Below are 72089 nucleotides of genomic sequence, written 5' to 3'. Positions count from 1 at the left end.
AGTAAGAGTGTCGAACCCAGCGAGGAGCAAAAGGAAATGACAAGCGGTTTTCAGCAAGGTATTCTCTGCAAGCACTGAAACTATCGGTAACAGATAGTTGTGTGATAAGATAATTCGTAACGGGTAACAAGTAACAAGTGTAACAAAGGTGCAGCAAGGTGGCCCAATCCTTTTTATAGCAAAGGACAAGCCTGGACGAACTCTTATATAAAGCAAAGCGCTCCCGAGGACATATGGGAATTATTGTCAAGCTAGTTTTCATCATGCTCATATGATTCACGTTCGTTACTTTGGTAATTTGATATGTGGGTGGACCGGTGCTTGGGTGCTGTCCGTACTTGGACAAGCCTCCCACTTATGATTAACCCCTCTCGCAAGCATCCACAACTACGAAAGAAGAATTAAGATAAATCTAACCATAGCATGAAACATGTGGATCCAAATTAGCCCCTTACGAAGCAACGCATAAACTAGGGTTTAAGGTTCTGTCACTGTACCAACCCATCATCTACTTATTACTTCCCAATGCCTTCCCCTAGGCCCAAATCATGGTGAAGTGTCATGTAGTCGATGTTCACATAAAACCACTAGAGAAAAGACAACATACATCTCATCAAAATATCGAATGAATACCAAATTCACATGATTACTTATAACAAGACTTCTCCCATGTCCTCAGTAACAAACGTAACTACTCACAAAGCATATTCATGTTCATAATCAGAGGAGTATTAATTAACATTAAGGATCTGAACATATGATCTTCCACCGAATAAACCAACTAGTATCAATTACAAGGAGTAATCAACACTACTAGCAACCCACGGGTACCAATCTGAGGTTTTGAGACAAAGATCGGATACAAGAGATGAACTAGGGTTTGAGAGGAGATGGTGCTGGTGAAGATGTTGATGGAGATTGATCCCTCTCGACGAGAGGATCGTTGGTGATGACGATGACGATGATTTTCCCCTCTGGGAGGGAAGATTCCCCGGCAGAACAGCTCCGCCGGAGCCCTAGATTGGTCCTGCCCAAGTTCCGCCTCGAGACGATGGCTCTTCATCCCGAAAGCTTCCTCCTAATTTTTTCCAGGACAAAAACCTTCATATAGCAGAATATGGGCACCCGGGGCCTTCCAGGTGGCCCACAAGGCAGGGGGCGCGCCAGGACCCTTGTGGCTGCCTGGTGGGTCCCCTCAGGTGCTTTCTTCGCCCAATATTTTTTATATATTCCAGAATAATTCTCTGTAAATTTTCATGACCTTTGGAGTTGTGCAGAATAGGTCTCTCAGATTTGCTCCTTTTCCAGTCCAGAATTCCAGCTGCCGGCATTCTCCCTCTTCACGTAAACCTTATAAAATAGGAGAGAAAAGGCATAAGTATTGTACCATAATGTGTAATAACATCCCATAATGCAATAAATATCAACATAAAAGCATGATGCAAAATGGACTTATCAGCCGAGGACGGGAGCACCGCCGTACCTGTGGAGGCCGACTCCTCCTGAGTCGGGGAGTGGGAGCCCGGCGATGCCCGGGAAGCCGGCTCCTCCTGAGCCAGCAAGGGGGACGCCGAGGTCGGCGAGGTCACAACCAAGGACGATGAGTCCGACGGGGTCGCAGGCGTGACCAAGCGACACGACGGAGGGAGCGTAAGGGTGCCACAAGTCTGACGAGGAGGAGCGTCCGGAGATGGCGGGGAAACCGTCGATGCCTGCTGAAAGGGAAAAAATCTCATCAAAGTAAACATGCTGGGACAAGAGCACTGAAGGAAATATGCCCTAGAGGCAATAATAAAGTTGTTATTTATATTTCCTTATATCAAGATAAATTTTTATTATTCATGCTAGAATTGTATTAATCGGAAACTTAGTACATGTGTGAATACATGGACAAACAGAGTGTCACTAGCATGCCTCTACTTGACTAGCTCGTTGAATCAATGATGGTTATGTTTCCTAACCATAGACATGAGTTGTCATTTGATTAACGGGATCACATCATTAGAGAATGATGTGATTGACTTGACCCATCCGTTAGCTTAGCACGATGATCGTTTAGTTTATTGCTATTGCTTTCTCCATAACTTATACATGTTCCTATGACTATGAGATCATGCAACTGCCGAATACCGAAGGAACACTTAGTGTGCTATAAAACGTCACAACATAACTGGGTGACTATAAAGATGCTCTACAGGTGTCTCTGATGGTGTTTGTTGAGTTGGCATAGATCGAGATTAGGATTTGTCACTCCGAGTATCAGAGAGGTATCTAGGCCCTCTCGGTAATGCACATCACTATAAGCCTTGCAAGCAATGTGACTAATGAGTTAGTTACCGAATGATGCATTATGGAATGAATAAAGAGAATTGCCGGTAATGAGATTGAACTAGGTATTGAGATACCAACGATCGAATCTCGGGCAAGTAACATACCGATGACAAAGGGAACAACGTATATCATTATGTGGTTTGACCGACAAAGATCTTCGTAGAATATGTGGGAGCTAATATGGACATCTAGGTTCCGCTATTGGTTATTGACCGGAGATGTGTCTCGGTCATGTCTACATAGTTCTCGAACCCGTAGGGTCCGCACGCTTAACGTTCGGTGACGATTGGTATTTTGAGTTTATGTGTTTTGATGTATGGAAGGTAGTTCAGAGTCTCGGATGTGATCACGGACATGACAAGGAGTCTCGAAATGGTCGAGACGTAAAAATCGATATATTAGAAGCCTATGTTTGGACATCGAAATGGTTCCGAGTGAGTTCGGGCATATACCGGAGTACCGGGGGGTTACCGGAACCCCCCGGGGAGTATATGGGCCCTAATGGGCTTTAGTGGAGAGAGAGAGAGAGAGAGAGGCAGCCAGGGCAGGCCGCGCGCCCCCTCCTTCTCTGGTCCAAATTGGACTAGGAGGGGGGGGGGGCTGAGGGAGTCCTGGATTAGGGGGTGTCCGGATAGCCGGACTATACCTTCGGCCAGACTCATGGACTATGAAGATACAAGATTGAAGACTTCGTCCCGTGTTTGGAAGGGACTTTCCTTGGCGTGGAAGGCAAGCTTGGCGATACGGATATGTAGATCTCCTACCATTGTAATCGACTCTGTGTAACCCTAGCCCTCTCCGGTGTCTATATAAACCGGAGGGTTTTAGTCCGTAGGAACGACAATCATACCATAGGCTAGCTTCTAGGGTTTAGCCTCATTGATCTCGTGGTAGATCTACTCTTGTACTACCCATATCATCAATATTAATTAAGCAGGAGTAGGGTTTTACCTCCATCGAGAGGGCCCGAACCTGGGTAAAAACATCGTGTCCCTTGTCTCCTGTTACCATCCGCCTAGACGCACAGTTCGGGACCCCCTACCCGAGATCCGCCGGTTTTGACACCGACATTGGTGCTTTCACTGAGAGTTCCTCTGTGCCGTCGCCATCAGGAAGGATGCCTCATACCGTCTTTAAAGATGACACCGTTGCTAAGGGAGCTTTGGCTGTCGGCCAAACTCTCCGGCTAGGTGGTTTCCTTATGACCGCTTGTTCGGCTGCTGCGCCAACGATGACCTCTCGGGTCATCGAAAGCAATCTTCACGTCAGCTCGGAATTCGCCGAGCAGCTAGATCCAATGGAGCTCTCTTCCCTAAACGAGCTCTTGGACCGCATCACCGCCTTGGGAGTCGCTACGGATTACGACCAGATTGGGCCTAAACCCGATTTGAGAGAGATTAACTCTCCCCAGATCACCCATCACGTTGCCGTGGTAGAGGGACAGTGCGGCGACCCTTCATCTATCTTAAGGACTAGCTATGTCCGGATTCCCGATCCCTCCAAGACGGATACCCGCGGAGGGGAGGACATCACTCAAGACCTGAACTTAAAGTCAGGCGATGGGCTAGATTCATTGGACAGCATCCAAGAATCCAAACTTCCGAGTTCGGAAACTCCTTGGCCCCTGGGTCTCAGATTGGGTGAGGTTTCGGATTTGATTCCACCCACCCACCTGTACATAAGCGATCTATCCCAAATTAGGCAAGAGCCCGAAGAAACAGTACATCATTACTGGGCCAGATTCCTCCTAGTTATGAACAAGATAAAGGACTGCCGCGAGGAAGATGCAATTTCATTCTTCTGCAATAATTGCACGGACAAGGGAATCCTCAACACCATAAGTCGCCGTGATATTACATGCTTTGCTGACTTGGTGTCCATAGTACGAAAGTACTGTGCGATGGAAAGCGCCTGGAAAACCGAAATAAAATTTTGGGACAATCCGGCCCTGAATACAAACCCAGTCCAAAATAAAAGGGTGCATCATCGCCAGACACCCGGGTTCAATACCAAAAAGCAAAAGCCCTCTACAGGGCACGGAACCGTACTGGAAGGATGGCTTAATGGACCCTGTAAAATTCACAGTGCAGAGGGCGCCACATCAACTCACAACCTTAGAGCATGTTGGATACTCCGGCAGGTGGCAAAAATTGGCGAAGATCTTCTAATTCCAGAAGCCACAGAAAGCCACCCCAGAGACACCAGTACAGTATTAACAGTCTTCGAGACTTTCGCATCAAATAATATGTGAAAAAGAACACTCCGCAGCCTTGCCGAAGTCTACCAAGTAGCAACAATAAACCCATGGAGTGACACGGCTATTACTTTTAACGCCAGTGATGAACCTAAATTCCGAACAGCCCAAGCACCAACCGCATTGGTCCTCAGTCCAATAGTGGACGGCTTTCGTCTTACCAAGGTACTCATGGATGGCGGCAGCGGATTGAACCTCATTTATGAGGAAACCCTTCAAAAAATGGAAATAGACTAGAACCGCATTGAGCGAAGCAGCACAACCTTTAGAGGAATAATCCCCAGTCGGGAAGCGCGCTGTACAGGAAAAATCACACTAGATGTGGTGTTCGGCACGCTGGATAATTACAGGTCCGAAGAGGTCACGTTCCAAGTGGCCCTGTTCAGTAGCGGATATCGTGCTCTGCTAGGGCGGGAAGCGTTTACAATCTTCCAAGAAATACCCCATTACGGGTACATGAAGCTCAAGATGCCCGGGCCTAACGGAATCATCACTCTCGCTAGTGATCCGGACATAGCACTCCGTGCCAAAAACAAGACAGCCACACTGGCCCTCAAGGCGCTATCCGAAGCCCTAGCGGCTGAGGAACTGACTACGCTGCGCTCCACGGTGAATAGGGACGATGTGATACTCGACAAAAGATCCAAGTCCACCTCCTTTAAACCGGCGGACGAAATAGTCAAATTCCAGGTCCATCCAACGGACCCTAATAAAACAGCTTCCATCGGGGCGCAGTTAAACCCTGATGTAGACGCCGCACTATGAGAGTTCCTACGAGAGAACTGGGACATTTTCGCCTGGGACCCGTCAGACATGCCAGGAATCCCACGCAGGCTGGTCGAACACAGCTTAAATATCCTAAAAGGATTCAAGCCAGTCAAACAGGCTCTTTGGCATTTTTCTGAACCTAAGAGATAGGCCATGGGAGAGGAACTAGCCGAGCTATTGGAGGCCGGATTCATCAAAGATATAAAACACCCGGACTGGGTAGCAAACCTGGTGATGGTACCAAAGAAGGACAAATCCTGGCGCCTGTGCGTTGATTTTAAAGACCTTAACAAGGCTTGCCCAAAGGATCCCTTCCCTCTTCCCCGCATCGATCAAATTATTGACGCTACCGCAGGACACGATTCGTTGTGTTTCCTCGACGCATACTCCGGCTACCATCAAATAAAGATGGCGGAGTCAGACCAAGCCGCAACGACATTCATCACACCATACGGCCCATTCTGCTTCAACACAATGCCCTTCGGGCTCAAAAATGCCGGTGCAACATATCAGCGCATGATTCAGACATGTCTGGCAAACCAGATCGGCAAAACAGTGGAGGCATACGTAGATGATGTGGTCATTAAAACAAGACATGTCGAATCTCTAGTAGACGACTTGAGGCTAACATTCGATAACCTCCGAACATACGACATCAACCTCAACCCGGAAAAATGCGTTTTTGGCGTTCCAGCTGGAAAGCTCTTGGGCTTCATTGTATCCGATAGAGGAATTGAAGCAAATCCAGCCAAGATCTGAGCTCTGTCACAATTGGATATCTCGAAGGACCTCAAACAAATACAAAAATTAACCGGATGCGTGGCGGCTCTAAGCCGCTTTATCTCCCGCTTGGGAGAAAAGGCCCTAACCCTTTACCGCCTCCTTCGGCGCACCGAACACTTCGAGTGGACGGATGCAACCATGGCCAGACTCGACGAAATAAAAGCCATCTTGGCAACAAACCCAGTCCTGGCCGCGCCAAACATTGACGAAGCAATGCTATTATACATTTCAGCAACCCATCAGGTCGTAAGCGCAGTGCTCGTCGTCGAACGAGAAACGGACAGACACAAATTCCCCCTCCAAAAGCCGGTCTACTATGTGTCCACTGTCCTTACTCCGTGCAAGTCACGGTACTCGCATTATCAAAAGATTGCGTACGCGGTATTTATGGCATCCCGGAAGCTGCGACACTACTTTCAAGAGTGTTCAATAACAGTAGCCTCCGAAGTGCCACTTAACGATATTATAAACAACCGCAACGCGACGGGCCGGATTGCAAAATGGGCCATTGAGCTCCTCCCGTTCGACATAACTTACAAGCCACGGCGAGCTATCAAGTCGCAAGTTTTGGCCGACTTCGTCGCAGAATGGACGGAGGCCAAACTCCCTAAAGAGTACGGCACATATTCAAACTGGGTCATGCACTTCGAAGGCTCCAAAATGTTGGCCGGTCTAGGGGCTGGCGTCGTTTTCACCTTCCCCACAGGAGACACAGTTCAATACGTACTCCAGATAATGTACACAGACTCCAACAATGCAGCCGAATATGAGGCCCTTTTACATGGTCTCTGGATGGCAGTATCCATGGGCATTCAACGCCTAGAGGTGCGCGGGGAGTCGAACCTCGGAATATCCCAAATAAATGGAGACTTTGATGCGAAGGATCCAAAAATGGCAGCTTATCGCAACACCGTCCTAAAAATGTCAGCTCAGTTCGAAGGGCTCGAATTTCACCATATAGCCCGGGAAAATAATCAGGCGACAGATGTCCTGGCATGAATCGGCGCAAAACGCGATGTAGTCCCCCCCAACATCTTCTTGGAAAGGATGTTCAAGCCATCCGTAGTATGGGAAGGGGAACCCAACAATAACAGCCCGGACCCAACCGCACTGCCCAACACCGAACACTCTGACATAATTGGAGGCTCTGCCAATGAAATAACACCTTTAGCCCACGTAATAATGGCTATCATCGCCCCATGGACAGAACCATTCCTCACCTACCTTACTAGGCAGGAACTCCCCGAGGACCAAAATGAGGCACGCTGCATAGTGCGGCGATCTAAAGCCTATAAAGTCCATGAGGGGGAGCTTTATAAGAAGAGCACTACCGGAGTCCTTCAAAGGTGCATCTCCGAAGAGGAAGGGCGGAACCTCCTGGCTGAAATTCATGCCGGACTCAGCGGTCATCACGCTGTAGCTCGGTCCCTTGTAAGCAAGGCCTTCCGTACAGGCTTTTATTGGCCGACGGCCCGGGCAGACGCCCAGGACTTAGTCCAACGATGCGTCGGTTGCCAGTTTTTGCAAACCAAAGCCATATGCCACCCACCGCCCTCCAAACTATCCCCATCACTTGGCCCTTCGCGGTCTGGGGGCTTGACATGGTTGGACCCCTTAAAGGCGGAACCCACAAGAAAAAAATACTTACTGGTCATGGTGGATAAGTTCACCAAATGGATAGAAGCCAAGCCTGTTAAGACGGCCGAATCCGGACCAGTGATAGACTTCATATCCGGGGTTGTACACCGTTACGGCGTCCCCCATAGCATCATCACTGATAACGGCACGAACTTTACGGCCGACGAGGTAAAACTCTGGTGTAAAAACATGGGCATCAAGCTCGATTATGCTTCCGTCTATCACCCACAAACTAGCGGCCATGTCGAACGTGCAAATGGTCTTATCATGAGCGGCATCAAGCCCAGATTAGTGCGGTCCCTTAAGGAATCTAATACGCACTGGGTAGAGGAGCTCGACTCTGTACTCTGGGGGCTGCGGACCACGCCGAACCGCACCATCGGATACACACCATTCTTCATGGTGTACACGCAAAGGCAGTTTTTCCCTATGACATAATTCATGACTCACCTCGAGTGCGCATGTATGAAGAAAGAGAAGCCGAGCTCGATTGGCAGGACAGTTTGGACGCCTTGGAGGAAGAGCGTGGCTTGGCAAAAGCCCGTTCTGCATTCTATCAACAGCAGGCTCGAAGATACCAAAGCAGAGAAGTACGGGCCAAAAATTACAACGTTGGCGAATTAGTTCTACGCCTGCCGGACAAGAAAAAGGACAAACTCAAGCCCAAGTGGGAAGGTCCCTTCATAATTGACCAAGTCCTGATTGGTGGAGCGTACCGCCTGCGAGATGAATCGGATAACCGACTCGAGCCGAACCCATGGAACGCAACCCGTCTCCGAAGATTCTATGCCTAGCGCTGGACTCTGTGTTCGTCTCCTTCCTCTGTCCATTTTTTATATACTTTCTGTCTTACATTTCTCTCCTTCTCCTCTCTCTCTTATAGCCTTTAAAGGCTCATAAAGTGATTTTACGCGCTATCCGCGCTCATTAAACCTGGGGGCTTCTTTAAACAGAAGCTTATTTATACGGGCTTCATGCCCAACACATGTGTCACACTTCCACATGTACCTTTTATTCACCATTATATGCATCGATATGACTTAAGTTTTGGTCAAGCTGGGTTGCCTGGCTCCTGTGCTTACCCCTACGTACCCGATTGTTCGGCTAGGTGGTAAAGGGAGCACCTCTGCGATTGTTACTGCCGGGTCAGCCGGATGTGTACCTCAGACTGGGTGAAGCCGAAAGCTAGCGTTCTTAGGGGAATATTCGGTCGGTGAACTAAAGATGATCTTTTTTCACTTATTTATCTATACGCCCCCAGATGTTTTTCCTGTGTCTCTTTTCGCAGAATGGACATGCACTTTAGGGCATGCCTCCCAGGGAAAGGAACCCCTAATAGAACTATTCTCCCTGGAAGATGTTTCTTACTAACCATGTAATATAACATAACTAGTTGGGCACTTGTCTGTTCAAGCACTAATGACCCCTACACCTGGTCTCCATGCATACCCCAGTTCTTATATAACCGCGAGGGTATTCGGACACACTCCGGACCGTCAGGTCCCGAGGTTGAAGCGAAAAGGTCGGCCATGACAAACGATCTACAATCCGGCTAGAAGGCATTACACATGTCAATTAAAATTACATAGTCAATCTGACTGATTGTATTCCTCTTTAATACCATCTAATAGGCTGTCTAGCTTACAGTCCTGTTGGGAATACTTTGCAGCCAATTCTACTTGGCCGTATACTAAGCTCACAGGGATCTCCTTCCCATCGGTCCCCATGGGTCCGACCTCGGCCATGTGGTTTGGGTCAGCCTTCGTGTACCGCGTCTTCACCATGGCCCAGGCCTCCCTAGCGCCTTGACGGCAGGCCGACATCTTCCACAATCGGAAGCGCCACCGCGCTCCCTTCATCTTCCCTACAAGCTCTCCAAGGCCTTCGGGCATGGAGACGGATGGCCACAAGGCCTAGGCGAAGCCTTGCATCACCTGCCGAACTCGCTCGTGCAGTTGTGAGAGCTCGGGAAGAAGGTCACCCGTAGAACCGGGAATTTCCTCTGCAGGACGACCTATTAGCATACGTACAGACATTACTCTGTTAGCCGACTTCCTCGCTGAACTCTTTTTTCAAAGTTCGTTTAAGAACTTACTAAATATGCCGCGTCGAAGCTGCTGATTCTCCTTAACAGAGTCCAACAGCTGGGCACGAACATCCTTCAGTTCAACGCCCAGCTTGGTGTTGGCATCTTGGAGATCGTTCTTCTCCCGCCTCACCTTTGTCAGCACACTCTCACCAGCCTTCAGCTGGCGTAGGAGTTGTTGCTTTTCCGGATTTAATCCGGCGCCATCTGCAATTTCATTTGTTAGATTTGCACCCACGCCGCACTAAGCAAAATACTTATCTTTCAAAGCATATATTACTAGAAGGGGTCTCCTTGGGCTCCCCTCCCGCGGCTAGTGCGGCCTCAAGTTGGGATTTGCACTCTTCCAGCTCCTAGGACAGTAGGGTATTCTTTTCTGTAAGAACCTGCATAACAAATGATCCTTAAATCAGTTATTCTAACTGTTTCAAGTCTCGGGGGCTACTGGTATATATATAATCACCAAAATTTTCTTACCCGTATGTCTTTTACATACTGCTCCATGGCTCTGACTATACCATTTTGAGCGGCATGGAGGTACGCATCTCACGAATTGAAGGCATCCAATGCCTCTTGGGAGAAACAAGCATCGCGAAGAACTGTCCGGCGATGCCTGTGGTTCATGGCACTCTCCACCTTGGAATTGGTGGCAGACAGCCTGTCCGCATCCTCTGTCGGAGGAGCGTCCGGTGCGCGCCTTGTGTTCGCCTCCGCTTCCGGACTAGGCTTTGGAGCCTGGCTGGTGGAGGCGCGATTGGCAACCTCTCCGGATATAGTCCGGCGAGGTCTCCTCGTCCTGAAGAGAGCACGAGCATTAGTATGCCTTGAAGGAATAACACCTGGGAATAAGATGGTGCGCTATACCTTTGCGCCGGCGTCTCAGTCTGGACCGCACTTCTTTTCAGCCCGCGGGGCCTTGCCGCCCCTCGTTGGCTAGTCGCCGCAGGCTCGGCCTCCCGTCTCAAGGACCTCCCCTGCAAAACATGGTTGTCATACGGCAATCGAAAACGCGCGAGGATAGATCCCTTTTCAAAGTGCTAGGACTTCGGTCTCAGTTACCTGTGAGGCTGGGAGTAGCCCTGGGTAATCGGCCGTAATGGCCACCAAGGCATTGTCCTTGCTCAATTGATGAAACACCCCATCAATCAGCTCCACGTATAAGTCTGGATCCTCTTCAGAGGCCGGGTCGAGGGACCGTCCCGGATCCTCGGGTTGTGGAGGAGGGCTGTTTATTTCTTTAATAGCCTGGCGAAGTTCCTGCGTTGAAGTCATTAGACTGAATATTTAACGATGGGAATATAAAACATATGGGCAAGTAAAAGTGTCCACTTACCCAACTTGGGGGATTGTACATAGAAAATCCACCCTGTGGGTTGACGCGGAGAAATTCCTCCTCTTCTCCCTTGTACAAAGCGGACAAGATCTTTATTAGAGCGGCAGCCGAATCCGGCCCCTTACGGCCGTGACGGGTGGCGTCGTCCTCCCCGTTGAAGTCCCACATGGGTGGCCTCTATACTGGAGCGGCTGCACCCCTCGCATGATGCATGCGGCCATGACCCCGATCATGGTCAGTCCGAAATGAGCTAACAATCTTATCCAGCCCATCAGGTAAAGAACGTCCTTGTCGCTTTCCCTCTGAGGGCTCCGTGGACGCTAGCTTAGGCACTTCTTTAGGGGAGCACTGTCGAACTCAGGGAGGCCGATCCGGACAGGATCCGGCAGCGAGACGTCCTCCATATAAAACCATTCCGAAGGTCAGTCCTCGGACACCTTCTTTGGGGTTCCGGATAGATATCCGGTCCCGGCAATGCGCCACACTTCGGCTCCGCCCACTTGATATATTGACCCCTTCTGAGAACGGGGCACAAGGCAGAATAGCCTTTTCCACAGCGCGAAATGAGCCTCGCAGCCCAAAAACAGCTCGCAAAGGGCTACGAAGCCCGCGATATGCAATATGGAGGCAGGCGTGAGGTTGTGTAGCTGGAGGCCATAGAACTCCAGGAGCCCCCGGAGAAACGGATGAATTGGAAATCCGAGCCCTCTTATTAAGTAAGGGACAAGGCATACCCGCTCTCCTTTGGAGGGATTGGGGGCGCTCTCCGCTTGCTCTCCGCCATTATAGGTGGCAAGTCCGGCTCGAACCGGGACCATATAGGCCGGGGGAGAAATCCCTTGGTCTGGAGCGTCACTAGCTCGCTGTGCGGGATGGAGCATCTCTCCCAATCTCCAGGCTGAGGGCTGGAAGGGCGAGAGGAGGAGCTTTGGCGGCCGGCCATGATAGAATGGACCTCTGTCGGATACGCTCTGATGAATACTCGCGGAGGGGAGAAGGTGTGGTTTGGATACAAATCCTCGTCCCCTTAAAGAGGCGGCTCATTCACGCGGCTAGGGGTGTAAATATAAAAACACCCTGACTTTTTGTATTCGTTTGACACGTGGAAGACGACCATTATTGGGCATAGAAGCCAAGGAGCGCTACATTTACAAGAAACCGGACACTATTCAACAGGTACACGGAATTTGGAGGAGAACCCGCCTTGCAATGCCGAAGACAATTTGCGCGCCGGACTCGTCGTCATTGAAGCCTGGTTCGGGGGCTACTGAGGGAGTCCTGGATTAGGGGGTGTCCGGATAGCCGGACTATACCTTCGGCCGGACTCCTGGACTATGAAGATACAATATTGAAGACTTCGTCCCGTGTCTGGAAGGGACTTTCCTTGGCGTGGAAGGCAAGCTTGGCGATACGTATATGTAGATCTCCTACCATTGTAACCGATTCTGTGTAACCCTAGCCCTCTCCGGTGTCTATATAAACCGGAGGGTTTTAGTCCGTAGGAACGACAATCATACCATAGGCTAGCTTCTAGGGTTTAGCCTCCTTGATCTCGTGGTAGATCTACTCTTGTACTACCCATATCAGCAATATTAATCAAGCAGGAGTAGGGTTTTACCTCCATCGAGAGGGCCCGAACCTGGGTAAAAACATCGTGTCCCTTGTCTCCTGTTACCATCCGCCTAGACACACAGTTCGGGACCCCCTACCCGAGATCCGCCGGTTTTGACACCGACAGGCGCCCCCCTTTCCTTCCTCCCTCTCTCCCCCTTCCTTCTCTCCTAGTCCAACTAGGGAAGGGGGGATCCAACTCCCAGTGGGAGTAGGACTCCTCTAGGGCACGCCATAGAGGTCCGGCCCTCCCCCTCCTCCACTCCTTTATATACGGGGGAGGGGGGCACCCCATAGACACACAAGTTGATCATTGATCTCTTAGCCGTGTGCAGTGCCCCCTCCACCATAATCCACCTCGGTCATATCGTCATAGTGCTTAGGCGAAGCCCTGCACCGATAGCTTCATCATCACCATCATCACGCCGTCGTGCTGACGAAGCTCTCCCTCAACACTTAGCTGGATCAAGAGTTCATGGGACGTCACCGAGCTGAACGTGTGCAGATCGCGGAGGTGCCATACTTTCGGTACTAGGATCGGTCGGATCGTGAAGACGTACGACTACATCAACCGCGTTGTCATAATGCTTCCGCTTACGGTCTACAAGGGTACGTGGACATCACTCTTCCCCTCTCGTTGCTATGCATCACCATGATAGATCTTGCATGTGCGTAGGTTTTTCTGAAATGACTGCGTTCCCCAACAGTGGCATCCGAGCCAGGTCTATGCGCAGATGTTATATGCACGAGTAGAACACAAAGGAGTTTTGGGCGTGGGTATATACATATTGCTTGCCGTCACTAGTTGATTCTTGATTCAGCGGTATTGTTGGATGAAGCGGCCCAGACCGACATTACGCATACGCTTACGCGAGACTGGTTCTACTAACGTGCTTCGCACACAGGTGGCTGGTGGGTGTCAGTTTCTCCAACTTTAGTTGAATAGGATTCAATGAACAGGGTTCTTTCTGAAGATCAAAAAGCAATCACTATACCACATTGTGGTTTTGATGCGTAGGTAAGAACGGTTCTTGCTCAGCCCGTAGCAGCCACGTAAAACTTGCAACAACAAAGTAGAGGACGTCTGTAACAGCCCCAATGTCATGCTATAGTAAACCCCTGTTAATGGTGCCATGTCATCGTGTTACTGTTGCTAATCTTCACTTGATCCAACTCACAGTTCAAATTCAAATCCAATCTAAAGTAAAAAAATCATATTTGTCAGACATGAAATCAAAAATGTTCATCTTGTGGCAAATAATCATTTGTTAATATTGGTGGTGGACCAACATTTTTGCAAGGTGTTTAAATGGCCTAAGCCAATTAAAGTAGTGGCTAAAGCAACAGATTAAATGGCTTTTTAATTTATAAAAATTTCTACCTTTTTCGAAAGCCTCACAAATTATTTTTGTGGCATTGCACAATAATTCTGTGGAATTGTTTTAGCCAGTGGCCTAATTTTGCTAAGTCATTAGTGGCTAAAAGAACAGGCAAAAGCTGCTGGAAAAGAAAAAGAAAAAGGAAAGGAAAAGGAAAAGGGAAGAAGAAGGAGTGGTAGAGCCCCTGGCCTCCCCTTGGACTTCGGCCATCCCACCTGGGTCGGCCCACATAACCCACCCCAGCCGGCCCACTCCCCCTCCCCGGTCGCCTTCCCCCTTCTCCTGTTCGACCGACCCGCGCCCGTGGTCGCCGACGAACCCGCTCGTCGCCTCGCGCCTCGCCGACGAGGGGATAAGGATCCCCTCCCTCTGCGTCGCCTCGATCCTCTCTGACTCTCCCTCTTCCTCCCAGATCCATTCTCCTCTCCCCTTTGCTCGCGCTCGCCTTTTTCTCCCCACTACCCGAGCACGCCCGTCGCCGTCGCCGCGTCAACCCCGCAGTCGCCGTCATCGCCCCACATCTCTGTCATGCCATAGACGTCCGCCGTCCTCCTCCACATCGACCGGTGCCCGCCGTTGGAGCCGGAAGGCATCACAGCGCCGGATCCACCCTGTCTTCCTCCTCGGGACGCTCGAGCTCGCCGCTGTCGATTCACTCTGCCTAGCCTCCCCCGAGCCCACGGTTGCACACCTGCAGGCTCCCAGTGAGCCTCTGCTTCCTTCCCCCTTCCTGCGACACCCCCATTTGCCCGTAGCCATGCTCACCACACTAGGCCGAGCTCAGCTCCGCGATACGCCTCGCCGCCATGGCCACGGCCCCTGTCATGCTCGCTTGAGCACGACATCGAGCTCCTGGTGCTCACAGGAGCCCAACGCGCATGCGCGCACGCCTTCCCGTGCCACCTAGCACCTAGCTCAACGAGCGCCCGAGAACGTCGCCGACTTCGCTCGCCGCCGACGTGCTTCCGGTGACCAAATGGTCATGTGCTCACGATCGTTGGCCTCATCGCAACGCATACGCCCTGCCCAGACTCTCTTGTCGCTCGCTAACGCGCCACATCGCCAATTCCTCTCGCGGCCGAACACCGGCGTCTGCCACGCCGCTCACCGCTGTCGCTATGCTGCCTCTCCGGCTACGGTGTCGCTACCGTTTGACGCAGCTTCGTCTCTGCATTCGAACGCCCCCAACCCCGTGATGAACCATGCCCCGTGGCCTCGCCTTCGAACTCGCCGGGCCTCGACGTCCGCCCGATGTCGTTGCGGGCGACCATTCCGGCCACCCCCGCCGTCGTGCTTCCCTCCATCAGACGCGGCGCGAAGTGGCCATTTCAGAGAGCCTGGCCGCGTCCGTTTTGGGCCACCGTGGCGAAATCCCGAAGCTCGCCGGTGCCCTTCACCGCGTTTTGGCTCGCCAGGGCAACTCCGGCGCCGTCCGCCGACGTGGCTAGGCGGGCCCCACCCTTGGGTCACTGCCAGTGGGCCATGGGGGCCCCGTTGACTGGGTTGACCCAGTCAACGTGCTGACTGGGCAGCCTAGTGGCACTGACATGCGGCCCCCACCGCGTAATTAAACTAATTAAAACATTTTTAGAAATAAAACTAATTAGTCAACCTAATAAGTCACTGACATGTGGGGCCCTACTGCTAATTAACTCTGTTTAATTAAAGGGTTAATTATCCTTTTGCCCCCAGTGCTGTCCATGTGCTCAGTTTTGCCCTCAGATGTGAATTGTCCTCAGTTCTGCCCCTAGTCCGAGCACAGCAACTATGACGAGGCCAAACGGCCATATTTGAGTCCATTCCGTCCGCCGGCGTTAGTGGTTGTGGGTCCGGAGCTTACACGTGGGACCGTGTGGACGTGGGTCCGGAGCTGACATGTAGGCCCGTGCAACTAAATCCCCAAATCATTCTAGCTCACACCCATCCACCCGGTCGGCTGTCCTGCGCTGCCGCCACCACCTGCGCCGCGGCCAGCACCTGCCCCGCCACCAGCTGCACGGCCTGCTCCGCCGCTACCTCCCTGCGCCTATGCTCCACGGCTACCTGTGACACCCACCACCTTCCCGCGACGCCATGGGTGGGGCGCCCGCCACCTGCTCAATCCGCGGCGCGGCCTCCTTCCGTGCGCCCGGCCGGAGCGCTCGAAGGTGGGGGGCTGCTGGAGCTATTTAAACTAGGAGGAAGAACCCTAGGGCGAAATGGTGAGCATCGGCGACTCCGGAGTATTTGGCGAGGCAGGCATCGAGCTGGAGATCCGCCACATCCACGACTGGGTTCTCGAGGGGTAATACTCGCCTCTTGTTTAGATTGAGCTTAGTTGTGCATTTGAACACTCGATTCGAGTAGGTTTGCCCAATTAGTGTGCCGATTGCGTCTCTGTTTTTCGCCGGTTAGGATGGAGTTGCGGTTTGCTTTCATGGTGCACATTAGAAGGGACCGATACATGTTCGATGCAAAGGATAAGAAGAAATACCAAGGAGGTTTTGATTATCGGTTGCCAATGGCTAGTAATTGGAGTTTCAGACAATTTGGGGAGGTAATTTGTAGCCAATATCCTTGGGGTTTGCTTGATGAAGTGGTATACAAATACTATGATGGGGAAAAGAATTGGGTGACAATTAGTAATGATGAAGAGCTAGCTACCATGTTTGTTAGGCATAAAGAGAAAGATAATTTTCATGTGAGGCTGCAAGTTGATGTGCTTGAGCAGGCATTTGGACCTAGGATGGCGGGTGCAACATCTCGGGGAGAACCAAGTCGTCGTAATGGCATATCTAGCCAGAACAGTTCAGTTGGTGCACGGCGACGTGGTAGCTCGACAAGTGTGGGCAACAGCAGTAGGGCCCCCCTTGAAGTGGAGCCTGATGGCTACAATTCTGGGGTTGATGAAGAGAAGCTATATTCTGATGTTATTCATAATTTACGACGGGCACCTCGGACTAAAAATCAAGATGAGGCTCACAATGCAGTCCGTGTGGATGATGACGCGATGGGTGAGGATGAAGACCTTGCAGCTATTGAATGGGACCCTTTGAACCCTCATATGGAAGAAGGTACAGTTTTCGCATCCATGAATGAGTGTAAAAATGCACTTGTGACATACTGCATCAAGGTAGAACGTACTTTCAAAGTTGACAAGAGTGATCATGTACGTTACAGAGTGCACTGTCCGACTGAAGGTTGTCCATGGAGGCTGCTTGCATCTAAAATGCGGAATAGCACTAATGTTCAGGTCAAAGTGAACCCTTTTAAGCACACATGCCAGGAATCAACCCTTAGGAAGGATACAATCAGTAGAGCCAAGTCAAGATGGGTGGCAGAAGAAGTAAAGAAGTGGGTGAAAGAAAACCAGCAAGTGGGTCCAAAGGAATTGCAGAAGAACATCAAAGATAAGTTCAAGATAGATTTACCATACATGAGGTTGTTCAATGGTAAACAACATGCTATGGATTCTATTTATGGTAACTGGCAGGAAAGTTTTCAATTGTTGTATTCATTCAAAGGTGAAGTGGAGAGGACAAGCCCAGGTAGTATTGTAGATATTGATCACCACACCGTGGAGTACACATTCAGGGGAGTGATAAAGACCAAGGAATGCTTTAGGAGGGTTTCTGTCTGCTTTGAGGCTTGTCGCCAGGGTTTTTTGGCAGGCTGCAAGCCTTATTTGGCTATTGATGCCACTTTTCTCACAGGGAGGTTTAAAGGACAGTTAGTAGCAGCTTGTGCAGTTGATGCACATAGTTTTGTATTTCCAGTTGCCTGTGGTGTGCTGGAGACAGAGTCTGAGGAGAGCTGGACTTGGTTTTTGCATAATCTCCGTCGGGCTATTGCACATCCCAATGGGTTGGTCATTTATACAGATGCCTGCAAAGGTTTAGAAGTGGCCGTGGACAATGTGTTCCCTGGAGTAGAGCATAGGGAATGCATGCGTCACCTTGCTACAAATTTCATGAAGAAATTCAAAGGAAAGGTGTATACCGACAATTTATGGCCAGCATCTTTGACATGCAGTGTGAAGAAGCACAACTACCACTTGAGGCAGTTATACATGAATCCCAAAGTGAAAGAATACTTGGAAACACACCACTCCAAGTTATGGGCCAGAAGCCAATTCAGTGAAGTGAGCAAAGTTGACTATGTGCACAATAATCTAGCAGAGTCTTTCAACTCAACGATCCGGAAACTAAAGGGTCATTATGTGGTGGATTTGCTTGACATGATAAGGATAGAATACATGCAGAAATTTCATTATCATGCAGGAATAGCCGAGGCAAAATTCATGGGCCACATTATCATCCCTGCCGTGATGAATGAACTGAAGCAGAAGACAACAGGCTTGGAAATGAACATGACTCTTTGCTCGGGTACCACAGCAGAGATATCATATTTGGATAAAGAGAAGAGGGAATGGAGATATCCAGTGGATTTAGAAGCTAGAACTTGCAGTTGTAGGCAATGGCAGATAACTGGGTTGCCTTGCATTCATGCCTTGTTTTTCATCACTTCTCTCCCAGGTCCAGCAGGGAACATACAACAGTATGTGCATGATTACTACTCTGTTGCAAAGTTCAAAGCCACATATGCTTATGCCTTGCCTGCTATGGAGGGAAAACAACAATGGGACATGGTGGACCCTGGATTCAAGCTTTGCGCTCCAATTCTGAAGAGAGCAGCAGGTAGACCAAGGAAGAGTTGAATTAGACCTCGAAGCGAAGGAGCTGGACTTGGAGCGAGGAAGCGTAAGTGCACAAGGTGTGGTGGGTCTGGTCATTTTGGTAAATATTGTGATAACACAGTAGATCCAGCGTTCGGAGAGAGTTTCGATGAAGGCTTCGATGAAAATGTTGGTCAGCAGCCGGTTGCCTCAACAGATGATGAAAATGATGGTCAACAGCCGGTTGCATCAGATGAGGATTTTGACGAGGTTCCAAATGATGATGGTCAACAACCGCATGATTTTGACGATGATCCAAAATATCCTCCAAATAATGATTCAAGTGAGGCTCCAAATGGTGATCCAAGTGAGGCTCTAAATGGTGATCATGGTGATCCAAGTGAGGCTCCAAATGATGATCCAAGTGAGGCTCCAAATGGTGACCAACCTTCTATTGTTGTGAGTTCTGCTAGGTATGTAAATCTTGCAAGGGTCAAATACTACTGTACATCTATCACTTGACATGATCTCATTACCGTTTATGTTTTTCACAACTCTATGGTAGGTTTGAAGAAGACGCGCAAGGTACCGACAACCAAGAGAAGAAGAGAAGAAACAATGAGCACAAGGTGCACGAGGAGCAAAGTGATGGCAAGAAGCTCAAGGGACAGACAGAAGCCCCAACGCTATCTATGAATAATTATGAAACATTATGAATAAGGGATGATGTTGTATTATGAAACATTTATCACTTGACATGTTGTATTTCTATTGGATGATGTTGGACCTATGTTAGAAGTATGTTTGACATGATGTTTAAATATCTGTTGGATGATGTTTGAATGAGCACATGGTTTTTCCTTTTTTGATTTTTTTGAATTTTGTTTTGCTCATTTAAATTCTGGTCAAACCTAACTTTGACCAAGATTTAAACAAGTCTAAAACATCAAAATGAAAAACTAAGCCTGGATACTTCTTAGTCAATCCAAAATGAAGTTGTGGTGAGCTTTTTAAAATTTTCATGAAAAATGTGCTAAAAAGAGGGGTCCAAAGGTAGGGTAAACGGCCTCATTTCTAAGCAAAAAAAATTTCGACCTTGTCTAAATCAGCCAAATAACTTTCCTACACATATTCTATATGTACAGACTATGTGCGCTGGTTTTTCCATTTTTTTAAAAAATTTGTTTTGCTCATTTGAATTCTGGTCAAACTTAACTTTGACCAAGATTTAAACAAGTGTAAAACATCAAAATGAAAAACTAAGCATGGATCCTTCTTAGTCACTCCAAAATGAAGTTGTGGTTAGTTTTTTGAAATTTTCATGTTCATTTCCCCAAAACACTTCTCTTCACTTCATACAAGAGAGTTTGAGATACTCGAGATATCATACAATACACATGAACTTATCATTTAAATGTACGTAAAGCTTGTGTATCAACTTAAATCGTTAGTATATGACATAAGAAGACTATGTGCGCAGGTTTTTTATTTTTCTGATTTTTATTTAATTTATTATGCTCATTTGAAATCTGGTCAAACATAGCTTTGACTGCTCCAAACCCCTCCCAAACCCCGCTAAACCTTGCGCTGAACAAGGACCGTTCATCTAACCCTAGCAGCGATCAAGGGTCGTCGATCTAACCCTTCTAAAGGAATCTGCGGGGAGGAGGGGGGCGATCCGCGAGATGCAATTTGATTGGCTGGGAGATTGTTTTTTTAACAAATACCGGACGCACTGGATGGACCATTGGGCCGTCTCGTGCTCTGGGCCTGAGACCACAGTAAATAGCCCGTCTCAGCCTTTCCAGGACTTGCATGCATGGAGGCGGCGACGTGGGTTTGCATGCGCGGGAGGCGGCGACGTGCATGCATGCGAGCGAGGCGAGCGAGGCGCTCTAGGTGAGCTAGGCTAGCGAGGCGAGCCAGGTGGTTCAGTGCAGTGGTTCATGGCAGCGATTCACATGCACCGCCCGGTCAAAGAGCTATGCAGTGATTCAGATGCACGCACGCACCCCATGCATCGTTTTCATGCAAAAATTTAAGTGTGCAAAACGTAACGGATACACACACGCGTCCGGATTCACACACGCACCGTTCTCATCCTTTCTCTCTTCCTCTCCCACGCACAGGCCTATAAATGGGGTACCTCTCTTCCTCTCCCACCCACAAGCCAGATCCGATCCTCTCCAACTTCAAACACCGAAGCGACCGAGCCCTCCCCAAGCGAGACCAAGTGAAGATGCAGTTCAACGGGCCGACCTTCAACCGTCCGCCTGTCATGCCGGAGCTGTGCTACCCACCGGGCGTGCTCGTGGAGATGGAGCTCCGTGTGTGGGCTATTTCAAGGTGGAGGGGTTCCGTCGAACTCACCCGCGCTTTCCTCAGAGCCGGCTATGCCCACCTCCCACGGGGCTCGCCGAGGATGTTCACCCTCAACGAGGTTCGTGACCGCGGCGGCATCCTCCTACTGCTCACGGTCACCTTCACCAACCCGTTTGACGCATGCGAGCTCCTCGGCCAAGTCTTTTGGTGCGGCTATGAGGCCATCTTATTCACCGTCTACAACATCTACACCAACTACGAGCACATCTTCCCCGCTCCAGGCCAGATGCACTCCCTTCCCTACGACGAGGAGGAGGAGGTGTGAAGATGAAGACGGTGTTGAAGGGACGCGCGCGGCCAAGGTGGAAGAAGAAGGTCAAGATGAAGATGTTCAAGCCCGGAGTCAAGCTCGTCATGTTTCGTTTTTTATTTTGTTGCTTTTCTATGTCGTGTCGTGTCGTGTCATGTTTCATCATGTGTCTGTGAACTGTCCGTGAACTGTTCCATCTTATCTAAGTTATTAGGGTTTATTATGTGTGTTAAAAAATGTTCGTGCCCAAACATATCATTTCTTCCCTAAACAAGTCATGAAGTTCGAGAACTTGTGGTTTTCATTAATGAAAATCGGAGGGGGTGAGAAGCCCTCTGTTTCATTCAAACAAAAAGTCATGAACTAACATGCAAATTTATTCCCTTTAAATCCTAAACCAAGTGCCACTCTAACCCTAAACCAAGTGCCACTCTGACCAAAATCATGTGGTAGTGCAACATACATTTTCAACCTTCCAACCCTCCAAAATTTAAGTGCAAAACAATGGAAAACCACTCTCATGTGTGTGCAAACATTCACGGTCTCACTATTTTAAAAAAAAAAACCTCACAATCTCACTATGTATACCTTCCTTCCCTATCCATGTCAAAGTCTTGCCATCTGTCCTAGCGGTTACCAGCGCAGCCCTAAACACCACAAACCCACGCGGTCCTGGGTTCGAGTCCCCAGCCGCACCAATTTTTTGTGCATTTTCCACCCTTCATTTTTTAGACAAATTATGTTTTTCTCAATGTAATGCCCTTAAAAATTGTTCATTTATTTTGGCACCTGGCGTAAACCTCTACCAGAGCTGAGGCACATTTTCCATGACATTTTTGTCTTTGATTTAAATCATGGTGTATTTGAATTGGATTAATTAACAGCTCCAAAAAAATTCTAACCTTAATTGTTTGGCTCCGGAATAATTCAATTAGCTTCCACAAAAAGTTCCAGCATTATGATTTACTGCCTAAATTAAATCAAAATAGAAAACAGAAAAATACGCAAGAGAACCCCCGAATGGGCCTAATTGGATGCAGTTGGCCCATTAGTCTAGCCTGCACTTGGCTCTACGCTCTGAATTTGGCCCAAGAGCAACCATTTTTTGGGACAGAAAGGCAGAGCAAAGAGCTGCATTTCATTGATCAAAAGTTTCTGAATTCCTAATTTCTTCTCTTTTTTCCAACATATTTAAATGTTGGTCACTTCTTCTCTTTTTGTTTCAACATTTAAACAACTTTAACCAACATTTAAACTAGGTGGTTTCTCAAACAATTTCAAGATTACAAATTCCTCCATAATTCATGCCTTTCCATACATTTTCAACATTACAAGCAGTGCGATTACCATACCTACAAATGCCCAAAAGTATTTGCAAATGGGTATTGGTAGTGCTTGATCTTCAAGCTTCCTAACCTTCTTCTTCAACATCCTAAGCTCAACAGCTAGCTCTTTGTCAGTGCGTGCTTCGCCCTCCATCCCTTCTTCCGGAGCTCGTGGTGCGGCCACTGCCGTTCGTGGCAGCACGCGCAACCATTCTTCATGCTCTTCTTGTAGTTCATTCATCAGAGTCTTGGCCAGAGCATCGACCCAAAGAAAGAAGCATGTCACCTGCATGAACACCAAACAGATCAACCCATTGCTCAAAGATCCCGACCACGAAAATGGTGCAATTGCCCCGATTCTTACCCCATTCTCGCTGCACACGTAGAACGGACGATTCTGGTTCCTCGGTGTCTGAGAAACCCTCCGATCAACGCCCGCCCGGCACCGCGGACAGATGAAGACAGGCATGTCCACACGCGCCCGGCTCTGCATCCGCGAGGTGGTGCGGGAGCTTGAGGAAGACATGGAGCTCGGAGCCGAAGGGATCTCAACGCCGCCGCGCCCTCCACTGCTAGCTTCCCACCGCCGTGCCCTCCACAGCTAGCTTCCCGCCGCCGTGCTCTCTCTCACTCTCTCACCATGGTCACTGCCGTGCTCTCTGTCGCCGTGGTCACCGCCACTGTCGCTCGCTTATATAGCACACCCGCCAACGGCTCTCTGCTCAACGGCTCTCTGCTGGGTCCCACAAGCCACGCGTGCAACGGTCTGAATAAAATTGGCCGTTTCTGTCTCCTGGTCCCACCTGTAAGGGCCGAGTCAAAAGGTTGACCTGACAGAGACGGCAGAGTTCACGGAATGAGTCGGTGCGCACGGACTAGGGGCAAAACTGAGCACAATTCGCATCTGAGGGCAAAACTGAGTACATGGACACCACTGAGGGCAAAAGGATAATTAACCCTTAATTAAAATAACCCACTGTTAGTCCTTTGTGTATGACATGTGGGACCCACTGGTCAGTTTGACCTGGTCAGCAGTCCTGTTGACTGCTGACATCATCAACATGTCATGATGATGTCATATTTCCCTATCTGTCAATTTAAATAATTTCTAGAAATGCTTTAATCTTTAGAAAATCATAGAAAATAAACCGTAGCTCGGATTAAAAAGTTTTATATATGGAAGTTGCTCAGAACGACGAGACGAATCCGAATACGCTGTCCGTTCATATGTCACATGCCCCTAGCATGCTGAACATGGAACATTCCCCCTCTGGTCCTCTGTCTGACACAGGTCCGGAACTGAGAAAACATTCCCGGTTGACTTCCCCTTTCACCGGTATCGTGTAGCACCGCGTTAGAACATGTCTAGCTCTACCCGTTGTCCTGTTATGCACTTGCTTGCTATGTATTTACTGTTTCTTCCCCCTCTTCTCTTCGGTAGACCCCGTGACGATGCTGATGCCCCTGTGACCAACGACCCCTCCTTCTCTTATGAGCGACCAAGCAAGCAAACCCCCCTTGAGCATTCTGATATCACCCATTTCTTTCCCTCTCATGCTTGCATTAGAACTGCTACTGCTTTCTGTATGATCCTACTATGATGCATAGCCTGTTGTTGCTACCTTCTTTCATACCTTACCTGCTTATCCTAAACTGCTTAGTATAGGTTGGTTAGTGATCTATTAGTGACCCCCAGCTTGTCCCAGTTGCCCCGCTTTATGTTTGATGACTCGATCAACGTGATCGACGTCCAGGCCCCGACACCGCACATCACCCCTTAGTTGTACGACTCTGTAGAGTTACCATCGAGTGCCGAGGGTGGAACCTCTTACATCACTCCTGATGAGACCTCTGTAGTGTAGCTATCCGGTCGTGGTCATTGAGGGTGATTTCCTCATTAACCACTTCCGATACGGCTCTATCGTGCAACCCCTCAAGTGTGAACCTCGAGGGTGGATCCTCTTACGTTCACCTTGATGGTTACATTGAGTGGAATTCACCGGGGGTGATTCCTCGGGTTTTCCCCCTTGGTGCTAGACACACAGTTACTATGGTTACCATGACTTTACACTGAACCATGTTACTAAAGACGGGTCGGCCCTGAGGGGTACCCGTGCGAGCTTAATAGCGAGTGATGTGGAGTCGGGTTGACCTTGAAGGTGCCCGCGAGATACTTACGAGGCGTGGTCGGGCATTCTTAGCCCTTGCCGCAAGTACTCAAGATGGGGCAACGGGGTCACATCTTTCGTGAGTCTCTTCTCGTGACCACACTACCAACACACTAACGGTTTGGATATTTGATCCGAGGGGCCTCTGGCTTGATAGCACCAACCATCACGTGGGCATAGTATGGGCGTTCTGCGTCGTATACATGAGCCGAAGCTTAATAGATATCAGCGACTCAGCGGCGCGCACCGGGCTGGACTGCGTAAGCACCTGCCTTTTTTAAGGAGGTAGCTAGGTCTGCTCACCGGCCGCCCATGCAACGTGCAGGAGTTCCCGGGGCAATGGCCCATGACCCCTGGGGGCATAGGTTTAGTCCGGCGTGCTGGCCTCTCTATTAAGCCTAGGTCGGGTTGCGGCGTATTGTTTGGCCGAGGCCGGGCATGACCCAGGAAAGTGTGTCTGGCCGGAGTTAATCGAGCGTGGTGGGTAAGTTGGTGCACCCCTGCAGGGAAGAAAACATCTATCGATAGCCTGTCCTACGATAACGGACACTTGGAGTTGTATCCCGATCAATACAACTAGAATTGGATACTTGAGATGAGAAATGGTTATGAGAAATGGATAGTATGGCTCTGGGATTTCTTTATCGCAGGGAGTCGAGAAAGGATCTCTGGCCGAGGTTGATAACACTACTACTACTTTACATTATGTTGATCTGTACTCTTCTATATGCTGCAAGATGCTTGAAGATGCTAGTCCTTGATAGGCTAGGCTTTCCCCTTCCTTCTGGCATTCTGCAGTTTAGTCCACAGATACAACCCTTTTCCTTTGATACAGATGCATACTTAGTTTAGATCTGATGTAAGTCTTGCGAGTACATTGGATGAGTACTCACGGCTACTTTGCTATCTCTTTTCCCCCATACCCGATTGTTGCGACCAGATGACGGATCCCAGGAGCCAGACGACACCACTGATGATTACTACTACCCCGAGGGTGCCTACTACTACGTGACGACCACTGACGACCTGGAGTAGTTAGGAGGATCCCAGGCAGGAGGCCTTGCCTTTTCGATCGTTGTTGATTTTGTGCTAGCCTTCTTAAGGCAATCTTGTTTAACTCATGTTTGTACTCAGATGTTGTGGCTTCCGCTGACTCTTGTGTATTCAAGCTTATGTATCCGAGCCCTCGAGGCCCCTGGCTTGTAATATAAAGCTTGTATTATTTTAATTTGTGTCTCGAGTTGTGTTGTGATATCTTCCCGTGAGTCCTTGATCTTGATCATACACAGTTGCGTGTATGATTAGTGTACGATTGAATCGAGGGCGTCACAACGTCGAACTTGTTTTTGCAGGCATGTTGTGATATGATATGGTCAAGACATGATGCTAAATTTTATTGTATGAGATGATCATGTTTTATGACACAATTATCGACAACTGGCAGGAGCTATATGGTTGTTGCTTTATTGTATGAAATGCAATCGCCATGTAATTGTTTTACTTTATCACTAAGCGGTAGTGATAGTCGTAGAAGCAATAGTTGGTGAGATGACAATGATGCTTCGATGGAGATTAAGGTGTCAAGCTGGTGACGATGGTGATCATGACGGTGCTTTGGAGATGGATATCAAAGGCACAAGATGATGATGGCTATATCATATCACTTATATTGATTGCATGTGATGTTTATCCTTTATTAATCTTATTTTGCTTAGTTCGGTGGTAGCATTATAAGATGATCTCTCACTAAATTTCAAGGTATAAGTGTTCTCCCTGTGTATGCACCGTTGCTAAAGTTCGTCGTGCCGAGACACCACATGATGATCGGGTGTGATAAGCTCTACGTTCACATACAATGGGTGCAAGCCAGTTTTGCACACGCAGAATACTCGGGTTAAACTTGACGAGCCTAGCATATGCAGATATGGCCTCGGAACACTGAGACCGAAAGGTCGAGGGTTAATCATATAGTACATATGATGAACATAGTGATGTTCACCATTGAAAACTAATCCATCTCACGTGATGATCGGACATGGTTTAGTTGATATGGATCATGTGATCACTGAGAAGATTAGAGAGATGTCTATCTAAGTGGGAGTTCTTAAGTAATTTGATTAATTGAACTCTAATTTATCATGAACTTAGTACCTGATAGTATTTTGCATGTCTATGTTGTTGTAGATAGATGGCCTGTGTTGTTGTTCTGTTGAATTTTAATGCGTTCCTAGAGAAAGCTAAGTTGAAAGATGATGGTAGCAACTACACGGACTAGGTCCGTAACTTGAGGATTATCGTCATTGCTACACATAAGAATTACGTCCTAAAAGCACCGCTAGGTGACAAACCCGCTGCAGGAGCAACGCCAGATGTTGTGAACACTTGGCAGAGCAATGCTAATGACTACTCGATAGTTTAGTGTGCCATGCTTTACGACTTAGAACCAGGACTTCAACGATGTTTTGAACGTCATGTATCGTATGAGATGTTCCAGGAGTTAAAGTTAATATTTCAGGCAAATGCCCGGATTGAGAGATATGAAGTCCCCAATAAATTCTACAGCTGCAAGATGGAGGATAATAGTTATGTCAGTGAACATATGCTCAGCATGTATGGGTACCACAACCACTTGACTCAGCTGGGAGTTAATTGATATGTCTCCATCGTATCTACTTTTCCAAAAACTTTTGCCCTTGTTTTGGACTCTAACTTGCACGATTTGAATGGAACTAACCCGGATTGATGTTGTTTTCAGCAGAATTGCCATGGTGTTATTTTTGTGCAGAAATAAAAGTTCTTGGAATGACCTGAAAATCCACGGATAATTATTTTGGAATATATAAAAATACTGGAAGAAATATCCACGTCAGGGAGGCCTCCACCTATCCACGAGGGTGGGGGCGCGCCCTACCCCTGGGCGCGTGCCTTGCTTCATGGGCCCCCTGACGCTCCATCGACCTCAACCCTGACTCCATATATTCACTTTCGAGGAGAAAAAAATCAAAGAGAAGGATTCATCGCGTTTTACGATACGGAGCCGCCGCCAAGCCCTAAACTCTCTCGGGAGGGTTGATCTGGAGTCCGTTCGGGGCTCCGGAGAGTGGAATCCGTCGCCATTGTCATCATCAACCTTCCTCCATCACCAATTTCATGATGCTCACTGCCGTGTGTGAGTAATTCCATCGTAGGCTTGCTGGACGGTGATGGGTTGGATGAGATTTATCATGTAATCGAGTTAGTTTTGTTAGGGTTTGATCCCTAGTATCCACTATGTTTTGAGATTGCTGTTGCTATGACTATGCTATGCTTAATGCTTGTCACTAGGGCCCGAGTGCCATGATTTCAGATCTGAACCTATTATGTTTTCATGAATATATGTGAGTTCTTGATCCTATCCTATGTGTTATGATCCGGCAACCCCGAAGTGACAATAATCGGGACCACTCCCGGTGATGACCGTAGTTTGAGGAGTTCATGTATTCACTAGGTGTTAATGCTTTGGTCCGGTACTCTATTAAAAGGAGGCCTTAATATCCCTTAGTTTCCAATAGGACCCCGCTGCACGGGAGGGTAGGACAAAAGATGTCATGCAAGTTCTTTTCCATAAGCATGTATGACTATATTCGGAATACATGCCTACATTACATTGATGAACTGGACCTAGTTCCGTGTCACCCTAGGTTATGACTTTTACATGATCGATCGCATCCGGCATAATTCTCCATCACCGATCCAATGCCTACGAGCTTTTCTATATATTGCTCTTTGCTTATTTACTTTTCCGTTTCTACTATTACAATCACTACAAAACCCGAAAATATTACTTTTGCTATCGTTACTTTTGCTACCGTTACCACTACTATCATATTAATTTTCTACTAAATACCTTGCTGCAGATATTAAGTTTCCAGGTGTGGTTGAATTGACAACTCAGCTGCTAATACTTGAGAATATTCTTTGGCTCCCCTTGTGTCGAATCAATAAATTTGGGTTGAATACTCTACCCTCAAAAACTATTGCGATCCCCTATACTTGTGGGATATCAAGAACATTTTCTAGCGCCGTTGCCGGGGAGCATAGCTCTATTCTTTGAGTCACTTGGGATTTATATCTGCTTATCATTACGAAGAACTTGAAAGATCAAAGAACTAAGATTTTTCCCTCAACTACGAGGGGAGGTAAGGAACTGCCATCTAGCTCTGCACTCGATTCACCTTCTGTTTTGAGTAAGCTTGCGACACCTAAACCTGCTTCTGCTATTAATTCTGATATGTCGCATGTTATTGATGATGCCACTTTTGCTTTAGATGATACTTATGATGAAACTACTTCTATGCTTGATACTACTGTGCAACTAGGTGAATTTCTTGATGAATAACTTGCTAGGGTTAGAGAGAATGAAATTATTGAAACTCATAATATTGATGAAAGTGATGATGAAGATTCTCCCCCTAGATATGAATTACCTGTTGTTCCTAAGGGTTATGTTATGGATGAAGAAACTGCTAGAGACTTTCTTGCTTGCAATGATAGGAGTGATCTTAAGAAACTATTAGCTAAGCTAAAACAAAAAACTTTGAATGCTGGAATGAAATATGATCCTTCTTATGCTACTTCACCTATCTTTATTACTGATAAGGATTATGATTTCTCTGTTGATCCTGAGTTAATTACTTTGGTTGAATATGATCTTTTCTATGGCTATGAATCTGGAACTGTTGTGGCACATCTTACTAAATTAAATGATATAGCTACCCTGTTTACTAATGATGAGAAAACTCACTACTATTACATCCTTAAATTATTTCCATTCTCATTAAAGGGTGATGCTAAGATATGGTTTAATTCTCTTGATCCTGGTTGTGTGCGTAGTCCCCAGGATATGATTTACTATTTCTCTGCTAAATATTTCCCCGCTCATAAGAAACAAGCTGCTTCAAGGGAAATACATAATTTTGTGCAAATTGAAGAAGAGAGTCTCCCACAAGCTTGGGGAGGCTTCTCCAATTACTTAATGCTTTGCCTGATCATCCTCTCAAGAAGAATGAAATACTTGATATCTTTTATAATGGACTAACCGATGCTTCCAGAGATTACCTGGATAGTTGTGCTGGTTGTGTTTTCAGGGAAAGAACTATTGATCAAGCTGAAATTCTATTGAATAATATGTTGACCAATGAAAATAATTGGACACTTCCTGAACCAACTCCTAAGCCAACTCCGAAGAAAAGGGGTATTCTATTTCTCAGTCCTGAAGATATGCAAGAGGCAAAGAAATCTATGAAATAAAAAGGTATTAAAGCTGAAGATGTTAAGAATTTACCCCCTATTGAAGAAATACATGGTCTTAATTTGCCGCCTGTTGAAGAAACACATGGTCTCGATAACCCGACACAGGTAGTGAAGGTAAATTCTCTCTATAGATATGATAAAGCTGAAATCCCTCCTACTAAGTTTGACAACCAATGTTTGGATGAATTTGATAACTTTATGGTTAAGCAAGAATATTTTAATGCTTATGTTGGTAGACAATTGAAATATAATGCTTACATGATTGAACACTTGAGTGATTATATGGCTAGTGTTAAAGGTGAACTTAAACTTATTAGTAAACATGCTTCTATGGTTACCACTCAAGTAAAACAAGTACTTAAAGCTCAGAATGATTTGCTCAATGAATTAAATAATAAGAATTATAATGATGTTAGAGTTATGACTAGAGGAGGCAAAATGACTCGGGAGCCTTTGTATCCTGAGGGCCACCCTAAGAGAATTGAACAAGATTCTCAAAGAACTACTGTAGATGCACCTAGTCCTTCTAAAAGGAAGAAAAAGAAAAATGATAGGACTTTGCATGCTTCTAGTGAACCTGTTGTTGACACACCTGAGAATCCCAATGATATTTCTATTTTTGATGCTGAAACACAGTCTGGTAATGAACATGAACCTAGTGATACTATTAATGATGATGTTCATGTTGATGCTCAACCTAGTAATGATAACGATGTAGAGTTTGAACCTGTTGTTGATCTTGATAACCCACAATCAAAGAATCAATGTTATGATAAGAGAGACTTTGTTGCTAGGAAGCACGGTAAAGAAAGAGAACCATGGGTTCAGAAACCCATGCCTTTTCCTCCTAAACCATCCAAGAAAAAGGATGATGAGGATTTTGAGCGCTTTGCTGAAATGATTAGACCTATATTTTGCGTATGCGTTTGACTGATATGCTTAAAATGAATCCTTATGCTAAATATATGAAGGAAATTGTTACTAATAAAAGAAAGATACCGGAAGCTGAAATTTCCGCCATGCTTGCTAATTATACTTTTAAGGGTGGAATACCAAAGAAACTTGGAGATCCAGGAGTACCAACTATACATTGCTCCATTAAAAGAAACTATGTTAAAACTGCTTTATGTGATCTCGGAGCCGGTGTTAGTGTTATGCCTCTCTCTTTATATCGTAGACTTTATTTGAATAAGTTGACACCTAGTGAAATATCTTTGCAAATGGCTGATAAATCAACTGATGTACCTGTCGGTATTTGTGAGGATGTGCCTGTTGTGGTTGCAAACGTCACTATTTTAACGGACTTTGTTATTATTGATATTCCCGAGGACGATAGTATGTCTATTATTCTTGGAAGACCCTTTTTGAATACTGCAGGGGCTGTTATTGATTGCACCAAAGGCAATGTCACTTTTCATGTTAATGGTAATGAGCTACGGTACACTTTCCGAGGAAACAACCTCAAGTCCACAGTAATTCTATTGGAAAAATTTCAACAATCACTATTAGAGGTTTTGAATTTCCTCTTCCTACTGTCAAGAAGAAATATGATATTATTATTGTTGGGGACATGCATATCCCCGTTGAGGTAACATAGTGTTATTCGAAATTTCTCCGGTTTCATGTTACTTGAAATGAGTTTGTTAACAAGACCTGATCAACCTTGTTAGTGGATTCCTTTTGATGAGCATGAGATGGATGAAATTAGAAAACACAACTCTTTGTACCCTCTTTTTACTTTCTGTTATTTATATTAAATAAAGCAAAAACAGTATATTCTGTCTGTTTTCTGAATTATCCATGCAATAAAAAATACCCCGAAAATAAAAGTTCTCCAAATGCCCTGAAAATTCAATATGATTTTTCTAGAATATCTGAGAATATCTAGCACTAAGAACACATCTGGGGAGCAAGAGACACCGCGTGATGATCGGGTGTGATAAGCTCAACGTTCTCATACAATGGGTGCAAGCCGGTTTTGCACATGCAGAATACTCGGGTTAAACTTGACGAGCCTAGCATATACAGATATGGCCTCGGAACACTGAGACCAAAAGGTCGAGCGTGAATCATATAGTAGATATGATCAACATAGTGATGTTCACCATTGAAAACTACTCAATCTCACGTGATGATCGAACATGGTTTAGTTGATGTGGATCACGTGATCACTTAGATGATTAGAGGGATGTCTATCTAAGTGGGAGTTCTTAAGTAATTTGATTAATTGAACTTTAATTTATCATGAACTTAGTACCTGATAGTATTTTTCATGTCTATGTTGTTGTATATAGATGGCCCGTATTGTTGTTCCGTTGAATTTTAATGCATTCCTAGAGAAAGCTAAGTTGAAATATGATGGTAGCAACTACACGGACTAGGTTCGTAACTTGAGGATTATCGCCATTGCTGCAGAGAAGAATTATGTCCTAGAAGCACCACTAGGTGACAAACCCGCTGCAGGAGCAATGCTAGATGTTGTGAACACTTGGCAGAGCAAAGCTGATGACTACTCGATAGTTCAGTGTGCCATGCTTTACGGCTTAGAACCGGGACTTCAACGATGTTTTGAACGTCATGGAGCGTATGAGATGTTCCAGGAGTTAAAGTTAATATCTCAAGAAAATGCCCGGATTGAGAGATATGACGTCCCCAATAAATTCTATAGCTGCAAGATGGAGGAGAATAGTTTTGTCAGTGAACATATACTCAGAATGTCTAGGTACCACAACCACTTGACTTAACTGGGAGTTAATCTTCGTGATGATAGTGTCATTGACAGAGTTCTTCAATCACTGCCACCAAGCTATAAGAGCTTCGTGATGAACTATAATATGCAAGGGATGGATAAGACAATTCCCGAGCTCTTCACAATGCTAAAGGCTGTGGAGGTAGAAATCAAGAAGGAGCATCAAGTGTTGATGGTCAACAAGACCACCAGTTTCAAGAAAAAGGGTCAAGGGAAGAAGGGGAACTTCAAGAAGAACGGCAAGAAAGTTGATGCTCAAGTGAAGAAGCCGAAGTCTGGACCTAAGCCTGAGACTGAGTGCTTCTACTTCAAAGGGACTGGTCACTGGAAGCAGAACTGCCCCAAGTATTTGGCGGAGAAGAAGGATGGCAAAGTGAAAGGTATATTTGATATACATGTTATTGATGTGTACCTTACTAATGCTTGTAGTAGCGCCTGGGTATTTGATACTGGTTCTATTGCTAATATTTGCAACTTGAAACAGGGGCTACGGATTAAGCGAAGATTGCCTAAGGACGAGGTGACGATGCATGTGGGAAATAGTTCCAAAGTCGATGTGATCGCCGCCGGCACGCTACCTCTACATCTACCTTCGAGATTAGTTTTAGACCTAAATAATTGTTATTTGGTGCCAGCATTGAGCATGAACATTATATCTGTATCTTGTTTGATGCGAGACGGTTATTAATTTAAATCAAAGAATAATGGTTGTTCTATTTATATGAGTAATATCTTTTATGGTCATGCACCCTTGATGAGTGGTCTATTTTTACTAAATCATAATAGTAGTGATACACATGTTCATAGTATTGAAGCCAAAAGATATAAGTTTAATAATGATAGTGCAACTTATTTGTGGCACTGCCATTTAGGTCATATTGGTGTAAAGCGCATGAAGAAACTCCATGCTGATGGACTTTTGGAATCACTTAATTATGAATAACTTGGTACTTGCGATCCATGCCTCATGGGAAAGATGACTAAAACTCCGTTCTCCGGAATAAGGGAGCGAGCAACAGAGTTATTGGAAATCATACATACTGATGTATGTGGTTCAATGAACATTGAAGCTCGCGGCGGATATCGTTATTTTCTCACCTTCATAGATGATTTGAGCAGATATGGGTATATCTACTTAATGAAACATAAGTCTGAAACATTTGAAAGGTTCAAAGAATTTTAGAGTGATGTGGAAAATCATCGTAACAAGAAAATCTAGTTTCTACGATCTGATCGTGGAGGTGATTATTTGAGTTATGAGTTTGGACTTCATCTGAAACAATGTGGAATAGTTTCGCAACTCACGCCACCTGGAACACCACAACGTAATGGTGTGTCCGAACATCGTAACCGCAATTTATTAGATATGGTGCGATCTATGATGTCTCTCACTGACTTACCGCTATCGTTTTGGGGTTATGCTTTAGAGACGGCTGCATACACGTTAAATAGTGAGCCATCTAAATCCGTTGAGACGACACCTTATGAACTGTGGTTTGGCAAGAAACCCAAGTTGTCATTTCTTAAAGTTTGGGGCTGCGATGCTTATGTGAAAAAGCTTCAACCTGATAAGCTCGAACCCAAATCGGAGAAATGTGTCTTCATAGGATACCCAAAGGAGACTGTTGGGTACACCTTCTATCACAGATCCGGAGGCAAGATATTCGTTGCTTAGAATGGATCCTTTCTAGAGAAGGAGTTTCTCTCAAAAGAAGTGAGTGGGAGGAAAGTAGAACTTGACGAGATAATTGTACCTTCTCCCTTATTGGAAAGTAGTTCATCACTGAAATCAGTTCCAGTGATTCCTACACTAGTAAGTGAGGAAGCTAATGATGATGATCATGAAACTTCTGATCAAGTTACGGCCGAACCTCATAGGTCAACCAGAGTAAGATCTGCACCAGAGTGGTACGGTAATCCTATTCTGTAAGTTATGTTACTTGACCATGACGAACCTATGAACTATGAGGAAGCGATGATTAGCCCAGGTTCCGTAAAATGGCTCGAGGCCATGAAATCTGAGATGGGATCCATGTATGAGAACATAGTATGGGCTTTGGTTGACTTGCCCGATGATCGGCAGGCCAGAGAGAATAAATGGATCTTCAAGAAGAAGACTGACGCTGCCAGTAATATTACTGTCTACAAAGCTTGACTTGTTGCAAAAGGTTTTCGACAAGTTCAAGGAGTTGACTACGATGAGACCTTCTCACCCGTAGCGATGCTTAAGTCCGTACGAATCATGTTAGCAATTGCCGCATTTTATGATTATGAAATTTGGCAAATGGATGTCAAAACTACATTCCTTAATGGATATCTTAAAGAAGAGTTCTATATGATGCAACCAGAAGGTTTTGTCGATCCAAAAGGTGCTAACTAAGTGTACAAGCTCCAGCGATCCATTTATGGACTGGTGCAAGCCTCTCGGAGTTGGAATGTTTGTTTTGATAGTGTGATCAAAGCATATGGTTTTATACAGACTTTTGGAGAAGCCTGTATTTACAAGAAAGTGAGTGGGAGCTTTGTAGCATTTTTGATATTATATGTAGATGACATATTGTTGATCGGAAATGATACTGATTTCTGAATAGCATAAAAGGATACTTGAATAAGAATTTTTCAATGAAATACCTCGGTAAAGATGCTTATATATTGGGCATCAAGATCTATAGAGATAGATCAAGACACTTAATTGGACTTTCACAAAGCACATACCTTGATAAAGTGTTGACGAAGTTCAAAATGGATCAGGCAAAGAAAGGGTTCTTGCCTGTATTACAAGGTGTGTAGTTGAGTCAGACTCAATGCCCGACCATTGCAGAAGATAGAGAGAAAATAAAAGGTGTTCCCTATGCTTCAGCCATAGGCTCTATCATGTATGCAATGCTGTGTACTAGACCTGATGTGTGCCATGCTATCAGTTTAGCAGGGAGGTACCAAAGTAATCCATGAGTGGATCACTGGACAGCGGTCAAGAATATCCTGAAATACCTGAAAATGACTAAGGATATGTTTCTCGTATATGGAGGTGACAAACATCTCGTCGTAAACCGTTACGCCGATTCAAGCTTTGACACTGATCCGTATGACTCTAAGTCACAAACCTAATATGTGTTTTTATTAAATGATGGAGCTGTCAGTTGGTGTAGTTCCAAGGAAAGCATCGTGGCGGGATCTACACGTGAAGAGGAATACATAGCTGCTTCGGAAGCAGCAAATGAAGGTGTCTGGATGAATGAGTTCATATCCGATCTAGGTGTCATACCTAGTGCATCGGGTACAATGAAAATCTTTTGTGACAATACTGGTGCAATTTCCTTGGCAAAGGAATCCAGATTTCACAAGAGAACCAAGCACATCAAGAGACGCTTCAATTCCATCCGCGATCAAGTCAAGGAGGGAGACACAGAGATTCGCAAGACACATACGGATCTGAATGTTGCAGACCCGTTGACTAAGCCTCTCTCACGAGCAAAACATGATCAGCACCAAGACTCCATGGGTGTTAGAATCATTACAATGTAATCTAGATTATTGACACTAGTGCAAGTGGGACACTAAAGGAAATATGCCCTAGAGGCAATAATAAAGTTGTTATTTATATTTCCTTATATCATGATAAATGTTTATTATTCATGCTAGAATTCTATAAACCGGGAACTTAGTACATGTGTGAATACATAGACAAACAGAGTGTCACTAGTTTGCCTCTACTTGACTAGCTCGTTGAATCAATGATGGTTATGTTTCCTAACCATAGACATGAGATGTCATTTGATTAATGGGATCACATCATTAGAGAATGATGTGATTGACTTGACCCATCCGTTAGCTTAGCACGATGATCGTTTAGTTTGTTGCTATTGCTTTCTCCATAACTTATACATGTTCCTATGACTATGAGATCATGCAACTCCCGAATACCGGAGGAACACTTTGTGTGCTACCAAACGTCACAACATAACTGGGTGATTATAAAGGTGCTCTACAGGTGTCTTCGATGGTGTTTGTTGAGTTGGCATAGACCGGATTAGGATTTGTCACTCCGATTGTCGGAGAGGTATCTCTGGGCCCTCTTGGTAATGTACATCACTATAAGCCTTGCAAGCAATGTAGCTAATGAGTTAGTTACGGGATTTAGCATTACGGAACGAGTAAAGAGACTTGCCGGTAACGAGATTGAACGTGGTATTGGGATACCGACGATCAAATCTCGGGTAAGTAACATACCAATGACAAAGGGAACAACGTATATCGTTATGCGGTTTGACCGATAAAGATCTTCGTAGAATAGTTGGAACCAATATGAGCATCCAGGTTCCGCTATTGGTTATTGGCCAGAGACATGTCTCGTTCATGTCTACATAGTTCTCGAACCCGTAGGGTCCGCACGCTTAACGTTCGGTGACGATCATATTATGAGTTTATGTGTTTTGATGTACCGAAGGTAGTTCGGAATCCCGGATGTGATCACGGACATAACGAGGAGTCTCGAAATGGTCGAGACATAAAGATCAATATATTGGACGACTATATTTGGACATCGGAATGGTTCCGGGTGAGATCAGGCATTTACCGATGTATCGAGAGGTTACCGGAACCCCCCGGGTGGTATATGGGCCTTATTGGGCCATAGTGGGAGCGAGGAGAAGGAGGGGGCGCCCCCCAAGCCCAATCCGAATTGGGAGGGGGGTTCCGGTAACCCCCCGGTACTCCGGTAAATGCCCGAACTCACCTGGAACCATTCCAATGTCCAAACATAGGCTTCCAATATATCGATCTTTATGTCTCGACCATTCCGAGACTCCTCGTCATGTCTGTGATCATATCCGGGTCTCCGAACTACCTTCGGTACATCGTTAAGCGTGCGGACCCTACGGGTTTGTGAACTATGTAGACATGACGGAGACTCATCTCCGGTCAATAACCAATAGTGGAACCTGGATGCTCATATTGGTTCCTACATATTCTACAAAGATCTTTATCGGTCAAACCGCATAACAACATATGTTGTTCCCTTTGTCATCGGTATGTTACTTGCCCGAGATTCGATCGTCGGTATCTCAATACCTAGTTCAATCTCATTATCGGCAAGTCTCTTTACTCGTTCCGTAATGCAACATCCCGTAACTAACTCATTAGTCATATTGCTTGCAAGGCTTATAGTGATGTGCATTACCGAGAGGGCCTAGAGATACCTCTCCGATACACGGAGTGACAAATCCTAATCTTGATCTATGCCAACTCAACAAACACCATCGGAGACACCTGTAGAGCATATTTATAGTCACCCAGTTAAGTTGCGACATTTGATAGCACACTAAGTGTTCCTCCAGTATTCGGGAGTTGCATAATCTCATAGTCATAGGAACATGTATAAGTTATGGAGAAAGCAATATCAGTAAACTAAACGATCAAAGTGCTAAGCTAATGGACGGGTCAATTCAATCACATCATTCTCTAGTGGTGTGATCCCGTTTATAAAATGACAACTCTTTGTCCATGGCTAGGAAACTTAACCATCTTTGATCAACGAGCTAGTCAGGTAGAGGCACACTAGTGACACTCTGTTTGTCTATGTATTCACACATGTACTAAGTTTCCGATTAATACAATTCTAGCATGAATAATAAACATTTATCATGATATAAGGAAATATAAATAACAACTTTATTATTGCATCTAGGGCATATTTCCTTCATGGACGTCATCTGGACGCTGAGGGTTAACAAACCTGGCCGACTGTTGAGAGAGAACCCGCTCCGGAAGATGTCCGTACAAGAAGGCATTGTTGATGTCGAGCTGATGTACAGGCTAGCGACGAGAGGCGGCCAGCTGGAGGACAACATGGATCATGGCGGGTTTGACAACCGGAGAGAAGGTCTTAGAGAACTTAATGCCGACTCGCCATGTGAATCCACCTACAACCCAGCGAGCCTTGTACCTGTCAAGAGAGCCGTCCAGAAGGAGTTTATGATGAAAAACCCACTTGCCAGAGATGACGCTTGCCCTGGGAGGACGAGGAAGGAGGGTCCAAATCTGATTGGCGACAAGAGCATCATACTCAGCGCGCATGGCGGGGGTCCAATGCGGATCACTCAACGCAGAACTGGAGAGATGGTCGTGGCGCTGAGATTGTGGTAGCGCGGGTCCAGCTAATGGACCCCGGCCTTGGCACGTGTCACCATGGAATGATGAGGCGATGGGGTAGGCGAGCATGGACCACGTCGGGGAGCCACAACCGGCGGCTCAGAAGACGACGAAGGAGCGGGCGAGGCCGCGAGTGTCGGAGTAGAGGGCGTGGAAGGCGAGGCCGAAGGTGCGGCCGAAGAGGCACCGGAGGGCCTGGCCATGGGTGCCTATGAAGGCGCCGATGGGGCCGAGAAGGCCGGCTCCCCCTGAGCCAACGAGTGGGTCGGCGACGCCGTCGGGAGCCCAGCCGAGGGCGACGCCATGGTCGGCGACAGGGCCAAAGAGGCCTCCAAGGGCCCGGCTGGGGGCGAGTGATAGTCACAAGTATACGGGATCTATCATAGTCCTTTCGATAAGTAAGAGTGTCGAACCCAACAAGGAGCAAAAGGAAATGACAAGCGGTTTTCAGCAAGGTATTCTCTGCAAGCACTGAAATTATCGGTAACAGATAGTTGTGTGATAAGATAATTCATAACGGGTAACAAGTAACAAGTGTAACAAAGGTGCAGCAAGGTGGCCCAATCCTTTTTATAGCAAAGGACAAGCCTGGACGAACTCTTATATAAAGCAAAGCGCTCCCGAGGACACATGGGAATTATTGTCAAGCTAGTTTTCATCATGCTCATATGATTCGCGTTCGTTACTTTGATAATTTGATATGTGGGTGGACCGGTGCTTGGGTGCTGTCCTTACTTGGACAAGCCTCCCACTTATGATTAACCCCTCTCGCAAGCATCCACAACTACGAAAGAAGAATTAAGATAAATCTAACCATAGCATGAAACATGTGGATCCAAATTAGCCCCTTACGAAGCAACGCATAAACTAGGGTTTAAGCTTCTGTCACTGTACCAACCCATCATCTACTTATTACTTCCCAATGCCTTCCCCTAGGCCCAAATCATGGTGAAGTGTCATGTTGTCGATGTTCACATAAAACCACTAGAGAAAAGACAACATACATCTCATCAAAATATCGAATGAATACCAAATTCACATGATTACTTATAACAAGACTTCTCCCATGTCCTCAGTAACAAACGTAACTACTCACAAAGCATATTCATGTTCATAATCAGAGGAGTATTAATTAACATTAAGGATCTGAACATATGATCTTCCACCGAATAAACCAACTAGTATCAACTACAAGGAGTAATCAACACTACTAGCAACCCACGGGTACCAATCTGAGGTTTTGAGACAAAGATCGGATACAAGAGATGAACTAGGGTTTGAGAGGAGATGGTGCTGGTGAAGATGTTGATGGAGATTGATCCCTCTCGACGAGAGGATCGTTGGTGATGACGATGACGATGATTTCCCCTCTGGGAGGGAAGATTCCCCGGCAGAACAGCTCCACCGGAGCCCTAGATTGGTCCTGCCCAAGTTCCGCCTCGAGACGGTGGCGCTTCATCCCGAAAGCTTCCTCCTAATTTTTTCCAGGACAAAAACCTTCATATAGCAGAATATGGGCACCCGGGGCCTTCCAGGTGGCCCACAAGGCAGGGGGCGCGCCAGGACCCTTGTGGCTGCCTGGTGGGTCCCCTCAGGTGCTTTCTTCGCCCAATATTTTTTATATATTCCAGAATAATTCTCTGTAAATTTTCATGACCTTTGGAGTTGTGCAGAATAGGTCTCTCAGATTTGCTCCTTTTCCAGTCCAGAATTCCAGCTGCCGGCATTCTCCCTCTTCACGTAAACCTTATAAAATAGGAGAGAAAAGGCATAAGTATTGTACCACAATGTGTAATAACATCCCATAATGCAATAAATATCAACATAAAAGCATGATGCAAAATGGACTTATCAGCCGACGACGGAAGCACCGCCGTACCTGTGGAGGCCGACTCCTCCTGAGTCGGGGAGTGGGAGGCCGGCGATGCCCGGGAAGCCGGCTCCTCCTGAGCCAGCAAGGGGGACGCCGAGGTCGGCGAGGTCACGACCGAGGACGAAGAGTCCGACGGGGTCGCAGGCGTGACCAAGCGACACGACGGAGGGAGCGTAAGGGTGACACAAGTCTGACGAGGAGGAGCGTCCGGAGATGGCGGGGAAACCGTCGATGCCTGCTGAAAGGGAAAAAATCTCATCAAAGTAAACATGCTGGGACAAGAGCACTGAAGGAAATATGCCCTAGAGGAAATAATAAAGTTGTTATTTATATTTCCTTATATCATGATAAATGTTTATTATTCATGTTAGAATTGTATTAACCGGAAACTTAGTACATGTGTGAATACATAGACAAACAGAGTGTCACTGGTTTGCCTCTACTTGACTAGCTCGTTGAATCAATGATGGTTATGTTTCCTAACCATAGACATGAGATGTCATTTGATTAACGGGATCACATCATTAGAGAATGATGTGATTGACTTGACCCATCCGTTAGCTTAGCACGATGATCGTTTAGTTTGTTGCTATTGCTTTCTCCATAACTTATACATGTTCCTATGACTATGAGATCATGCAACTGCCGAATACCGAAGGAACACTTAGTGTGCTATCAAACATCACAACATAACTGGGTGACTATAAAGATGCTCTACAGGTGTCTCCGATGGTGTTTGTTGAGTTGGCATAGATCGAGATTAGGATTTGTCACTCCAAGTATCGGAGAGGTATCTAGGCCCTCTCGGTAATGCACATCACTATAAGCCTTGCAAGCAATGTGACTAATGAGTTAGTTACCGAATGATGCATTACGGAATGAGTAAAGAGAATTGCCGGTAACGAGATTGAACTAGGTATTGAGATACCGACGATCGAATCTCGGGCAAGTAACATACCGATGACAAAGGGAACAACGAATATCATTATGCGGTTTGACCGACAAAGATCTTCGTAGAATATGTGGGAGCTAATATGGACATCTAGGTTCCGCTATTGGTTATTGACCGGAGATGTGTCTCGGTCATGTCTACATAGTTCTCGAACCAGTAGGGTCCGCATGCTTAACGTTCGGTGACGATTGGTATTTTGAGTTTATGTGTTTTGATGTATGGAAGGTAGTTCAGAGTCTCGGATGTGATCACGCACATGACAAGGAGTCTCGAAATGGTCGAGACGTAAAAATCGATATATTAGAAGCCTATGTTTGGACATCGGAATGGTTCCGAGTGAGTTCGGGCATATACCGGAGTACCGGGGGGTTACCGGAACCCCCCGGGGAGTATATGGGCCCTAATGGGCTTTAGTGGAGAGAGAGAGAGAGAGAGAGAGAGAGAGAGAGAGAGAGGCAGCCAGGGCAGGCCGCGCGCCCCCTCCTTCTCTGGTCCAAATTGGACTAGGAGGGGGGGCGCTGAGGGAGTCCTGGATTAGGGGGTGTCCGGATAGCCGGACTATACCTTCGGCCAGACTCATGGACTATGAAGATGCAAGATTGAAGACTTCGTCCCGTGTCTGGAAGGGACTTTCCTTGGCGTGGAAGGCAAGCTTGGCGATACGGATATGTAGATCTCCTACCATTGTAATCGACTCTGTGTAACCCTAGCCCTCTCCGGTGTCTATATAAACCGGAGGGTTTTAGTCCGTAGGAACGACAATCATACCATAGGCTAGCTTCTAGGGTTTAGCCTCATTGATCTCGTGGTAGATCTACTCTTGTACTACCCATATCATCAATATTAATCAAGCAGGAGTAGGGTTTTACCTCCATCGAGAGGGCCCGAACCTGGGTAAAAACATCGTGTCCCTTGTCTCCTGTTACCATCCGCCTAGACGCACAGTTCGGGACCCCCTACCCGAGATCCGCCGGTTTTGACACCGGCATTGGTGCTTTCACTGAGAGTTCCTTTGTGCCGTCGCCATCAGGAAGGATACCTCATCCCGTCTTTAAAGACGACACCGTTGCTAAGGGAGCTTTGGCTGTCGGCCAAACTCTCCAGCTAGGTGGTTTCCTTATGACCGCTTGTTCGGCTGTTGTGCCGACGATGACCTCTCGGGTCATCGAAAGCAATCTTCACGTCAGCTCGGAATTCGCCGAGCAGCTAGATCCAATGGAGCTCTCTTCCCTAAATGAGCTCTTGGACCGCATCACCGCCCTGGGAGTCGCTACGGATTACGACCAGATTGGGCCTAAACCCGATCTGAGAGAGATTAACTCTCCCCAGATCACCCATCACGTTGCCGTGGTAGAGGGACAGTGCGGCGACCCTTCATCTATCTTAAGGACTAGCTATGTCCGGATTCCCGATCCCTCCAAGACGGATACCCGCGGAGGGGAGGACATCACTCAAGACCTGAACTTAAAGTCAGGCGACGGGCTAGATTCATTGGACAGCATCCAAGAATCCAAACTTCCGAGTTCGGAAACTCCTTGGCCCCTGGGTCTCAGATTGGGTGAGGTTTTAGATTTGATTCCACCCACCCACCTGTACATAAGCGATCTATCCCAAATTAGGCAAGAGCCCGAAGAAACAGTACATCATTACTGGGCCAGATTCCTCCTAGTTATGAATAGGATAAAGGACTGCCGCGACGAAGATGCAATTTCATTCTTCTGCAATAATTGCACGGACAAGGGAATCCTCAACGCCATAAGTCGCCGTCATATTACATGCTTCGCTGACTTGGCGTCCATAGTACGAAAGTACTGTGCGATGGAAAGCGCCTGGAAAACCGAAATAAAATTTTGGGACAATCCGGCCCTGAATACAAACCCAGTCCGAAATAAAAGGGTGCATCATCGCCAGACACCCGGGTTCAATACCAAAAAGCAAAAGCCCTCTACAGGGCACGGAAACGTACTGGAAGGATGGCTTAATGGACCCTGTAAAATTCACAGTGCAGAGGGCGCCACATCAACTCACAACCTTAGAGCATGTTGGATACTCCGCCAGGTGGCAAAAATTGGCGAAGATCTTCTAATTCCAGAAGCCACAGAAAGCCACCCCAGAGACACCAGTACAGTATTAACAGTCTTCGAGACTTTCGCATCAAATAATATGCGAAAAAGAACACTCCGCAACCTTGCCGAAGTCTACCAAGTAGCAACAATAAACCCATGGAGTGACACGGCTATTACTTTTAACGCCAGTGATGAACCTAAATTCCGAACAGCCCGAGCACCAACCGCATTGGTCCTCAGTCCAATAGTGGACGGCTTTCGTCTTACCAAGGTACTCATGGATGGCGGCAGCGGATTGAACCTCATTTATGAGGAAACCCTTCAAAAAATGGAAATAGACTAGAACCGCATTGAGCGAAGCAGCACAACCTTTAGAGGAATAATCCCCAGTCGGGAAGCGCGCTGTACAGGAAAAATCACACTAGATGTGGTGTTCGGCACGCTGGATAATTACAGGTCCGAAGAGGTCACGTTCCAAGTGGCCCTGTTCAGTAGCGGATATCACGCTCTGCTAGGGCGGGAAGCGTTTACAATCTTCCAAGAAATACCCCATTACGGGTACATGAAGCTCAAGATGCCCGGGCCTAACGGAATCATCACTCTCGCTAGTGATCCGGACATAGCACTCCGTGCCAAAAACAAGACAGCCACACTAGCCCTCAAGGCGCTATCCGAAGCCCTAGCGGCTGAGGAACTGACTATGCTGCGCTCCACGGTGAATAGGGACGATGTGATACTCGACAAAAGATCCAAGTCCACCTCCTTTAAACCGGCGGACGAAATAGTCAAATTCCAGGTCCATCCAACGGACCCTAATAAAACAGCTTCCATCGGGGCGCAGTTAAACCCTGATGTAGATGCCGCACTGTGAGAGTTCCTACGAGAGAACTGGGACATTTTCGCCTGGGACCCGTCAGACATGCCAGGAATCCCACGCAGGCTGGTCGAACACAACTTAAATATCCTAAAAGGATTCAAGCCAGTCAAACAGGCTCTTTGGCATTTTTCCGAACCTAAGAGATAGGCCATGGGAGAGGAACTAGCCGAGCTATTGGAGGCCGGATTCATCAAAGATATAAAACACCCGGACTGGCTAGCAAACCTGGTGATGGTACCAAAGAAGGACAAATCCTGGCGCATGTGCGTTGATTTTAAAGACCTTAACAAGGCTTGCCCAAAGGATCCCTTCCCTCTCCCCCGCATCGATCAAATTATTGACGCTACCGTAGGACACGATTCGTTGTGTTTCCTCGACGCATACTCTGGCTACCATCAAATAAAGATGGCGGAGTCAGACCAAGCCGCAACGACATTCATCACACCATACGGCCCATTCTGCTTCAACACAATGCCCTTTGGGCTCAAAAACGCCGGTGCAACATATCAGCGCATGATTCAGACATGTCTGGCAAACCAGATCGGCAAAACAGTGGAGGCATACGTAGATGATGTGGTCATTAAAACAAGACATGTCGAATCTCTAGTAGATGACTTGAGGCTAACATTCGATAACCTCCGAACATACGACATCAAGCTCAACCCGGAAAAATGCGTTTTCGGCGTTCCAGCTGGAAAGCTCTTGGGCTTCATTGTATCCGGTAGAGGAATTGAAGCAAATCCAGCCAAGATCCGAGCTCTGTCACAATTGGATATCTCGAAGGACCTCAAACAAATACAAAAATTAACCGGATGCGTGGCGGCTCTAAGCCGCTTTATCTCCCGCTTGGGAGAAAAGGCCCTACCCCTTTACCGCCTCCTTCGGTGCACCGAACACTTCGAGTGGACGGATGCAGCCACGGCCAGACTCGACGAAATAAAAGCCATCTTGGCAACAAACCCAGTCCTGGCCGCGCCAAACATTGACGAAGCAATGCTATTATACATTTCAGCAACCCATCAGGTCGTAAGCGCAGTGCTCGTCGTCGAACGAGAAACGGATAGACACAAATTCCCCCTCCAAAAGCCGGTCTACTATGTGTCCACTGTCCTTACTCCGTGCAAGTCACGGTACCCGCATTATCAAAAGATTGCGTACGTGGTATTTATGGCATCCCGGAAGCTGTGACACTACTTTCAAGAGTGTTCAATAATAGTAGCCTCGGAAGTGCCACTTAACGATATTATAAACAACCGCAACGCGACGGGCCGGATTGCAAAATGGGCCATTGAGCTCCTCCCGTTCGACATAACTTACAAGCCACGGCGATCTATCAAGTCGCAAGTTTTGGCCGACTTCGTCGCAGAATGGACGGAGGCCAAACTCCCTAAAGAGTACGGCACATATTCAAACTGGGTCATGCACTTCGAAGGCTCCAAAATGTTGGCCGGTCTAGGGGCTGGCGTCGTTTTCACCTTCCCCACAGGAGACACAGTTCAATACATACTCCAGATAATGTACACAGACTCCAACAATGCAGCCGAATATGAGGCCCTTTTACATGGTCTCTGGATGGCAGTATCCATGGGCATTCAACGCCTAGAGGTGTGCGGGGAGTCGAACCTCGCAATATCCCAAATAAATGGAGACTTTGATGCGAAGGATCCAAAAATGGCAGCTTATTGCAACACCGTCCTAAAAATGTCAGCTCAGTTCGAAGGGCTCGAATTTCACCATATAGCCCGGGAAAATAATCAGGCGACAGATGTCCTGGCATGCATCGGCGCAAAACGCGATGTAGTCCCCCCCCCCAACATCTTCTTGGAAAGGATGTTCAAGCCATCCGTAGTATGGGAAGGGGAACCCAGCAATAACAGCCCGGACCCAACCGCACTGCCTGACACCGAACACTCTGACATAATTGGAGGCTCTGCCAATGAAATAACACCTTCAGCCCACGTAATAATGGCCGTCATCGCCCCATGGACAGAACCATTCCTCGCCTACCTTACTAGGTAAGAACTCCCCGAGGACCAATATGAGGCACGCTGCATAGTGCGGCGATCTAAAGCCTATAAAGTCCATGAGGGAGAGCTTTATAAGAAGAGCACTACCGGAGTCTTTCAAAGGTGCATCTCCAAAGAGGAAGGGCGGAACCTCCTGGCTGAAATTCATGCCGGAATCGGCGGTCATCACGCTGCAGCTCGGTCCCTTGTAAGCAAGGCCTTCCGTATAGGCTTTTATTGGCCGACGGCCCGGGCAGACGCCCAGGACTTAGTCCAACGATGCGTCGGTTGCCAGCTTTTTGCAAACCAAAGCCATATGCCACCCACCGCCCTCCAAACTATCCCCATCACTTGGCCCTTCGCGGTCTGGGGGCTTGACATGGTTGGACCCCTTAAAGGCGGAACCCACAAGAAAAAAATACTTACTGGTCATGGTGGATAAGTTCACCAAATGGATAGAAGCCAAGCCTGTTAAGACGGCCGAATCCGGACCAGTGATAGACTTCATATCCGGGGTTGTACACCGTTACGCGTCCCCCACAGCATCATCACTGATAATGGCACAAACTTTACGGCCGACGAGGTAAAACTCTGGTGTAAAACCATGGGCATCAAGCTCGATTATGCTTCCGTCTATCACCCACAAACTAACGGCCATGTCGAATGTGCAGATGGTCTTATCATGAGCGGCATCAAGCCCAGATTAGTGCGGTCCCTTAAGGAATCTAATACGCACTGGGTAGAGGAGCTCGACTCCGTACTCTGGGGGCTACGGACCACGCCGAATCGCACCATCGAATACACACCATTCTTCATGGTGTACGGCGCGAAGGCAGTTTTGCCCTGTGACATAATTCATGACTCACCTCGAGTGCGCATGTATGAAGAAAGAGAAGCCAAGATCGATTGGCAGGACAGTTTGGACGCCTTGGAGGAAGAGCGTGGCTTGGCAAAAGCCCGTTCTGCATTCTATCAACAGCAGGCTCGAAGATACCAAAGCAGAGAAGAACGGGCCAAAAATTACAACGTTGGCGAATTAGTTCTACGCCTGCTGGACAAGAAAAAGGACAAACTCAAGCCCAAGTGGGAAGGTCCCTTCATAATTGACCAAGTCCTGACTGGTGGAGCGTACCGCCTGCGAGATGCATCGGATAACCGACTCGAGCCGAACCCATGGAATGCAACCCGTCTCCGAAGATTCTATGCCTAGCGCTGGACTCTGTGTTCATCTCCTTCCTCTGTCCATTTTTTATATACTTTCTATCTTACATTTCTCTCCTTCTCCTCTCTCTCTTATAGCCTTTAAAGGCTCATAAAGTGACGCACTATCCGCGCTCATTAAACCTGGGGGCTTCTTTAAACAGAAGCTTATTTATACGGGCTTCATGCCCAACACATGTGTCACACTTCCACATGTACCTTTTATTCACCATTATATGCATCGATATGACTTAAGTTTTGGTCAAGCTGGGTTGCCTGGCTCCTGTGCTTACCCCTACGTTCCTGATTGTTCGGCTAGGTGGTAAAGGGAGCACCTCTGCGATTGTTACTGCCGGGTCAGCCGGATGTGTACCTCAGACTGGGTGAAGCCGAAAGCTAGCATTCTTAGGGGAATATTCGGTCGGTGAACTAAAGATGATCTTTTTTCACTTATTTATCTATACGCCCCCAGATGTTTTTCCTGCGTCTCTTTTCGCAGAATGGACATGCACTTTAGGGCATGCCTCCCAGGGAAAGGAACCCCTAACAGAACTATTCTCCCTGGAAGATGTTTCTTACTAACCATGTAATATAACATAACTAGTTGGGCACTTGTCTGTTCAAGCACTAATGACCCCTACGCCTGGTCTCCATGCATACCCCAGTTCTTATATAACCGCGAGGGTATTCGGACACACTCCGGACCGTCAGGTCCCGAGGTTGAAGCGAAAAGGTCGGCCATGAAAAACGATCTACAATCCGGCTAGAAGGCATTACACATGTCAATTAAAATTACATAGTCAATCTGACTGATTGTATTCCTCTTTAATACCATCTAATAGGCTGTCTAGCTTACAGTCCTGTTGGGAATACTTTGCGGCCAATTCTACTTGGCCGTATACTAAGCTCACAGGGATCTCCTTCCCATCGGGCCCCATGGGTCCGACCTCGGCCATGTGGTTTGGGTCAGCCTTCATGTACCGCGTCTTCACCATGGCCCAGGCCTCCCTGGCGCCTTGACGGCAGTCCGACATCTTCCACAATCGGAAGCGCTGCCGCGCTCCCTTCATCTTCTCTACAAGCTCTCCAAGGCCTTCGGGCATGGAGACGGATGGCCACAAGGCCTGGGCGAAGCCTTGCATCACCTGCCGAACTCGCTCGTGCAGTTGTGAGAGCTCGGGAAGAAGGTCACCCGTAGAACCGGGAATTTCCTCTGCTGGACGACCTGTTAGCATACGTACAGACATTACTCTGTTAGCCGACTTCCTCGCTGAACTCTTTTTTCAAAGTTCGTTTAAGAACTTACTAAATATGCCGCGTCGAAGCCGCTGATTCTCCTTAACGGAGTCCAACAGCTGGGCACGAACATCCTTCAGTTCAACGCCCAGCTTGGTGTTGGCATCTTGGAGATCGTTCTTCTCCCGCCTCACCTTTGTCAGCACACTCTCACCAGCCTTCAGCTGGCGTAGGAGTTGTTGCTTTTCCGGATTTAATCCGGCGCCATCTGCAATTTCATTTGTTAGATTTGCACCCACGCCGCACTTCGCAAAATACTTATCTTTCAAAGCATATATTACCAGAAGGGGTCTCCTTGGGCTCCCCTCCCGCGGCTAGTGCGGCCTCAAGTTGGGCTTTGCACTCTTCCAGCTCCTGGGACAGTAGGGTATTCTTTTCTGTAAGAACCTGCATAACAAATGATCCTTAAATCAGTTATTCTAACTATTTCAAGTCTCGGGGGCTACTGGTATATATATAATCACCAAAATTTTCTTAACCGTATGTCTTTTACATACTGCTCCGTGGCTCTGGCTAGACCATTTTGAGCGGCACGGAGGTAGCATCTCATGAATTGAAGGCATCCAATGCCTCTTGGGAGAAACAAGCATCGCGAAGAACTGTCCGGCGATGCCTGTGGTTCATGGCACTCTCCACCTCGGAATTGGTGGCAGACATCCTGTCCGCATCCTCTGTCGGAGGAGCGTCCGGTGCGTGCCTTGTGTTCGCCTCCGCTTCCGGACTAGGCTTTGGAGCCTGGCTGGTGGAGGTGCGATTGGCAACCTCTCCGGATATAGTCCGGCGAGGTCTCCTCGTCCTGAAGAGAGCACGAGCGTTAATATGCCTTGAAGGAATAACACCTGGGAATAAGATGGTGCGCTATACCTTTGCGCCGGCGTCTCAGTCCGGACCGCACTTCTTTTCAGCCCGCGGGGCCTTGCCGCCCCTCGTTGGCTAGTCGCCGCAGGCTCGGCCTCCCGTCTCAAGGACCTCCCCTGCAAAACATGGTTGTCATACGGCAATCGAAAACGCGCGAGGATAGATCCCTTTTCAAAGTGCTGGGACTTCGGTCTCAGTTACCTATGAGGCTGGGAGTAGCCCTGGGTAATCGGCCGTAATGGCCACCAAGGCGTTGTCCTTGCTCAATTGATGAAACACCCCATCAATCAGCTCCACGTATAAGTCCGAATCCTCTTCAGAGGCCGGGTCGAGGGACCGTCCCGGATCCTCGGGTTGTGGAGGAGGGCTGTTTATTTCTTTAACAGCCTGGCGCAGTTCCTGCGTTGAAGTCATTAGACTGAATATTTAACGATGGGAATATAAAACATATGGGCAAGTAAAAGTGTCCACTTACCCAACTTGGGGGATTGTACATAGAAAATCCACCCTGTGGGTTGACGCGGAGAAATTCCTCCTCTTCTCCCTTGTACAAAGCGGACAAGATCTTTATTAGAGCGGCAGCCGAATCCGGCCCCTTACGGCCGTGACGAGTGGTGTCGTCCTCCCCGTTGAAGTCCCACATGGGTGGCCTCTATACTGGAGTGGCTGCACCCCTCGCATGATGCATGCGGCCATGACCCCGATCATGGTCAGTCCGAAATGAGCTAACAATCTTATCCGGCCCATCAGGTAAAGAATGTCCTTGTCGCTTTCCCTCTGAGGGCTCCGTGGACGCTAGCTTAGGCACTTCTTTAGGGGAGCACTGTCGAACTCAGGGAGGCCGATCCGGACAGGATCCGGCAGCGGGACGTCCTCCATATAAAACCATTCCGAAGGCCAGTCCTCGGACACCTTCTTTGGGGTTCCGGATAGATATCTGGTCCCGGCAATGCGCCACACTTCGGCTCCGCCCACTTGATATATTGACCCCTTCTGAGAACGGGGCACAAGGCAGAATAGCCTTTTCCACAGCGCGAAATGAGCCTTGCAGCCCAAAAACAGCTCGCAAAGGGCTACGAAGCCCACGATATGCAATATGGAGGCAGGCGTGAGGTTGTGTAGCTGGAGGCCATAGAACTCCAGGAGTCCCCGGAGAAACGGATGAATTGGAAATCCGAGCCCTCTTATTAAGTAAGGGACAAGGCATACCCGCTCTCCTTTGGAGGGATTGGGGGCGCTCTCCGCTTGCTCTCCGCCATTATAGGTGGCAAGTCCGGCTCGAACCGGGACCATATAGGCCGGGGGAGAAATCCCTTGGTCTGGAGCGTCACTAGCTCGCTGTGCGGGATGGAGCATCTCTCCCAATCTCCAGGCTGAGGGCTGGAAGGGCGAGAGGAGGAGCTTTGGCGGCCGGCCATGATAGAATGGACCTCTGTCGGATACGCTCTGATGAATACTCGTGGAGGGGAGAAGGTGTGGTTTGGATCTAAATCCTCGTCCCCTTAAAGAGGCGGCTCATTCACGCAGCTAGGGGTGTAAATATAAAAACACCCTGACTTTTTGTATTCGTTTGACACGTGGAAGACGGACATTATTGGGCATAGAAGCCAAGGAGCGCTACATTTACAAGAAACCGGACACTATTCGACAGGTACACGGAATTTGGAGGAGAACCCGCCTTGCAATGTCGAAGACAATTTGCGCGCCGGACTCGTCGTCATTGAAGCCTGGTTCGGGGGCTACTGAGGGAGTCCTGGATTAGGGGGTGTCCGGATAGCCGGACTATACCTTCGGCCGGACTCCTGGACTATGAAGATACAAGATTGAAGACTTCGTCCCGTGTCTGGAAGGGACTTTCCTTGGCGTGGAAGGCAAGCTTGGCGATACGTATATGTAGATCTCCTACCATTGTAACCGACTCTGTGTAACCCTAGCCCTCTCTGGTGTCTATATAAACTGGAGGGTTTTAGTCCGTAGGAACGACAATCATACCATAGGCTAGCTTCTAGGGTTTAGCCTCCTTGATCTCGTGGTAGATCTACTCTTGTACTACCCATATCAGCAATATTAATCAAGCAGGAGTAGGGTTTTACCTCCATCGAGAGGGCCCGAACCTGGGTAAAAACATCGTGTCCCTTGTCTCCTGTTACCATCCGCCTAGACACACAGTTCGGGACCCCCTACCCGAGATTCGCTGGTTTTGACACCGACAGGCGCCCCCCTTTCCTTCCTCCCTCTCTCCCCCTTCCTTCTCTCCTAGTCCAACTAGGGAAGGGGGGATCCAACTCCCGGTGGGAGTAGGACTCCTCCAGGGCACGCCATAGAGGGTCGGCCCTCCCCCTCCTCCACTCCTTTATATACGGGGGAGGGGGGCACCCCATAGACACACAAGTTGATCATTGATCTCTTAGCCGTGTGCGGTGCCCCCCTCCACCATAATCCACCTCGGTCATATCGTCATAGTGCTTAGGCGAAGCCCTGCACCGATAGCTTCATCATCACCATCATCACACCGTCGTGCTGACGAAGCTCGCCCTCAACACTTAGCTGGATCAAGAGTTCATGGGACGTCACCGAGCTGAACGTGTGCAGATCGCGGAGGTGCCATACTTTCGGTACTAGGATCGGTCGGATCGTGAAGACGTACGACTACATCAACCGCGTTGTCATAATGCTTCCGCTTACGGTCTACAAGGGTACATGGACATCACTCTTCCCCTCTCGTTGCTATGCATCACCATGATAGATCTTGCATGTGCGTAGGTTTTTTTGAAATTACTGCGTTCCCCAACAGTGGCATCCGAGCCAGGTCTATGCGCAGATGTTATATGCACGAGTAGAACACAAAGGAGTTTTGGGCGTGGGTATATACATATTGCTTGCCGTCACTAGTTGATTCTTGATTCAGCGGTATTGTTGGATGAAGCGGCCCAGACCGACATTACGCATACGCTTACGCGAAACTGGTTCTACTGACATGCTTCGCACACAGGTGGCTGGTGGGTGTCAGTTTCTCCAACTTTAGTTGAATAGGATTCAATGAACAGGGTTCTTTCTGAAGATCAAAAAGCAATCACTATACCACATTGTGGTTTTGATGTGTAGGTAAGAACGGTTCTTGCTCAGCCCGTAGCAGCCACGTAAAACTTGCAACAACAAAGTAGAGGACGTCTGTAACAGCCCCAATGTCATGCTATAGTAAACCCCTGTTAATGGTGCCATGTCATCGTGTTACTGTTGCTAATCTTCACTTGATCCAACTCACAGTTCAAATTCAAATCCAATCTAAAGTAAAAAAATCATATTTGTTAGACATGAAATCAAAAATGTTCATCTTGTGGCAAATAATCATTTGTTAATATTGGTGGTGGACCAACATTTTTGCAAGGTGTTTAAATGGCCTAAACCAATTAAAGCAGTGGCTAAAGCAATAGATTAAATGGCTTTTTAATTTATAAAAATTTCTACCTTTTTCAAAAGCCTCACAATTCTTTTTGTGGCATTGCACAATAATTCTGTGGAATTGTTTTAGCCAGTGGCCTAATTTTGCTAAGTCATTAGTGGCTAAAAGAACAGGCAAAAGCTGCTGGAAAAGAAAAAGAAAAAGGTAAGGAAAAGGAAAAGGGAAGAAGAAGGAGTGGTAGAGCCCCTGGCCTCCCCTTGGACTTCGGCCATCCCACCTGGGTCGGCCCACATAACCCACCCCAGCCGGCCCACTCCCCCTCCCCGGTCGCCTTCCCCCTTTTCCTGTTCGACCGACCCGCGCCCGTGGTCGCTGACGAACCCGCTCGTCGCCTCGCGCCTCACCGACGAGGGGATAAGGATCCCCTCCCTCTGCGTCGCCTCGATCCTCTCTGACTCTCCCTCTTCCTCCCAGATCCATTCTCCTCTCCCCTTTGCTCGCGCTCGCCTTTTTCTCCCCACTACCCGAGCACGCCCGTCGCCGTCGCCGCGTCAACCCCGCGGCCGTCGTCATCGCCCCACATCTCTGTCATGCCATAGACGTCCGCCGTCCTCCTCCACATCGACCGGTGCCCGCCCTTGGAGCCGGAAGGCATCACAGCGCCGGATCCACCCTGTCTTCCTCCTCGGGACGCTCGAGCTCGCCGCCGTCGATTCGCCCTGCCTAGCCTCCCCCGAGCCCACGGTTGCACACCTGCAGGCTCCCGGTGAGCCTCTGCTTCCTTCCCCCTTCCTGCGACACCCCCATTCGCCCGTAGCCATGCTCACCGCACTAGGCCGAGCTCAGCTCCGCGATACGCCTCGCCGCCATGGCCACGGCCCCTGTCGTGCTCGCTTGAGCACGACATCGAGCTCCTGGTGCTCACAGGAGCCCAACGCGCATGCGCGCGCGCCTTCCCGTGCCACCTAGCACCTAGCTCAATGAGCGCCCGAGAACGTCGCCGACTTCGCTCGCCGCCGATGTGCTCCCGGTGACCAAATGGTCATGTGCTCACGATTGTTGGCCTCATCGCAACGCATACGCCCTGCCCAGACTCTCTTGTCGCTCGCTAACGCGCCACATCGCCAATTCCTCTCGCGGCCGAACACCGGCGTCTGCCACGCCGCTCGCCGCTGTCGCTACACTGCCTCTCCGGCTACGGTGTCGCTACCGTTTGACGCAGCTTTGTCTCTGCATTCGAACGCCCCCAACCCCATGACGAACCGTGCCCCGTGGCCTCGCCTTCGAACTCGCCGGGCCTCGACGTCCGCCCGATGTCGTTGCCGGCGACCATTCTGGCCACCCCCGCCGTCGTGCTTCCCTCCATCGGACGCGGCGCGAAGTGGCCATTTCAGAGAGCCTGGCCGCGCCCGTTTTGGGCCATCGTGGCGAAATCCCGAAGCTCGCCGGTGCCCTTCACCGCGTTTTGGCTCGCCAGGGAAACTCCGGCGCTGTCCACCGACGTGGCTAGGCGGGCCCCACCCTTGGGTCACTGCCAATGGGCCATGGGGGCCCCGTTGACTGGGTTGACCCAGTCAACGTGCTGACTGGGCAGCCTAGTGGCACTAACATGCGGCCCCCACCGCGTAATTAAACTAATTAAAACATTTTTAGAAATAAAACTAATTAGTCAACCTAATCAGTCACTGACATGTGGGGCCCTACTGCTAATTAACTCTGTTTAATTAAAGGGTTAATTATCCTTTTGCCCCCAGTGGTGTCCATGTGCTCAGTTTTGCCCTCAGATGTGAATTGTCCTCAGTTTTGCCCCTAGTCCGAGCACAACAACTATGACGAGGCCAAACGGCCATATTTGAGTCCATTCCGTCCGCCGGCGTTAGTGGTTGTGGGTCCGGAGCTTACACGTGGGACCGTGTGGACGTGGGTCCGGAGCTGACAAGTAGGCCCGTGCAACTAAATCCCCAAATCATTCTAGCTCACACCCATCCGCCCGGTCGGCTGTCCTGCGCCGCCGCCGCCACCTGCGCCGCGGCCAGCACCTGCCCCGCCACCAGCTGCATGGCCTGCTCCGCCGCTACCTCCCTGCGCGTATGCTCCACGGCTACCTGTGACGCCCACCACCTTCCCGCGACGCCATGGGTGGGGCGCCCGCCACCTGCTCGATCCGCGGCGCGGCCTCCTTCCGTGCGCCCGGCCGGAGCGCTCGAAAGTGGGGGGCTGCTGGAGCTATTTAAACTAGGAGGAAGAACCCTAGGGCGAAATGGTGAGCAGCGGTGACCCCGGAGTATTTGGCGAGGCAGGCATCGAGCTGGAGATCCGCCACGTCCACGACTGGGTTCCGGAGGGGTAAGTCTCGCCTCTTGTTTAGATTGAGCTTAGTTGTGCATTTGAACACTCGATTCGAGTAGGTTTGCCCAATTAGTGTGCCGATTGCGTCTCTGTTTTTCGCCGGTTAGGATGGAGTTGTGGTTTGCATTCATGGTGCACATTAGAAGGGACTGATACATGTTCGATGCAAAGGATAAGAAGAAATACCAAGGAGGTTTTGATTATCGGTTGCCAATGGCTAGTAATTGGAGTTTCAGACAATTTGGGGAGGTAATTTGTAGCCAATATCCTTGGGGTTTGCTTGATGAAGTGGTATACAAATACTATGATGGGGAAAAGAATTGGGTGACAATTAGTAATGATGAAGAGCTAGCTACCATGTTTGTTAGGCATAAAGAGAAAGATAATTTTCATGTGAGGCTGCAAGTTGATGTGCTTGAGCAGGCATTTGGACCTAGGATGGCGGGTGCAACATCTCGGGGAGAACCAAGTCGTCGTAATGGCATATCTAGCCAGAACAGTTCAGTTGGTGCACGGCGACGTGGTAGCTCGACAAGTGTGGGCAACAGCAGTAGGGTCCCCCTTGAAGTGGAGCCTGATGGCTACAATTCTGGGGTTGATGAAGAGAATCTATATTCTGATGTTATTCATAATTTATGACGGGCACCTCGGACTAAAAATCAAGATGAGGCTCACAATGCAGTCCGTGTGGATGATGGCGCGATGGGTGAGGACGAAGACCTTGCAGCTGTTGAATGGGACCCTTTGAACCCTCATATGGAAGAAGGTACAGTTTTCGCATCCATGAATGAGTGTAGAAATGCACTTGTGACATACTGCATCAAGGTAGAACGTACTTTCAAAGTTGACAAGAGTGATCATGTACGTTACAGAGTGCACTGTCCGACTGAAGGTTGTCCATGGAGGCTGCTTGCATCTAAAATGCGGAATAGCACTAATGTTCAGGTCAAAGTGAACCCTTTTAAGCACACATGCCAGGAATCAACCCTTAGGAAGGATACAATCAGTAGAGCCAAGTCAAGATGGGTGGCAGAAGAAGTAAAGAAGTGGGTGAAAGAAAACCAGCAAGTGGGTCCAAAGGAATTGCAGAAGAACATCAAAGATAAGTTCAAGATAGATTTACCATACATGAGGTTGTTCAATGGTAAACAACATGCTATGGATTCTATTTATGGTAACTGGCAGGAAAGTTTTCAATTGTTGTATTCATTCAAAGGTGAAGTGGAGAGGACAAGCCCAGGTAGTATTGTAGATATTGATCACCACACCGTGGAGTACACATTCAGGGGAGTGACAAAGACCAAGGAATGCTTTAGGAGGGTTTTTGTCTGCTTTGAGGCTTGTCGCCAGGGTTTTTTGGCAGGCTGCAAGCCTTATTTGGCTATTGATGACACTTTTCTCACAGGGAGGTTTAAAGGACAGTTAGTAGCAGCTTGTGCAGTTGATGCACATAGTTTTGTATTTCCAGTTGCCTGTGGTGTGCTGGAGACAGAGTCTGAGGAGAGCTGGACTTGGTTTTTGCATAATCTCCGTCGGGCTATTGCACATCCCAATGGGTTGGTCATTCATACAGATGCCTGGAAAGGTTTAGAAGTGGCCATGGACAATGTGTTCCCTGGAGTAGAGCATAAGGAATGCATGCGTCACCTTGCTACAAATTTCATGAAGAAATTCAAAGGAAAGGTGTATATAGACAATTTATGGCCAGCATCTTTGACATGCAGTGTGAAGAAGCACAACTACCACTTGAGGCAGTTATACATGAATCCCAAAGTGAAAGAATACTTGGAAACACACCACTCCAAGTTATGGGCCAGAAGCCAATTCAGTGAAGTGAGCAAAGTTGACTATGTGCACAATAATCTAGCAGAGTCTTTCAACTCAACGATCTGGAAACTAAAGGGTCATTATGTGGTGGATTTGCTTGACAGGATAAGGATAGAATACATGCAGAAATTTCATTATCATGTAGGAATAGCCGAGGCAAAATTCATGGGCCACATTATCATCCCTGTCGTGATGAATGAAATGAAGCAGAAGACAACAGGCTTGGAAATGAACATGACTCTTTGCTCGGGTACCACAGCAGAGATATCATATTTGGATAAAGAGAAGAGGGAATGGAGATATCCAGTGGATTTAGAAGCTAGAACTTGCAGTTGTAGGCAATGGCAGATAACTGGGTTGCCATGCATTCATGCCTTGTTTTTCATCACTTCTCTCCCAGGTCCAGCAGGGAACATACAGCAGTATGTGCATGATTACTACTCTGTTGCAAGGTTCAAAGCCACATATGCTTATGCCTTGCCTGCTATGGAGGGAAAACAACAATGGGACATGGTGGACCCTGGATTCAAGCTTTGCGCTCCAATTCTGAAGAGAGCAGCAGGTAGACCAAGGAAGAGTTGAATCAGACCTCGAAGCGAAGGAGCTGGACTTGGAGCGAGGAAGCGTAAGTGCACAAGGTGTGGTGGGTCTGGTCATTTTGGTAAGTATTGTGATAACACAGTAGATCCAGCGTTCGGAGAGAGTTTCAGTGAAGGCTTCGATGAAAATGTTGGTCAGCAGCCGGTTGCCTCAACAGATGATGAAAATGATGGTCAACAGCCGGTTGCATCAGATGAGGATTTTGACGAGGTTCCAAATGATGATGGTCAACAACCGCATGATTTTGACGATGATCCAAAATATCCTCCAAATAATGATTCAAGTGAGGCTCCAAATGGTGATCCAAGTGAGGCTCTAAATGGTGATCATGGTGATCCAAGTGAGGCTCCAAATGATGATCCAAGTGAGGCTCCAAATGGTGACCAACCTTCTATTGTTGTGAGTTCTGCTAGGTATGTAAATCTTGCAAGGGTCAAATACTACTGTACATCTATCACTTGACATGATCTCATTACCGTTTATGTTTTGCACAACTCTATGGTAGGTTTGAAGAAGACGCGCAAGGTACCGACAACCAAGAGAAGAAGAGAAGAAACAATGAGCACAAGGTGCACGAGGAGCAAAGTGATGGCAAGAAGCTCAAGGAACAGACAGAAGCCCCAACGCTATCTATGAATAATTATGAAACATTATGAATAAGGGATGATGTTGTATTATGAAACATTTATCACTTGACATGTTGTATTTCTGTTGGATGATGTTGGACCTATGTTAGAAGTATGTTTGACATGATGTTTAAATATCTGTTGGATGATGTTTGAATGAGCACATGGTTTTTCCTTTTTTGATTTTTTTGAATTTTGTTTTGCTCATTTAAATTCTGGTCAAACCTAACTTTGACCAAGATTTAAACAAGTCTAAAACATCAAAATGAAAAACTAAGCCTGGATACTTCTTAGTCAATCCAAAATGAAGTTGTGGTGAGCTTTTTAAAATTTTCATGAAAAATGTGCTAAAAAGAGGGGTCCAAAGGTAGGGTAAACGGCCTCATTTCTAAGAAAAAAAAAATTCGACCTTGTCTAAATCAGCCAAATAACTTTCCTACACATATATTCTATATGTACAGACTATGTGCGCTGGTTTTTCCATTTTTTTTTAAATTTGTTTTGCTCATTTGAATTCTGGTCAAACTTAACTTTGACCAAGATTTAAACAAGTGTAAAACATCAAAATGAAAAACTAAGCCTGGATCCTTCTTAGTCACTCCAAAATGAAGCTGTGGTTAGTTTTTTGAAATTTTCATGTTCATTTCCCCAAAACACTTCTCTTCACTTCATACAAGAGAGTTTGAGATACTCGAGATATCATACAATACACATGAACTTATCATTTAAATGTACGTAAAGCTTGTTTATCAACTTAAATCATTAGTATATGACATAAGAAGACTATGTGCGCAGGTTTTTTATTTTTCTGATTTTTATTTAATTTATTATGCTCATTTGAAATCTGGTCAAACATAGCTTTGACTGCTCCAAACCCCTCCCAAACCCCGCTAACCCTTGCGCTGAACAAGGACCGTTCATCTAACCCTAGAAGCGATCAAGGGTCGTAGATCTAACCCTTCTAGAAGGAATCTGCGGGGAGGAGGGGGCGATCCGCGAGATGCAATCTGATTGGCTGGGAGATTGTTTTTTTAATAAATACCGGACGCGCTGGATGGACCATTGGGCCGTCTCGTGCTCTAGGCCTGAGACCACAGTAAATAGCCCGTCTCAGCCTTTCCAGGCCTTGCATGCATGGAGGCGGCGACGTGGGTTTGCATGCGCGGGAGGCGGCGACGTGCATGCATGCGAGCGAGGCGAGCGAGGCGCTCTAGGTGAGCTAGGCTAGCGAGGCGAGCTAGGTGGTTCAGTGCAGTGGTTCATGGCAGCGATTCACATGCACCGCCCGGTCAAAGAGCTATGCAGTGATTCAGATGCACGCACGCGCCCCATGCATCGTTTTCATGCAAAAATTTAAGTGTGCAAAACGTAACGGATACACACATGCGTCCGGATTCACACACGCACCGTTCTCATCCTTTCTCTCTTCCTCTCCCACGCACAGGCCTATAAATGGGGTACCTCTCTTCCTCTCCCACCACAAGCCAGATCCGATCCTCTCCAACTTCAAACACCCAAGCGACCGAGCCCTCCCCAAGCGAGACCAAGTGAAGATGCAGTTCAACGGGCCGACCTTCAACCGTCCGCCTGTCGTGCCGGAGCTGCGCTACCCACCGGGCGTGCTCGTGGAGATGGAGCTCCGTGTGTGGGCTATTTCAAGGTGGAGGGGTTCCACCGAACTCACCCGCGCCTTCCTCAGAGCCGGCTATGCCCACCTCCCACGGGGCTCGCTGAGGATGTTCACCCTCAACGAGGTTCGTGACCGCGGCGGCATCCTCCTACTGCTCACGGTCACCTTCACCAACCCGTTTGACGCACGCGAGCTCCTCGGCCAAGTCTTTTGGTGCGGCTGCGAGGCCATCTTATTCACCGTCTACAACATCTACACCAACTACGAGCACATCTTCCCCGCTCCAGGCCAGATGCACTCCCTTCCCTACGACGAGGAGGAGGAGGTGTGAAGATGAAGACGGTGTTGAAGGGACGCACGCGGCCAAGGTGGAATAAGAAGGTCAAGATGAAGATCTTCAAGCCCGGAGTCAAGCTCGTCATGTTTCGTTTTTTATTTTGTTGCTTTTCTATGTCGTGTCGTGTCGTGTCATGTTTCGTCATGTGTCTGTGAACTGTCCGTGAACTTATCTAAGTTATTGCAATGGTACGGTGTGTTCCATCTTATCTAAGTTATTAGGGTTTATTATGTGTGTTAAAAAATGTTCGTGCCCAAACATATCATTTCTTCCCTAAACAAGTCATGAAGTTCGAGAACTTGTGGTTTTCATTAATGAAAATCGGAGAGGGTGAGAAGCCCTCTGTTTCATTCAAACAAAAAGTCATGAACTAACATGCAAATTTATTCCCTTTAAATCCTAAACCAAGTGCCACTCTAACCCTAAACCAAGTGCCACTCTGACCAAAATCATGTGGTAGTGCAACATACATTTTCAACCTTCCAACCCTCCAAAATTTAAGTGCAAAACAATGGAAAACCACTCTCACGTGTGTGCAAACATTCACGGTCTCACTATTTTAAAAAAAACTCACAATCTCACTATGTATACCTTCCTTCCCTATCCATGTCAAAGTCTTGCCATCTGTCCTAGCGGTTACCAGCGCAGCCCTAAACACCACAAACCAACGCGGTCCTGGGTTCGAGTCCCCAGCCGCACCAATTTTTTGTGCATTTTCCACCCATCATTTTTTTAGACAAATTATGTTTTTCTCAATGTAATGCCCTTAAAAATTGTTCATTTATTTTGGCACCTGGCGTAAACCTCTACCAGAGCTGAGGCACATTTTCCATGACATTTTGGTCTTTGATTTAAATCACGGTGTATTTGAATTGGATTAATTAACAGCTCCAAAAAAATTCTAACCTTAATTGTTTGGCTCCGGAATAATTCAATTAGCTTCCACAAAAAGTTCCAGCATTATGATTTACTGCCTAAATTAAATCAGAATAGAAAACAGAAAAATTCGCAAGAGAACCCCCGAATGGGCCTAATTGGATGCAGTTGGCCCATTAGTCTAGCCTGCACTTGGCTCTACGCTCTGAATTTGGCCCAAGAGCAACCATTTTTTGGGAAAGAAAGGCAGAGCAGAGAGCCGCATTTCATTGATCAAAAGTTTCTGAATTCCTAATTTCTTCTCTTTTTTCCAACATATTTAAATGTTGGTCACTTCTTCTCTTTTTGTTTCAACATTTAAACAACTTTAACCGACATTTAAACTAGGTGGTTTCTCAAACAATTTCAAGATTACAAATTCCTCCATAATTCATGCGTTTCCATACATTTTCAACATTACAAGCAGTGCGATTACCATACCTACAAATGCCCAAAAGTATTTGCAAATGGGTATTGGTAGTGCTTGATCTTCAAGCTTCCTAACCTTCTTCTTCAACATCCTAAGCTCAACAGCTAGCTCTCTGTCAGTGCGTGCTTCGCCCTCCATCCCTTCTTCCGGAGCTCGTGGTGCGGCCACTGCCGTTCGTGGCAGCATGCGCAACCATTCTTCATGCTCTTCTTGCAGTTCATTCATCAGAGTCTTGGCCAGAGCATCGACCCAAAGAAAGAAGCATGTCACCTCCATGAACACCAAACAGATCAACCCATTGCTCAAAGATCCCGACCACGAAAATGGTGCAATTGCCCCGATTCTTACCCCATTCTCGCTGCACACGTAGAACGGACGATTCCGGTTCCTCGGTGTCTGAGAAACCCTCCGATCAATGCCCGCCCGGCACCACGGACAGACGAAGACAGGCATGTCCACACGCGCCCGGCTCTGCATCCGCGAGGTGGCGCGGGAGCTTGAGGAAGACATGGAGCTCGGAGCCGAAGGGATCTCAATGCCGCCGCACCCTCCACTGCTAGCTTCCCACCGCCGTGCCCTCCACAGCTAGCTTCCCGCCGCCGTGCTCTCTCTCTCACCATGGTCACTGCCGTGCTCTCTGTCGCCGTGGTCACCGCCGCTGTCGCTTCCTTATATAGCACACCCGCCAATGGCTCTCTACTCAATGGCTCTCTGCTAGGTCCCACAAGCCACGCGTGCAACGGTCTGAATAAAATTGGCCGTTTCTGTCGCCTGGTCCCACCTGTAAGGGCCGAGTCAAAAGGTTGACCTGACAGAGATGGCAGAGTTCACGGAATGAGTCGGTGCGCACGGACTAGGGGCAAAACTGAGCACAATTCGCATCTGAGGGCAAAACTGAGTACATGGACACCACTGAGGGCAAAAGGATAATTAACCCTTAATTAAAATAACCCACTGTTAGTCCTTTGTGTACGACATGTGGGACCCACTGGTCAGTTTGACCTGGTCAGCAGTCTTGTTGACTGCTGACATCATCAACATGTCATGATGACGTCATATTTCCCTATCTGTCAATTTAAATAATTTCTGGAAATGCTTTAATCTTTAGAAAATCATAGAAAATAAACCGTAGCTCGGAATAAAAGGTTTTATATATGGAAGTTGCTCAGAACGACGAGACGAATCCGAATACGCTGTCCGTTCATATGTCACATGCCCCTAGCATGATGAACATGGAACATTCCCCCTCCAGTCCTCTGTCTGACACAGGTCCGGAACCGAGAAAACATTCCCGGTTGACTTCCCCTTTCACCGGTATCGTGTAGCACCGCGTTAGAACACGTCTAGCTCTACCTGTTGTCCTGTTATGCACTTGCTTGCTATGTATTTACTGTTTCTTCCCCCTCTTCTCTTTGGTAGACCCCGTGACGATGCTGATGCCCCTGTGACCAACGACCCCTCCTTCTCTTATGAGCGACCAGGCAAGCAAACCCCCCTTGAGCATTCTGATATCACCCATTTCTTTCCCTCTCATGCTTGCATTAGAACTGCTACTGCTTTCTGTATGATCCTACTATGATGCATAGCCTGTTGTTGCTACCTTCTTTCATACCTTACCTGCTTATCCTAAACTGCTTAGTATAGGTTGGTTAGTGATCTATCAGTGACCCCCACCTTGTCCCAGTTGCCCCGCTTTATGTTTGATGACTCGATCAACGTGATCGACGTCCAGGCCCCAACACCGCACATCACCCCCTTAGTTGTACGACTCTGTAGAGTTACCATTGAGTGCCGAGGGTGGAACCTCTTACATCACTCCTGATGAGACCTCTGTAGTGTAGCTATCCGGTCGTGGTCATTGAGGGTGATTTCCTCATTAACCACTTCCGATATGGCTCTATCGTGCAACCCCTCAAGTGTGAACCTCGAGGGTGGATCCTCTTACGTTCACCTTGATGGTTACATCGAGTGGAATTCACCGGGGGTGATTCCTCGGGTTTTCCCCCTTGGTGCTAGACACACAGTTACTATGGTTACCATGACTTTACACTGAACCATGTTACTAAAGACGGGTCGGCCCTGAGGGGTACCCGTGCGAGCTTAATAGCGAGTGATGTGGAGTCGGGTTGACCTTGAAGGTGCCCGCGAGATACTTACGAGGCGTGGTCGGGCATTCTTAGCCCTTGCCGCAAGTACTCAAGACGGGGCGACGGGGTCACATCTTTCGTGAGTCTCTGCTCGTGACCACACTACCAACACACTAACGGTTTGGATATTTGATCCGAGGGGCCTCTAGCTTGATAGCACTAACCATCACGTGGGCATAGTATGGGCGTTCTGGGTCGTATACATGAGCCGAAGCTTAATAGACATCAGCGACTCAGCGGCGCGCACCGGGCTGGACTGCGTAAGCACCTGCCTTTTTTAAGGAGGTAGCTAGGTCTGCTCACCGGCCACCCATGCAACATGCAGGAGTTCCCGGGGCGATGGCCCATGACCCCTAGGGGCATAGGTTTAGTCCGGCGTGCTGGCCTCTCTATTAAGCCTAGGTCGGGTTGCGGCGTATTGTTTGGCCGAGGCCGGGCATGACCCAGGAAAGTGTGTCCGGCCGGAGTTAATCGAGCGTGGTGGGTAAGTTGGTGCACCCCTGCAGGGAAGAAAACATCTATCGATAGCCTGTCCTACGATAACGGACACTTGGAGTTGTATCCCGATCAATACAACTAGAATTGGATACTTGAGATGAGAAATGGTTATGAGAAATGGATAGTATGGCTCTGGGATTTCTTTCTCGCAGGGAGTCGAGAAAGGATCTCTGGCCGAGGTTGATAACACTACTACTACTTTACATTATGTTGATCTGTACTCTTCTATATGCTGCAAGATGCTTGAAGATGCTAGTCTTCGATAGGCTAGGCTTTCCCCTTCCTTCTGGCATTCTGCAGTTTAGTCCACAGATACAGCCCTTTTCCTTTGATACAGATGCATACTTAGTTTAGATCTGATGTAAGTCTTGCGAGTACTTTGGATGAGTACTCACGGCTACTTTGCTATCTCTTTTCCCCCATACCCGATTGTTGCAACCAGATGACGGATCCCAGGAGCCAGACGACACCACTGATGATTACTACTACCCCGAGGGTGCCTACTACTACGTGACGACCACTGATGACCTGGAGTAGTTAGGAGGATCCCAGGCAGGAGGCCTTGCCTTTTCGATCGTTGTTGATTTTGTGCTAGCCTTCTTAAGGCAATCTTGTTTAACTCATGTTTGTACTCAGATATTGTGGCTTCCGCTGACTCTTGTGTATTTGAGCTTATGTATCCGAGCCCTCGAGGCCCCTGGCTTGTAATATAAAGCTTGTATTATTTTAATTTGTGTCTCGACTTGTGTTGTGATATCTTCCCGTGAGTCCTTGATCTTGATCATACACAATTGCGTGTATGATTAGTGTACGATTGAATCTAGGGCGTCACAACGTCGAACTTGTTTTTGCAGGCATGTTGTGATATGATATGGTCAAGACATGATGCTAAATTTTATTGTATGAGATGATCATGTTTTATGACACAGTTATCGGCAACTGGCAGGAGCTATATGCTTGTTGCTTTATTGTATGAAATGCAATCGCCATGTAATTGTTTTACTTTATCACTAAGCGGTAGTGATAGTCGTAGAAGCAATAGTTGGTGAGATGACAATGATGCTTCGATGGAGATCAAGGTGTCAAGCTGGTGACGTTGGTGATCATGACGGTGCTTTGGAGATGGATATCAAAGGCACAAGATGATGATGGCCATATCATATCACTTATATTGATTGCATGTGATGTTTATCCTTTATGCATCTTATTTTGCTTAGTTCGGCGGTAGCATTATAAGATGATCTCTCACTAAATTTCAAGGTATAAGTGTTCTCCCTGTGTATGCACCGTTGCTAAAGTTCGTCGTGCCGAGACACCACATGATGATCGGGTGTGATAAGCTCTACGTTCACATACAATGGGTGCAAGTCAGTTTTGCACACGCAGAATACTCGGGTTAAACTTGACGAGCCTAGCATATGCAGATATGGCCTCGGAACACTGAGACCGAAAGGTCGAGCGTGAATCATATAGTAGATATGATGAACATAGTGATGTTCACCCTTGAAGACTAATCCATCTCACGTGATGACCGGACATGGTTTAGTTGATATGGATCATGTGATCACTTAGAAGATTAGAGAGATGTCTATCTAAGTGGGAGTTCTTAAGTAATTTGATTAATTGAACTCTAATTTATCATGAACTTAGTACCTGATAGTATTTTGCATGTCTATGTTGTTGTAGATAGATGGCTTGTGTTGTTGTTCTGTTGAATTTTAATGCGTTCCTAGAGAAAGCTAAGTTGAAAGATGATGGTAGCAACTACACGGACTAGGTCCGTAACTTGAGGATTATCGTCATTGCTACACATAAGAATTACGTCCTAAAAGCACCTCTAGGTGACAAACCCGCTGCAGGAGCAACGCCAGATGTTGTGAACACCTGGCAGAGCAAAGCTAATGACTACTCGATAGTTTAGTGTGCCATGCTTTACGGCTTAGAACCGGGACTTCAACGACGTTTTGAACGTCATGGATCGTATGAGATGTTCCAGGAGTTAAAGTTAATATTTCAGGCAAATGCCCGGATTGAGAGATATGAAGTCCCCAATAAATTCTACAGCTGCAAGATGGAGGATAATAGTTCTGTCAGTGAACATATGCTCAGCATGTATGGGTACCACAACCACTTGACTCAGCTGGGAGTTAATTGATATGTCTCCATCGTATCTACTTTTCCAAACACTTTTGCCCTTGTTTTGGACTCTAACTTGCACGATTTGAATGGAACTAACCCGGATTGATGTTGTTTTCAGCAGAATTGCCATGGTGTTATTTTTGTGCAGAAATAAAAGTTCTTGGAATGACCTGAAAATCCACGGATAATTATTTTGGAATATGTAAAAATACTGGAAGAAAGATCCACGTCAGGGAGGCCTCCACCTATCCACGAGGGTGGGGGCGCGCCCTACCCCTGGGCGCGCGCCCTGCTTCGTGGGCCCCCTGACGCTCCATCGACCTCAACCCTGACTCCATATATTCACTTTTGAGGAGAAAAAAATCAGAGAGAAGGATTCATCGCGTTTTACGATACGGAGCCGCCGCCAAGCCCTAAACTCTCTCGGGAGGGCTGATCTGGAGTCCGTTCGGGGCTCCGGAGAGTGGAATCCGTCGCCATTGTCATCATCAACCTTCCTCCATCACCAATTTCATGATGCTCACTGCCGTGTGTGAGTAATTCCATCGTAGGCTTGCTGGACGGTGATGAGTTGGATGAGATTTATCATGTAATCGAGTTAGTTTTGTTAGGGTTTGATCCCTAGTATCCACTATGTTTTGAGATTGTTGTTGCTATGACTGTGCTATGCTTAATGCTTGTCACTAGGGACCGAGTGCCATGATTTCAGATCTGAACCTATTATGTTTTCATGAATATATGTGAATTCTTGATCCTATCCTATGTGTTATGATCCGGCAACCCCGAAGTGACAATAATCGGGACCACTCCCGGTGATGACCGTAGTTTGAGGAGTTCATGTATTCACTAGGTGTTAATGCTTTGGTCCGGTACTCTATTAAAAGGAGGCCTTAATATCCCTTAGTTTCCAATAGGACCCCACTGCACGGGAGGGTAGGACAAAAGATGTCATGCAAGTTCTTTTCCATAAGCATGTATGACTATATTCGGAATACATGCCTACATTACATTGATGAACTGGACCTAGTTCCGTGTCACCCTAGGTTATGACTTTTACATGATCGATCGCATCCGGCATAATTCTCCATCACCGATCCAATGCCTACGAGCTTTTCTATATATTGTTCTTTGCTTATTTACTATTCCGTTTCTACTATTACAATCACTACAAAACCCGAAAATATTACTTTTGCTATCGTTACTTTTGCTACCATTACCACTACTATCATATTAATTTTCTACTAAATACCTTGCTGCAGATATTAAGTTTCCAGGTGTGGTTGAATTGACAACTCAGCTGCTAATACTTGAGAATATTCTTTGGCTCCCCTTGTGTCGAATCAATAAATTTGGGTTGAATACTCTACCCTCAAAAACTGTTGCGATCCCCTATACTTGTGGGATATCAAGAACATTTTCTAGCACCGTTGCCGGGGAGCATAGCTCTATTCTTTGAGTCACTTGGGATTTATATCTTCTTATCATTACGAAGAACTTGAAAGATCAAAGAACTAAGATTTTTCCCTCAACTATGAGGGGAGGTAAGGAACTGCCATCTAGCTCTGCACTCGATTCACCTTCTGGTTTGAGTAAGCTTGCGACACCTAAACCTGCTTCTGCTATTAATTCTGATATGTCGCATGTTATTGATGATGCCACTTTTGCTTTAGATGATACATATGATGAAACTACTTCTATGCTTGATACTACTGTGCCACTAGGTGAATTTCTTGATGAATAACTTGCTAGGGCTAGAGAGAATGAAATTATTGAAACTCATAATATTGATGAAAGTGATGATGAAGATTCTCCCCCTAGATATGAATTACCTGTTGTTCCTAAGGGTTATGTTATGGATGAAGAAACTGCTAGAGACTTTCTTGCTTGCAATGATAGGAGTGATCTTAAGAAACTATTAGCTAAGCTAAAACAAAAAACTTTGAATGCTGGAATGAAATATGATCCTGCTTATGCTACTTCACCTATCTTTATTACTGATAAGGATTATGATTTCTCTGTTGATCCTGAGTTAATTACTTTGGTTGAATATGATCTTTTCTATGGCTATGAATCTGGAACTGTTGTGGCACATCTTACTAAATTAAATGATATAGCTACCCTGTTTACTAATGATGAGAAAACTCACTACTATTACATCCTTAAATTATTTCCATTCTCATTAAAGGGTGATGCTAAGATATGGTTTAATTCTCTTGATCCTGGTTGTGTGCGTAGTCCCCAGGATATGATTTACTATTTCTCTGCTAAATATTTCCCCGCTCATAAGAAACAAGCTGCTTTAAGGGAAATACATAATTTTGTGCAAATTGAAGAAGAGAGTCTCCCACAAGCTTGGGGAGGCTTCTCCAATTACTTAATGCTTTGCCTGATCATCCTCTCAAGAAGAATGAAATACTTGATATATTTTATAATGGACTAACCGATGCTTCCAGAGATTACCTGGATAGTTGTGCTGGTTGTGTTTTCAGGGAAAGAACTATTGATCAAGCTGAAATTCTATTGAATAATATGTTGACCAATGAAAATAATTGGACACTTCCTGAACCAACTCCTAAGCCAACTCCAAAGAAAAGGGGTATTCTATTTCTCAGTCCTGAAGATATGCAAGAGGCAAAGAAATCTATGAAATAAAAAGGTATTAAAGCTGAAGATGTTAAGAATTTACCCCCTATTGAAGAAATACATGGTCTTAATTTGCCGCCTGTTGAAGAAACACATGGTCTCGATAACCCGACACAGGTAGTGAAGGTAAATTCTCTCTATAGATATGATAAAGCTGAAATCCCTCCTACTAAGTTTGCCAACCAATGTTTGTTTGAATTTGATAACTTTATGGTTAAGCAAGAATATTTTAATGCTTATGTTGGTAGACAATTGAAATATAATGCTTACATGATTGAACACTTGAGTGATTATATGGCTAGTGTTAAAGGTGAACTTAAACTTATTAGTAAACATGCTTCTATGGTTACCACTCAAGTAGAACAAGTACTTAAAGCTCAGAATGATTTGCTCAATGAATTAAATAATAAGAATGATAATGATGTTAGAGCTATGACTAGAGGAGGCAAAATGACTCGGGAGCCTTTGTATCCTGAGGGCCACCCTAAGAGAATTGAGCAAGATTCTCAGAGAACTACTGTAGATGCACCTAGTCCTTCTAAAAGGAAGAAAAAGAAAAATGATAGGACTTTGCATGCTTCTAGTGAACCTGTTGTTGACACACCTGAGAATCCCAATGATATTTCTATTTCTGATGCTGAAACACAGTCTGGTAATGAACATGAACCTAGTGATACTATTAATGATGATGTTCATGTTGATGCTCAACCTAGTAATGATAACGATGTAGAGTTTGAACCTGTTGTTGATCTTGATAACCCACAATCAAAGAATCAATGTTATGATAAGAGAGACTTTGTTGCTAGGAAGCACAGTAAAGAAAGAGAACCATGGGTTCAGAAACCCATGCCTTTTCCTCCTAAACCATCCAAGAAAAAGGATGATGAGGATTTTGAGCGCTTTGCTGAAATGATTAGACCTATATTTTGCGTATGTGTTTGACTGATATGCTTAAAATGAATCCTTATGCTAAATATATGAAGGAAATTGTTACTGATAAAAGAAAGATACTGGAAGCTGAAATTTCCGCCATGCTTGCTAATTATACTTTTAAGGGTGGAATACCAAAGAAACTTGGAGATCTAGGAGTACCAACTATACATTGCTCCATTAAAAGAAACTATGTTAAAACTGCTTTATGTGATCTCGGAGCCGGTGTTAGTGTTATGCCTCTCTCTTTATATCGTAGACTTGATTTGAATAAGTTGACACCTAGTGAAATATATTTGCAAATGGCTGATAAATCAACTGATGTACCTGTCGGTATTTGTGAGGATGTGCCTGTTGTGGTTGCAAACGTCACTATTTTAACGGACTTTGTTATTATTGATATTCCCGAGGACGATAGTATGTCTATTATTCTTGGAAGACCCTTTTTGAATACTGCAAGGGCTGTTATTGATTGCACCAAAGGCAATGTCACTTTTCATGTTAATGGTAATGAGCTACGGTACACTTTTCGAGGAAACAACCTCAAGTCCACAGTAATTCTATTGGAAAAATTTCAACAATCACTATTAGAGGTTTTGAATTTCCTCTTCCTACTGTCAAGAAGAAATATGATATTATTATTGCTGGGGACATGCATATCCCCGTTGAGGTAACATAGTGTTATTCGAAATTTCTCCGGTTTCATGTTACTTGAAATGAGTTTGTTAACAAGACCTGATCAACCTTGTTAGTGGATTCCTTTTGATGAGCATGAGATGGATGAAATTAGAAAACACAACTCTTTGTACCCTCTTTTTACTTTCTGTTATTTATATTAAATAAAGCAAAAACAGTATATTCTGTCTGTTTTCTGAATTATCCATGCAATAAAAAATACCCCGAAAATAAAAGTTCTCCAAATGCCCTGAAAATTCAATATGATTTTTCTAGAATATTTGAGAATATCTGGCACTAAGAACACAGCAGGGGAGCAAGCACCTGGCCACGAGGGTCCAGGGCGCACCCCCCTGCCTCGTGCGCCCATGGTGGCTCCCCTCCACTTATTCCAGCCACCAAACACTCCTTCTTCCTCCCACAAACATCACTCACCAGCTCAAACCCGAGTTCAAGCTCATCTTGCTGTCATTTTCGATCTCCTAGCTCAAAGCTCCATTCACAAAACTGCTTTGGGGGATTGTTCTTTGGTATGTGACTCCTCCAATGGTCCAATTAGTTTTTGTTCTAGTGCTTTATTCATTGCAAATTTTTGCTGCTTAGGTGACCATGTTCTTGAGCTTGCATGTCAAATTTATATGGTCAAAAGTAGTTTTGAT

This window comes from Triticum dicoccoides, chromosome 5A, assembly GCF_002162155.2.
Source record: "Triticum dicoccoides isolate Atlit2015 ecotype Zavitan chromosome 5A, WEW_v2.0, whole genome shotgun sequence".
NCBI lineage: Eukaryota > Viridiplantae > Streptophyta > Magnoliopsida > Poales > Poaceae > Triticum > Triticum dicoccoides.
The sequence above is the reverse complement of the archived record's forward strand: the minus strand, read 5'-3'. Positions refer to the sequence as shown.